Genomic DNA, 71486 nt, shown 5'->3' with positions numbered 1-71486 from the left:
GTGTAGTGTGTTGATAATGGTTCCACTTGCGTTATCGTTCGAAGTTTGATCCTGTGTGAATCACCTAAGCAATAGAGTAGATCAATTTTAAATACAAGTATGAAAGCCTTAATAGGTTTGTTATTTCCACGACATTATCCTAAAGTTCACTGCTTGACATTGTCCACAATTATATACATATGGTTTGATCCCATATGAACAAACTAAGGAATAGATTAGATCAACTTTAAATACAAGTATTGAATACTTTAATAAGTTAGTTATTCCAATCACTTATCCTAATGTGCATTATCCTACATTTTCCACAATTATATACATGTACGTATGGGTCAAAGTATAAATTATAACTCATTTTATTAGTATGGATACAAGTACACCTCATATTTTTGTAAAACTTACCTAATTAATATAAGTCTTTAAGTTAGTGTTTCCCTTATCGCACAATAGTGACATATTGAGCCATTGTTGAACTTTATTATGCCTACATTAACTTATCAACATGTCCAAACTTGCATGATTTCTAATGATCTCCACTCGTAGACCTATCATGTATTTTTATATTTGCAAATTCTCATCAAGTTGAGGAACATGTGATACTAGTGCATCCAATTTTTGTAGAGAGGGTGTATTTGCTTCGTTTTAAGAAGATTCTACAAGTGGAATGCGCAATCCTTCCACTTGTGAACGCGAACGTGTTATAGTATGATTTGTTCTATTTTGAGTTACTTTGATGCCTAGAAAATGGGTCATAGGGCCTAAATCGGTAATAGGAAAAACATATGCAAGTTCCTTCTTTGCAATAGTTAAATAAGATTTAGAGTTAGAGATCAAGGGCAAATCATCAACATAAACACCTATGATAACAAAATTGGATTTGGCTTTTCTAACTTAGATATTTGGGTCATTGTTTAGACGATGATATCCAACTTTTATAAGAAAAGAGTGTAGTTTGTGATACCATATGCGTGGAGATTGCTTAAGACCGTAAATAGATTTACGAAGACGACAAACATGTGTCGAATGACTTGGATCTTCCAAAAATTGTGGTTGTTGTAGATAAAGTTCTTCATCTAAATCTCCATGAAGAAAAGCCGTTTGTACATCCAAGTGATGCAATTCTAGATCATGTTGCACGGCAAGAGCAACGAGCATTCGAAAACCATATATTTTTAGCGTTGGACTAAATGTATCTTGAAAATCAATACCTGGTACTTGAGAAAATCCTTGAGCAACTACACGAGTCTTGAAGCGAATTGGATTGCCATTACTATCTCGCTTTATGCGTAAGACCCATTTAGAACCAATTATTTGTCGATCTTTTAGAGGCTCAACGAGGGTTCACGTACCATTTTTAAGTAAAGCCTTCATTTCTTCTTCCATAACCTTTCTCCATTTGATAGAATCTGATCTGGAAAGTGCATCTTTGGCCGATAGATTTGTGTCATCACTAAGGGTTGGAATATCTTCTTCTTGTATATAAGCTTCATGGTCCAAGTCCACGAAATGTGCTTCCATTTGATCAAGTTGTTCATAAATACTACTTAGAGATCTATACTTTCGAGGTGGAGAGTTTGGTGGAGAAGTTGGTGATGACGCTTGGAATGAATGATTAGGAGAGGGAGTAGAGAAGATAACCTTATTTGTATTATTTGAGGGAGTTAAACAATGTGTATTTAAAGGAGTATGAGGAAGAGAATCATCTAGAGATTGGAATGAGGGAAGATGAGAAGAAGAATTACTTGGTTGAGTAGGATTGATCTTTGCCTTGTGAATAGGTGGAAGAGCAACACAAATAGTGGAAGTAGAGGATGAGCTAATGTTGGCTCCTTCAATATGAGAGCTATTAATATTAGAAATGGTTGAGGAAGATGGTTGTAAGTGGGTAGGTGTGTGTGGTGTTGATATTCTATGATGTATGCCTTCATTTTGATATAAACATTGAAATTCATGAGACATATACTCACCACCACCATAAGTTTGAAGACTTTTAATCTTTGATGATGTTTGCACTTAGATTCGAGCCTTGTATTCTTTGAATGCTTGATAAGCTTGACTTTTGTACTTGAGAAAATCCAAGATTGTAAATCGACTAAAGTCATCTATAAAGCTAATGAAATATTTGGCTCCACTAAGAGAAGGGGTTGGGAAAGGTCCACATAGATCACTATGTACTAATGCAAGAGGGGTAGTGGCTCTAGATCTATGCTTTGGGAATGGTTGTTGGGGCATTTTCCCAAGGATACAATTTTCACACAAAGAGATGGGCTTGAAAGGTTCTTTTGGCAAACCATGGACTAGATTATTACATTGTAGTGTTTTTAGAGCATTGAAATGTATATGACCTAGACGAAAGTGCCAAAGAGAAGAAGGAGAATGAAGATTGGTTAATGATATGGAGGATTGTATTGGGGTAGTATGATGTGCTTCTAAAATAAGAGATGTAGGAATACATTTTATGGGATATAAACTTCCTTCTCGTTACAACATGTTCTAATAAGTTCTCCATTTGAGGATTTATGTTTAATAATAGCATGGTTAGGATGAAATTCAATGATAGTACCATTTGTCGTTGCTTGACTAACCGATAGTAAATGTTTGGTGATGCTCGGGACATAGAGAACTTCATTGATTGTGAAATGTCTCCCTCCTGTGACTTCAAAAGTAATATCACCCTTGCCAATAGCTTGTTTAGTCCCATTATTTCCAAATCTTACAATGATAGGAGGTTCAACATCCTTATAGTTACATAACCAAACTTTTCTATTAGTTAAGTGGTTAGTAGCACGAGTGTCGAGATACCATATGTCATTTACATTACTTGGGTTTGGAATCGTCGCGGAAAGTGATTTGGCAATGAATGCTTGAAGGACGTTGCCATACTTGTACCATTTTAATATCCATCTCCTAAGACTTTTTCATCATCCATCTCTTCTTCAACAAGATGGGCTTGTACACGCTTCCATGGTTGATAACTCTTGAAATTTGACTTTGCGTGACAATCTTTGGTTGCATGATTTGTATGTTTGCATATTTTACAATAGGTATTGTTGAACCGCACGCCTCCTTGTTTTGTGTTTTGATCTTTCTTTATCCACGGTTTCGAGCTTTCGGGTGAACCTTTTGTTCTTGTATGCTACCATGGCCACACTTGGAGTTGAATTTGAAGACCTTTGTGAACGCATTGTTTTCTCATAATGTTTGCAAGAAGATCAATTAGCGTTGGACAGTTTATAGATTTTTGGGTGGTTTTGAAAGTGGACCAGGAGTGAGGAAGAGCACCAAGAAGGAGAATCTTTTGTAATTTATCATGGATTTCTAATCCTGAAGTTAACACATCATCTAATTTCTTTTGCCATATTAATAGAAATTCACCAACCGGTTGTTCGTCAATCATTTTGTAATTAACAAGCGCTTGGAGTGTATGCGCTTGTTGGGTGTCATTTTTTGGTTCGTAGATAGTTTGTAAGTGCTTCCACATTTCTTGAGCCGTCTCCATTTTCCGCAATGTTTCTCTAGTGCCATCACTTGAGTGCATTAGAATTTCCATTCTTGCACTCAAGTCCTTTTCTTCAAATTCTTCAAGTTCGTCGCCTTTCTCAGGTTTTGTCGACGATCCTGAAATTATGTCCCATACTTTATTATACTTAAAAAGTAATTCTAATATTGCCTTCCAAATTCGATAATTTGTGTCCGATAATTTTTCGCATGTTGAGTTGCAACGACGACATAGATTGTGCCATTATTGCAGAGGCTTGTCCAGATCAGCGCACGGAAAAAACAAAATTGTTGTTCGTTATTTGACGATCTTGGACACTGAATATAATTATTTTTGTATGGGCATGAAAGTTAAATTATGGTAAGGGCACGTGTTTTGTAATTTTAGAAACGCATAAGCTATAAGGCTATTAGGTCGTTTGGCTTTGATACCATGTTGGGAAAGAAGAGAAAGAGAGAAGAAAGAGAAACAAAAAGGAGAGAGAGAGAGAACACAAAAATGTTTTATTATAGAAAAATGCCCTGAATAGTTACAACGTTTGTGGTGACTTTATATAGACCACCACCAATACACTTATGGTTTCCTTCCTATTCATAAGAACTTAGAAGTACTAACTATTAATATATATTAATATATTAATTTTTGCTTAATATTTTCCACAATCCCAAAACACAAATTACACTGATGCCTTAGGCATTAAATGGGCACAAGACACCACAATTTGGCCGGACATCAACATCTGCTCTTTTACGTCAGATATAACACCTCCAGTCGGAGACACTAGCGGCGGTGCAAAGTATCAGACACTGCACTACTTCCGTCTTGCTAGTAAATTGACCCTGAATTAGACCAAGTTTTGATACACATTGCCTGCAATGGGCGATGTGTACGACCTAGTTCGAGCCACATTCTGGTACGGCACATCGGCGAACACCACGTATTGCACGCATGTGCCAGGCATCATAAGCTTCAGAGTGGTGGTAGACCCATACATAGGAGCACAGATCACCATTAAGCTGCCACAAACCTCCCTGCAGACAGAGGAGATGTACATAGTGACCCATGTTTGCATGCAGTATATTAAGTTTTTCACTTAGTGGACATTGTGTGTATTGAGCTTTTACTTACTTGAGCATTGAGCAGCTATTAGGTATCCGGATGATTCCCTAGACAGATTGTGGGTGACAGATATGACGGAGCCTATCATCCAAACAAGTCAGGCTGTGATCGTGGCGGGGCTTGATGATTCCCCACCCATTTCCGTGGTCCAAACGAGCTATGTGGCTTCCAGCAAATCCAGCAAATCTAGCTGGCATCTCTTACCAGTATTATGTGGCATTGTACTTCGCCGAGGTTGACTTGCGTGTCAATGCCTCGGGACTCCGAGTGTTCAAGATATGGATCAACAGGAATTCATTTTACCAAGACCTTGACGTCTATAACAAGGTGTATCTCTATACTGCCTATGAGATTTACAGTCCCAAGCCTCTGGGACCCTACTCTGACTACATCCTCATCAACGCGACATCCACACCGTCCTCCATCTATCCCCCTTTCATTGCGGCAGCTGAGATCCTCCAACTCTTCGACAATCCCATGGTCCCCGCCACCTCCTCCTCCTTGGACAGTAAGCTACTATTCTGTTTTGATCAATACTTTGGAACTATTGTGTCCTTTACTGAATGTGTACCATAAAGTGTGAGGATTAAACAAGATAGAAGAGAGATAAAAATGATAGTTTTGTTACATTTTGTTTGTAACTTATAGTTTCTTGGAAGTTAACGTGCATCATTTCATAGAAAGGGTTATACATTATTTTCATAAAACTAGAATATTTAAGTACGATAATACTAATAATCTTTCCAGCATTAAAACGATTCTAACAAAAACAAAAACATCGTTTTTCATCGGAAACACATACAAATAGTGTTGTAATTGTTAAAAGTCCTGGGGGTTCAAGGTATAACTACTGCACTATCCAAGAACTTGAGTAGATTCACGGGGGACCCATGTTTGCCTGCGGAATACAAATATCCATGGCTCAATTGTACTGACAAAGGCGTTCTCCCTACTCAAGTAATTTCTATGTGGGTTGATATACATTGAATATTGAATGTTTATCTTAATATTTATCTTCCTATTTCTCGTCAATTTTGGCAAACTATGTGGAAATTTCAATCAATGATTCGTATATGATATGCCTCTAAATAATAGATCTTTGTCTAACTGGAACCTAGTGGGAAGTATACCAAGCAGCATCAACAATCTTGATCAAGCTGTGCAAATGTAAGGTTGCATCCTTTTAAGATTCTTGTTGCAAACTATGTCAAGGATTAAATCGCTGGTTTTCTTATGGAAGTTCATTCATGATGAAGTGAGAAATCATTACTCAAAGATATTAGCCCACGCAATACTTACCCATTTTGATACATCTCTCTGGATGGTAACGCATTTGAAGGGCCTATCCTGCTCAATCTGAGCAACTTGAAGAATCTCGAAACCTTGTAAGTGACCGCTCCATTTGCCCATTTATGTTCTCGTTCATGTACTAGTTGAAATTGATGGTAACTTAGAGCTCATTTAGCAATAATGATGACAACAATAAACATGTACTCCTCTCTAACCCTTTATATTGTGAGTGCAAGGACCAATGATATCCAAGGTAAATTTATCCTTATTGTTTTACGACGGGTTTGTCTGCAGGAACCTGAGCTATAAGAAGTTGAGTGGAGGCATCTCTGATTCACTTGCGAGATTGCCCAAATTGACATATCTGTGAGGGGCAAAGTGTTCCTTTTTATTTGTTATCGAGATTCTTGGATTTGTCCATTCTTCAAGCAACTGGACAAATGTGAGTGGTTGTCGGTATAGTCTTTCTTTGTGTCGTGATTTCTATAGTCATTCTGTGTATAATGTGCAGAAAAAGAAAAACACATGAAATTCCTACTTCCAGCAATGAATTAGCTGCTCAGAATACAGAAAATCCTTCTCCATATCATGTAAATCAAGCCATTGCGACCCGCATAAGTGAAGCTGATCGTCATGGTGAGAATCCAGAAAATCATTCACATGAGAGTTGTAACCCCAAAATCATTCACATGGATGTCAAGAGTAGCAACATTCTAATTACAGAAAATTTGGAAGGGAAAATGTCGGATTTCGGGATATCAAGGTTAAATTCTAGTGAGGGAGGCATTCAAGTTACAACAAAGCTAGTGGGTAGTAGGGGATACGTGGATCCAGAGTATGTATTATAATCTTAATATATGTAAAACAAAGAAATATTTTTGAAGAAATAATTTTTGTCTTGAATGCAATAGCACACTATAAAGTACCAATGCTTACCTTTGAAATTATTTGACGTTTGTTTACCATGTTTACTCAATGATATCATTTCTAGGCTTGCGTTTACATTAATATTGTCGGAAAAGGTTGATATATACAACTTTGGAGTAGTTTTATTTGAATCTCTATGTGGCAAACCTCCTTTGGTAAGGGATGGGGGACGTGCAAACAACACAATTCACATTGTAGAATGGCTATAAATGATCAACTTTGATATCAATATTATCAAGTGATATGCCAAAATTTAAGTCAATCTTACTTTTCCTAAAAATATATAATTTATACTTTTGAAGGCAAGACCTTATTATGAAAAAGAAGCAATTGAGGAGATTGTAGACTACCAAATTGGAGGCAACTCCAATGTCTCATCTATATGGAAAGTGGTAGAGATTGCCATGGCGTGTGCTCAATATGAAGGCAGAAAACGACCAACAATGGATAAAGTTTGCTATGAGCTTGCTGAAGCCTTGAGGTTAGAGATGAGTCCTAATATAATCTCACCTACGACTACAAGAGAATGTTTCCCTTTGATTGACGTGAATGCAAGATGATCAAGAATAAATACCAATATCTCATCTATGTTGTGTTCGCAATATATTTAAATTGATGCACAATGTAATATAGAAGTTACCAATCATTTCGAGAATGTACTATTTTCATTGACATCATTTGAACATCAAACTATGGTTTTTATTCCTTGAGTTTTTTCATTCAGATAATAAAGGGGATTAATGAAAATTTATGGCACTCCAAGGGTCATCAAGATTTATCATGTATGACCACAATCAATATGTTTTAGTTTCCCCTTTTAGCCTTTTGAACAAACCTAGACTAAGACTAAAGAAGAAAATCCACATGACGACATAGAGTTTTAAGTTCCCTAAATACCCTTCTTCTCTAGAATGACCTAAACCCATGTATATTATACATAGACTCAATTTCAAACCTGACTTCACCATATTGATCCTCACACACTCCCTTTCTTATGTTCATTCAATTGGACCCACCTAAACATACATTCAATTGAACCCACCTAAACATATATACTTATTTAAATGTAAACATAAACATACCTATTCACATTAGGATATTATAAATATAGATTTACATTAATAAACATCGATATCTACATACATTCTACTTACTTACAGTTGAACATGACCACATTCACACACACACATACTTACAAAGATCCAAATACATATATATATAAACATAATCAAAAACTTACCCCATCACTCTCTCTCACTTCCTGACACACATACAAGCAAACACAAGGAATAAAAGATGTTCCAAGGATTGAATGTGGAAGCTCAAGCACAATCACATACTCTCTCATTCATGTCCCTATGGTGCCACTCACATTTCACACGAACACAAGTAATTTCATGACAACACATCCCACCATGTCGTTCCGCAACACCTTATTGTATGTGTCATTTAGTGACACATTCTAGCATTGAAATTTCACATAAAATTTACACGCATTACATAGTGACACACACTTTAAGCGTCTCTTTGAGATGCATTTTAAGCAAATGGGGCATAGTGCTAATGTCCCATTGTACTGTGGTGGTAAGCATAGTAAGAAAGGAACTCAAACTATGATCAAATGAAAATAAAAATCAAGTCCAAAACCATCAAGGTTCCATGACAAACCACCTCAATAACAAATTGGATATTAGGAACCAAAGAAAATGATGTGAGACCTACTGAAAAACAAGAGCAAGGATTTGTTATATTGCATTTGGCATCCTACCCAAACCCTAGAGAAGAAATATCAAGGGTACTTTAAGAGTATATGGAGCCCTCTCAACAAGAAGAACCACAACATCAAGCTAGTAAGGCTTGTGTAGGCTTTGACCAAGTTGAAGAATAGGATTCCCACAGGCAAAGACTAGCCTAGCCTACTACATGAAAAAAATATTTTTGATAAGAAGGTTAATGCTAAAGGGGGAACCATCCCAACACAGAACTAAAGCAAGTATTGTGCATTTGGATGATAACATCAACGTTGCATTATTGTAACAAATCCTCATGCTCAAAGTTCAACTCTCGATATGGGAAGTGTGTCAAATTGTTCTGTACCTAATACTTTAAGAATAAAGGTATTAATCAATTCATTGTGGAGGAGACGCTCTGGTTGAATTCGGAGCCTTGGTACCACCTGCGTAGGTGTGTTAGGGGAGAATTATTCGATAGATTTGGGGAACCTATATGAGTGACAACAACACAATGAAATGGGTCATCAATGAAACCCTAAAGTGAAAGAGTAAGTTTCTGCCATAATAACCCACTTTTAGATTTACACCAAGGAAATTTCCTTAACTCTCGTAAGATTTGTCAATGCCATGATTTTGCCCATAATCTGAGGGACACAGGCAAGATTTTGTGTCCTCAATCACTATTGATTGGTGGAAGGTTCATAATTTACATGAAGTCTCCAATTATATGGTGCTCTTAAACAGTTCCAACCAAGAAATGGTCCCAAAATGAGTTGAGATGGACCGTAGGAGAGTCTCGATCGAAGTTGGGACAAGCATAAGGACAGGAAATCCAAGTTGGAAAATAGCCATGCATGGCCAACAAGTGCACTACCAGAATATGAGTTGGGACCCAAGACGGGAACCATTCCCAGTCCCTGTCCCAAATAGGACACCACCTTTGGGTTGGGACCATAGTACGTAATATACACATTCGTCTGCCCAAACATTCGTTTTCATATGTTTGCAAATGAATGCCTATATTATCCAAACATTTGTATGTATTATTTTTAGACTTGTTCACTTTTCTTTTTTATCATAGAGGGACGAATGTTCTTAAACAAGTGCACATCTTCTCCCGCCATCAGTTTTTGCTCAACAACACGACATCAAGTTCCTCTCCTTTCCCATCTAGCCTTCAATGTTCTACATAGAGCACACTACACAACTTCTCTTGCCTTCAATTTTAGCACATCAATGTGATGCCAAGCTCCTCTCCTCTCCTCTCTTAGTATTTTAGGGTTAATAATAGGTTTAAAGTTTCATCTTTAGATCATAGTATGTAGTATGTAGTATGTAGTAATTACAATAAATAGATTTTGATATTTACATCAAGTTAGGAACTTATCAGTAGACAAAAGGGCTTAGATTGGGAAAATGTACTGTTCAAGAAAAGAGTGCTAGAGGAACACATTTGAGGAAATGAAAATATTGCAATCATGTCTATGTTGGTGGCCCTCGTCGATTAGGGCCCATATATTGGACATAAGAGAACAGGATGTAGAAAAATGAAATGCAAGTGATATTGTGAAGAGTGAATGAAGAAAGTTAATGGTCATAGAAATTATCACTCAATTTCAGATGTGAAAACAGATGCAAATGGTAATAGTGTTGATAATGCTAATGTAGATGCTTCTACATATGCATCTATGTCTACTTCTATTTCAATGAATAAAATGGCAACTAAAAATTTCTACTTCTATTTCAATGAGATTGCCATGCCAAGGTGGAGACTTGTTGATTTTTTGGGCAATTCCTTTATCCCATCGGAAATTGGGATTTGGGGAGGTGGTTTGGGTCTAATCCCAATCTTGTATTCTTTTCTCCCACTTTTAATAGAACAATTGCTTTGGAGGATGTAGGCTTAATTGTTCAAACCTTGTTAAATTTTGTTTTTTGTCTTCTTTTTCTAGATATTATTTGAAAATATTTTCATAATATTTTGACGATTCCGCAACACATCTATTTGTGTGTATATATGTGTCTTCTAGTCACTCGTATATTTTCAAATGAGTAACTTGTTCACTACATCTTCCCACGCTCGTGGTAGCACATGAGATTGCTGAAAATAGTCTTCTGTGTTGAGTACTAATTACTCTATTATTACCTAGTAATCCTTAGGGGGAACAAGCGTGTAACTTCGAAAGTCTGATCCTTTCTCCTTGACCCCTTCATTTTGGTTACCCCGCCTCCTTGGGGAATGTTGGTCCTTCATTTGGTTATTCAAAATTGTAGTCAACTTGGCTACTACAATTCCCACTAGGTTTGTCCTAGGTCAAGATTCTACCTCTTCCATTTTTTATTTGGTTTCCTCATAGTAGCTAGTACCTTCTCTTTGTACTTGTGTATGCCTTAGGCATTTTCCTACTCCAATCCTGTTTTCTACTATGATATGATAAGCACTAGGGAAATATTATTTTGACCTAAAGTTTGTCATTCAATTCTTACATGGATAGGAACTATCGTTACCATGGGGTGTTATTATCACAAGAGAGGGTTGTCTGACGAACAAGGAAATCGAAGTACAAAAATAATGGTTCATAATGATCCACACCAACAAACAAGAAAATGAAGTGGCACAAAGAGACTGATTTTGATCCGTGATGTGTTTTAAATTTTCATCCTTATCTTTTATCAACTAAGTTAACACAAGTAACTCTAACGATAGAAATGATAGTGTGACATTCAAGCTAAGGAGATGGTACATTGTTATTTATACAAGCTCACCTAGCACTCACGTCGTTCAAAGGATAATATTCTCCAATAATTGCGGATGAAATTGTTTGGGAACTACTTTCTAATCTCAAGGCTTCAGAAAGTTCATGGCAAATTTCGCTCATTGTCGGTCGTGTTCTACCTGGAAATTGAATGCATGCCATTGCAATTCCTGCAACTTTCCATATAGATGAGATGTTGTAATTACTCAGGGTATGGTCTACAATCTCCTCTAGTGCTCCTTGATTATAATAAGGTTTTACCTGCAACAACATAAATGATGTGTTTTTAGCAAATCGAAAAGTCGCATTTAGAACTTTATATGTCATATAATGCTTGCCACATACAACCTCAAAGAGAACTACTCCAAAACTATATATGTCAATCTTCTCTGACAATATTAACGTGGATGCAAATCTGGGATGATATGATTTAATATTCATGCAAGAAAATTAATTTATTCCATCTCAAAGATAAGTGAAGGGGCTTATTAATTCAATGGATGGCTAAACCATGTCAGAAGTTTTTTACAACACATATGGAAAAAAGGTTTTAGATAAGCCACATAGCGTTATATACACAAGTATATTATAGATCACATTACTTACTCAGGGTCCAAGTATCCCAAGCTACCGATTAGCTTTGTTGCCAATTCATCATGTGCACTAGTGTTGGACTTTAGCCTCAATATTCCAAAATCAGACATTTTCCCTTCCAAGTCATTAGTCATTAAAATGTGGCTACTCTTCACATCTCTATGAATGATTAATGAGTTACATCAATGATGCAAGTATGCAAGGCCTACAATCATTTTTGAAATTAATTACACCATATTACATAACACCGTTGGTAAATATAATAACATATGATAATATAGTATAATTTATATGACATATATATATATATTGAAATAAATCCAATATTGCCAATCACCTTGGGCTGTGTCCAACAAAATTCGCAGTCTTTTGGTTCATTCTAAACAACGTGCCATTAACATATTGTTTCCTTTTAATGGTTTATAGAGAAAAATGAAGTGATATTTGTCAATCATCAAATGTAGCATGATCAACATTCAAATATTTTTATTCGAGATGTGAACTTCATATACGTTGTTCAAATGATGAGAAGACTGATTACCGAAAAGGGAATCAAAGAATGAACCATTTGACATAAACTCGTGCACAAGAACTAGCTTTATCTCAGTGCAATATCCAACCAATCCCACGAGGTTCTTATGATGCACACGGGATAGAAGAGTGACCTATTTAAAAATCAATTCACATTATTAACACAACAGAATGGGCATCCCCAGTCTTCTATGTTTTAGAAGTTCAATATATATATATATATGTACCTCATTCAGGAATTCGTGGGCGCCTTGTTGCAATGCATCAGACAACACTTTAACAGCAACGGGAACGCCGTTGGTAAGAGTGCCCTTGTACACGAATCCGAAACCACCTTTACCAATGCTTGTCGAGAAATTTTGTGTGGCCGTCACAATTTCTTGAAACGTGAAGGCCTGGGACGCGTTTGCAGCTTCAAACATTTCGTTCTGGCTCATGTTGTGGAAGCTTGGAAATAACAATATATAACTATAACAAAAGCTAATATATAGAGTAAGAAGAAAAGATAAAACAACACCAGAATTACCGAGGTTCGGCCAATTAAGCCTACGTCCTCCAAAGTAGCAGCTCTATTAAGATTGGGAAAGAAGATACAAAGTTGAGGATCTCAAACTAAGAGGAAGAGGAGCGTATTTATAACTCCCAAACCACCTCCCTCAACTATGTGGGATAAAGATGGGCCAAAGACTAACAAATCTCCACCGTGGCACAATCTTTAATCCGTCCAAATACAAATCTTCTCAAGCAAAAATAAAATAGACTGCTTTCAAATTTGCGCCGTGAGGCGCCAACTTTAAACATGTTGGATATTAACCAAGTCTAAACAATGTTCAAACTTGGCCCTTGTAACCACCTTGTCAGCATGTCAACAGGATTCTCCTTAGTGTCAATCTTTTGGAGAAGTATCTCCTCCTCTTCTAGAATTTCCCGCACAAAGTGAAAGCGAACATCAATGTGCTTTGTCCGTGATTGAAAGACTTGATTCTTTGCCAAATGAATGCCACTTTGACTGTCAGAATACAAATCAAGTTGTTTCTGACCTACTCCCAAGTCCTTAAGCAACCCATGAAGCCAAATTCCCTCCTTCACAACCTCTGTGATTGCCATATACTCTGCCTCTGTTGTAGATAGAGCCACCGTTGATTGTAAAGTAGACTTCCAACTAACTAGCGCCTTTGTCAAAGTGAATAAATAGCCAATTGTAGATCTTCGCTTATCCAAATCACCTACAAAATCAGAATCACAATATCCAACTATACATTTACCAAGTGATTTGTCTTGCTCAAATGTAAATCCAACATCCAAGGCATTTTGAAGATACTGCAGAATCCATTTCACAGCTTGCCAATGACCCTTGCCTGGATCACGCATATACCTGCTAACAATACTAACATCATGTGAAATATCGGGTCTTGTACACACCCTTGGGTACATCAAGCTTCCAACCACATTTGCATATGGTACTTTCGCCATGTATCCTCGCTCTTCATTAGTTGTGGGATATAAGTGACTACTCAGTTTCAAATGAGGAGCAAGTGGAGTACTTATAGGTTTTGTATCATCATACATACCAAAACGTTGTAGTATCCTCTTCAAATACTGCTTCTTAGAGAGCCAAAGTTTGCCTCTCTCTTTGTCTCTATTTATCTCCATGCCAAGAATCTTCTTGGCTTCCCCCAAATCCTTCATCTCGAACTCTTTACTCATCTGAGCCTTCAACTTGTCAATCTCAGCTTGACTCTTTGCTACAATCAGCATATCATCAACATATAAGAGTAAGTAGATGTATGAACCATCTTGAAGATTACGCAAATACACACAATGATCGTATTTGCTTCTTTTGTACTTCTGTCCCTTCATGAACTTATCAAATCATTTGTACCACTGTCTCGGAGATTGTTTCAGTCCGTACAACGATTTGCTAAGTTTACAAACCCAATCTTCTTTACCAGCAACCTTGTATCCTTCTGGCCGAGTCATATAGATTTCCTCCTTCAAATTACCATTTAAGAACGCGGTCTTCACATCAAGTTGAGCTAGCTCCAAATTCATTTGTACTACTAAGGCCAACAAAATTCTAATGGAGGAATGTTTTACAATTGGAGAAAATACCTCATCATAATCGATTTCCTCCTTCTGAGCATAGCCTTTAGCCACCAACCTTGCCTTGTAGCGAATGTCTTGTTTACTCGGAAATCCTTCTTTCTTTGCAAATACCCATTTGCACCCAATTGCCTTTCTCCCTTTCGGTAGTTGTGTCAATTTCCATGTCTTGTTTCTCTGAAGAGATTGAATCTCTTCTTCCATTGCAGTAGCCCAGTTGCCACTTTCTGTGCTCCGAATGGCCTCTAGGTAGGTGGATGGAACATTATCATCACAAAGTGGAAGTGCATAAGCTACCATGTCAGCGAAACGAGCAGGCTTCTGAATTACTCATCTCTGTCTTCTTATTGCAATTGGTTCTGATTGCTCTAAAGGTTCTTGGGTTGGAACCTCTTCCTCATCTAACTCTTCTTCTACCATAGGAGAGTCACCGGTGGTGCTTCGCCTTGGAGTCACCATTTTTTGCTAAACCTCCACCTTCTTTGGAGTACCCTCCACTTGTCTCGGAGTATTATTCAGTTCTTCCAGATTTCCCTTGTTCAAAATGGTAGATTCATCAAAGGTAACATCTCTACTAATAATCGTTTTCTTTGCCTCAAGACACCACAAACGGTATCCCTTCACTCCAGCATTGAAACCCATGAAAAGAGCCTTCTTTGCACATGGATCCAACTTTGATTCAGTCACACGATAATATGTTGTAGAACCAAAAATATGCAAAGTATCATAATCAGTTGCAGGTTTTCCATAACATACCTCTAATGCAGTTTTGCCACCCATAGCAAATGATGGCAAACAATTGACGAGATGTTGAGCGTACATCACAGCCTCAACCCAAAAGTTTTTGCCTAATCTAGCGTTAGATAGCATACAACTTTCTCCATGAGTGTCTTATTCATACGCTCCGACACCCCATTCTGTTGTGGTGTTCTTCTAACGGTGAAATGTCGACTTATTCCACAATCCTCACATACTTCCAGAAATTGATCACTCTTGTATTCTCCACCATTGTCTGTTCGGAGAACCTTAATTTTTCTCCCGGTCTAGTTTTCAACTTGAGCTTTCCACTTAAGGAAAACTTTAAGCACATCACTCTTGTTCTTCATTGTATACACCCAAACTCTCCAGGAAAAATCATCAACAAAAGTTACAAAATAATGTCTACCTCCTATGGATGGAGTTTTGGTAGGTCCCCACACATCTAAGTGCACATAATCCAAAATACCCTTGGTATTCTGAATTGGAGTGCCAAACTTCACTCTTCGTTGTTTTCCTAGAACACAATGCTCACAGAAATCAAGTTTGCATGTCTTCATGCCTTTCAACAATCCTTGTTTTGCAAGAATTTGCAAAGACTTTTCACCAGCATGTCCCAACCGCATATGCCACAACTTCGTTGCTTCAGTGTCTTTCTTGGTACTTGAAGTTGTTGATGCCACTGTCCCCACCACTGTATTACCTTGGAAATAGTACAAATTGTTCTTCCGTATGCCTTTCTACATCACCAATACTCCTAAAGTTGCCTTAAGAACTCCATCTCGCATCATCACAACAAGGCCCTTAGATTCAAGAGCCCCCAAGGAGATGAGATTCTTCTTCAACTTTGGCACGTATCACACATCCCTCAAAATCCTTGTGGTTCCATCATGATTGCGTAGCTTGATTGAACCTATCCCGACTGTTTTACATGGATGATCATTAACCATGTAAACAACCCCACCATCTCCTTCCTGAAATTCAAAAAACCACTCTCGAATAGGACACATATAATAAGGACAACCTGAATCCAAAATCCACTCATCTGGATGTGTTGACACCGAAGGCATAACCACTGAAGAAATATCGGATTGTGCATCACTGCAGTCTACAACATTTGCATCTTGTGGACGTTTTCCTTTCCTCTTCAACTTCGGACAATCTTTCTTCTAGTGCCCTTTCTCATGACAGAAAGCACACTCATCTTTGGCAATGCCTTGGCCTTTGGATTTGGACCTTCCTCTTCTCCCCTTTGTATGACTTTGTTGACGACCTCTTGCCACCAATGCTTCTTCTGATGTCATTGCTTTGGTTATCATTTTATCTTGCTTTCTCAATTCATGACTATATAAAGCAGAACAAACAACATCTAACGACACATACTCTTTCCCGTGAAGTAAATGTAGTTTCTAAATGTTCAAATTCATCGGGAAGAGATGATAACAACATCAAAGCTAGATCCTCATCTTCAAATTTAACATCTAAATTCAACAGGTTTGCCACTAATTCATTAAACATGGTGATGTGATCATTCATAGTAGTACCTCGTTTATAGTCAAACTGAAATAACCTCTTCTTCATAAGGAGCTTATTCTGACCACTTTTTTTCAGAAATTTGCCCTCCAATGCCTTCCACAATTTGTGTGCAGAAGTCTCATTCTTGAAAGCATACTTCTGCTCTCTGGACAAGCACAATTGAATTGTTCCGCATGCCAACCGGTTAATGATGATCCAATCTTTATTGTCTACCTCATCTGGCTTATCTTCTTCAACGGCAATATCAAGACCTTGCTGAAAAAGAGAATCTAAAACCTCTCCTTGCCACATGGCGAAATGGCCGGTACCATCACAGATTTCTACTGCTAGTTTGGAACTAGACACCGAGAACCTTGACCATGATGACGACGAGCCTGATGTTCCCGATGGAATCTTTGACACAATATTCTTTCCTTTTTCATCTCTTGATGCCATTATAAACTTAATAAATAGTATTCAATATATTCTATACTATAGTTATCAACAACCCTAGGTTTCAGAATGACCAAAGTATTCTTCTCTGATGTGGAAGTTCAGACAACGCTGCAACCACAGAGCATACTCAGACAGAACCTTGGCTCTGATACCAATTTTTGTGGAAGCATGGAAATAACAATATATAACTAGAATTAAAGCTAATATATAGAGTAAGAAGAAAAGATAAAACAACACCAGAATTACCGAGGTTCGGCCAATTAAGCCTACGTCCTCCAAAGTAGCAGCTCTATTAAGATTGGGAAAGAAGATACAAAGTTGAGGATCTCAAACTAAGAGGAAGAGGAGCGTATTAATAGCTCCCAAACCACCTCCCTCAACTATGTGGGATAAAGATGGGCCAAAGACTAATAGCTCACGATTATGGAATGCATGCCATGCAACGCAGAAATCCAAGTCAAATATGTATGAGCACATCACGATTCACCAGTATAATGTTGCGTAAAATTGTCCCTCCTTACGGGGGAGTCGGCTGAAAAGCCGAAATCGGCCAAAGAGCCGAGCCGTGCACAGCTGACCCGAGACACGGTGCGGGCAATAAGCCGAACCGTGCCAAGAGTTGAAGGGAACTCGAATGTGTATACACATATATACACACTTCTATTCACATCTATGTGTATGTGGGTTAGCATACATATATACTAAGAGGCATTCACTGCCTTTGTATGTGGGATAAATGACCTAGACTAAAAGTAGTGAGTGTAGCCATATACATATAGTAAACTCAAGAGATTTGCATTATTATTGATTGTGTTTTAGGCGCGAGAGGGTGCAAAGTGAAAAACCAGTTGTAGAAGAGAAGTGTGACTCAGAGAACGACTGCGTATATACACAGTAGTGATTGTGAGAACATAATAGAAAAAGCTGAGTGTGTGTGAAGAAAAGGGAGAAGAACAAAAGGGAAGAAAGACAAGAACTGAGAAGCCAAGGGAGTTTCGAACTGGAAAGACACCTATGCATTAGGGTCTGGTATGCTCATCTAAAATCGTGGTATCAGAGAACATTCAGACCAATACAAGTTCTTTTATTCCGTGGTTGTACTCTGTCTTTCTATCATAGTGAAATGTCGTTCCGTAGTTTTTCCCTGAAATCAGGGTTCTCCACGTAAATCTTGTGTTACTCTTTATTTTCAGTTTGTGTCTAAGGTTATTTCGTAATCCTTGTCTGAGTGAAATCTTATCAAACTAGTATCAGAGCATAGGTTTTAGATGGAAGGGGGTGTGAGTGGCTTTACGGGGATGATTGTCCTAAACTCACAAAACTACTCAGACTGGAAGACCAAAATGGAAGATCTTTTGATAGTCAAAGACTTATATGAGCCTATAGAAAATAAGGATATACCAAGAGGGGTGATAGAATCGGAGTGGAAAATTCTAAATAGAAAGGCAGTGGCAACTATAAGACAATGTGTAGACATTAGTGTCCTACAACATGTAGCAAGTGATACCAATGCCTTCGAGTTATGCCGAAGACAACCTCATTTCGGTGAAGGACGTGCAACTTGAGAGGTGCACTGATTGCCTGGCTAGCAAGCAAAACCGCACCTCCTTCCAGTGAAAAGGCTTGCAGAAGACAACCTCATTCCGGTGAAGAACATGCAACTTGAGAGGTGCACTGATTGGCTGGCCAGCAAGCAAAACTGCACCTACTTCCGGTCAAGACCACCGATGAGACGGAATGCACCATTGGAGCTGGTACATACCAATGTGTGTCAAGTCGACATGAAGTCACATGCTGGATTGCAGTACTTTGGGACGTTCATAGACAACCACAGCCGAAAGCTGTGGGTTTCACCGTTGAAGACGAAGGACCAAGTGTTATCCGTCTTCAGGGAGCTCCACACGAGAGTAAAAAGAGAAACCGGTCGAAAGCTGAAAGCGGTTCGAGCAGATAACGGAGGAGAATACCGGGGGCAGTTCGAGGAGTACTGCCGGTCGAAGGGAATCCGGCTCGAGTTTACTGTGTCGAAGACGCTGGAACTAAACGGGCTGGCCGAAAGGATGAACCGGACCATAATGGAGAGATTCTAGAGCATGCTCACACATGCCCAGTTACCCAAGACGTTTTGGCCTGAGACGCTGACGACGGTGACCTATGTGATATATAGATCACCCTCAGTACCCTTGGACGGAGACTCACCGCAGAAAGTATGGACCAGAAAGGATATCTCTTACCGGCATCTAAAGGTGTTCGAGTGTCTCGCATACGTACATGTGGCAAAGGACAAGAGAGCAAAGCTGGATCCGAAGTCCCGACCTTGCATATTCCTCGGATAAGGCGATGATGAGTTCGGTTACCGAGTGTGGGGCCCTGTCGACAACAAGGTGTTCAGGAGTCGAGATATTATCTTCATGGAGGACAAGACCCTTCCCAACTAAGAGTCGGAGAAGAAGATAATGAACTCTGAGTCGACCGGTAAGGATCGGTTCCATGAGATTCAGACCTACCCAGCCAAGAGCCGGTTGACACTCGAAGAACCGGCTGGTTACGGTGAGGATACTGAACCAGCAGCAGAAGAAGAAGAAGAAGAAGAAGAAGACACCGGAACCGGACAAGATCCCGAATTGAATTTGGATGAGGAACAGACGAAGGAATCGACAGTCAGAAACCAAGGACGGAGTAACTAGAGGAATTGGTGGTGAAGTAGTTAAGTCCAAGGGTATTTAAGGAAGTTGTGTGCATAGAGAAGGGGGGCTGGTTTTTGGGAAATTAGGGGGATACCCCCGATGTAACATCTTCTCTTTAATATAGTAAATGCTCCTTTCTTCTTATTGAACTAAATACCTCTTGTCTAGAATTCTTTCTCTCTCTTTCCAGTGCTCTGTAATATGCACCCTATATTTGGGGTGCACCTTTTCATATTGTTTAATATCCTTTTGTTGTGTCTATTTTTATATTTATTTATTGTAACTAATTAGTTTATTACAATAGCCTCCCATAAACTAATTAGTTGTGAATCGTTGTAATCCTAAATTTTCACAAGCTTCAAATTTCTCCAGAGGTAAAGCCTTTATTAGAAAATCTGCCCATATATAAGTTGTCGATGTAAACTCTAAGGTAAGTTTGTTTTCTTCAGCCAACTCTCGTATAAAGTGGTATTTTAAATCCACATGCTTTGTTTTCTCTGAGTGCTTTGGATTCTTTGTCAAGCAGATACATGATATATTATCGTAGAAGATTTTTAATTGAAGTGGTTCACATAGTTGGAGTTCCTTTAACACTGTTTGCAACCATAGTCCTTCTTTCACGGCCAATGCCACTGCCATGAATTCAGCTTCAACAGATGAGAGTGTCACAGATTCTTGTTTCTTCGATTGCCACGTCACTACTGCTCCTGCCATTATAAAAGAAAAACCAACCATAGATCTTCGAGTAGTACAAGGTTTAATGTTTAGCATCCCGAAGGATTTCAAAATTTCATTAATGAATTTATTTTGATGAATAATCAAAGTGCCCATACTATGATTACGTGTAACTTGCATGCCTAGGAAATAAGATAGGGGACCTAAATCTGTTATTGAAAATGCTTTGGAAAGTTCTAGCTTTGCTTGAGTAATTTCGGATGGCGTTCCAACTATAGGAATGTCATCCACATATAGTGCTACCACGAACAAACGATTAGATGTATGATTATGTCTAATGTATATATTTGGTTCTGATAATAATCTAGAGTAGCCATGTGAGAGCATAAAATTGGTAAATTTTTGAAACCATAATCTAGGAGATTGTTTGAGTCCATAAAGTGATTGATGTAGCCGACAAACATAGTTTGGTTGAGAGTGTGACTCAAACCCAGGAGGTTGTGACATGTAGATTTCTTCTGGTAAATCACCATGTAGAAATGTCGTTTGTACATCCAAGTGATGTGCCTCGAGGTCAAGAATGGTGGCCAGAGCCATTAGGAGTCGAAATGATGCCATGCAAAGAACGGGTGAGAATGTCTCAGAATAATCAAGTCCTTCGACTTGAGAGAAACCACGAGCTACAAGTCGAGCTTTGTAACGTGCAACAGTACCATCAGGGTTTAGTTTTCTCTTCAACACCCATTTGCATGAAATAGGTGAGCGTCCAATTGGGAGTGGTACTAGAGTCCATGTTTTTTTGGCATCAAGAGATTCAAGTTCTCTTTCCATGGCCGTTTGCCATTCAACACGATCTAGACTTTGCAATGCCTCATTGATAGTTAAGGGATCATTAGAGATGTCTGATGTGGTTCAAGGGGAACCAAGTGCCGAAAATGCAAAATCAATTTCAAATTGATGGTCTGCAACAAGGGCATCTATTTTGTTCGTGTGATCATAGAGATCTTGAATAGTACGAACTTTCTTTGGAGTGGATGTAGGGCTAAGTGAACTAGGTGATTTCGCAATGTCAGAACTATTTGTATGTTCTTCATATTGGTTGTTAGTTGAATATGAAGTATTTCTACATCCTATTTTAATTCCTTTTGCATCCTTGTGGCCAATGGTTTTATCCTTGCCATTAAGGCGTGAGGATCGTCATAATGGAGTAATGAGATGTTTGCTAGGATGGGAACATGAATAATCAATGTGTGTTAGTGGTGTTCTGTCTAAAGGTTTTTCCTTATGAATATTTAGGTGATTGTTAAGGCTCTTTCTAGTTTGGGTAGTGCCACTGTAGGAGTAGTGTTTAAAATTGGGGCATGTACATCAATTTGTTTTGATTGTTTGGTTACTTGAGGCGATAAGTTAGAGTTATCGGTTGAATGTGAAACTTGTGGGAGGGCCTCTAGAGGTGAGGACATTAGTGGAAAAGGGTTAATTGGCATATGGTCAATTGTGACTTCTTGAATTTCCGAGGACGTTGGCGGAGCCTGCAAAGAATTAGTAGGTGATACTATTACTTCGTTGTTGGATTCAGCGTTGGACATGGTAGTCCCGTCTTGTATCTTTTCATCTCCATGGTCTGGGTGAGGATTAGATATTGGTTTATCTTCATCAAATATCACTCTTCGACGAAATAGAAATCTTATGGATTTTGGGTCATATAATCGATAACCCTTATAGCCATGAGGTTCGCCATACCCAACGAATATTGTGCGAACTGCTTGATTATCTAATTTTGATCGAGTGTCTAAGGGTACTAATGCATATGATGGACATCCAAAGATTCTTAGATTTTCATAATTTGGATTTTTCCAAACCACAAGGAAAATGGAGTTGTTCTAATTGATCTACTATATGTTCTATTGAATATATAACAAGTGGTTGAAACATCCTCTTCCCAATATGCTTGGGGAAGGTTTGCAACGGCAAGCATGCAACGAGTGGCATCCATATACGACCAGTTTCGTCGTTCAGCCCTTGAATTGTGTTGAGGTGTATAAGGAATGGTAAATCGTTGTTGAATGCCATGGTTTTGACAATAATTTTGGAACTGTTCAGACTTGAATTCTCCACCATTATCTGATTGGAGTACTTTAAGGGGTAGGTCTTGTTGATTTGTTGCAAGTTTATGATAGGATTTAAATTTCTCAAGGACTTGATCACTACGTTTTGTCTTTAGAAAGGTGACCATTGTGAAACGCGTAAAGTCATCGATGAATGTTAGGAAATATACATTTCCAGATAGGAATGGGGTAGACAAAGGGCCACATATATCTGTGTGTACTAATTGGAGGGGTTTAGTTGTGGTTGTTGGATGTGATGGAAATGGCGAGTTAGAGAGTTTTCCAAAGATACACCCTTCGCAAAGGGATAGTTTCGATTTACGAGGAAGAGTAAAACCAAGTGTGATATGTTGTCGGGCCATGTGAACCATTGTTTGACAGTTTAGGTGACCTAATCGATAGTGCCATAGTAAGTTCGTATAGTTTGATGTGCTTGAATCATCTATGTGGTGTGCTTCTTCAATAGGGACCACCAAGCGACCTAAAAGGTAAAGACATCCTTGTCTCAGACAATTAACGACAAAATCTCGGCCAGAGGGTGTCTTGTGACAAATGATACAGTATTTATGGTAAAACTCGACCGGTGTATTATCATTTGTGAGTTTATTGACAGATACCAAGTTCTTTGCTATGTTAGGTATATAATAAACTTCATTGACTTCAATGAAGTTCCCATCAAAAAGTTCAAGATGGGCAGTCTCATGTCCAAGGGCATATTCAACCCCATTGTTCCCAAATCTCACCGGGAAAGGATGTTCTAAGGGCTTATAGTTTTTGAGCCATTCAACTCTTGAGGTAAGGTGACATGTGGCACCTATATCAAGAATCCACATTGACGTGGAAGAGTGAATAAATGAAGTGAGGGCCATGAAGGCAATGGAGGAGTCTTCATTGTCCTCATAGGAATTTTGGTCACTTTGACATATGTTATCATTTTGATCATAGTCATCATGTGATGCATTGTAAGATTGGTCTTCTTTATATGTTCTAATACTGATACCATGTAGAAATTAAGAGATGGAAAGAGAGGGAGAGAAAGAGAGAGAAACTTTTATTAATGGAGAATTTGTCTCTCTCTTTACAACCAACCAACCAGAGAGAGAGAGAGAGATTGTGGTAATTATAGTTGCACCCTATTTTTGGGGTGCACCTTTTCATATTGTTTAATAACCTTTTCATATTGTTTAATATCCTTTCGTTGTGTCTATTTTTATATTTATTTATTGTAACTAATTAGTTTATTACAACAAAAGTTCTGTCATGGGTGTCGGAAAGTTTTGTCATGGGTGTCGGGGGATGCGGTTGAAACGAAGAAGAATCTTCTGTTTTCTTGGGAGTAGGAATTGCAACTGTTCTTCTTCTTCTTCTTCTGCACACAATGACTATGCACACAATTGCGACACAAGGAACAACAGCCACACTTCCAATTATCAACGGAAGCTTGACTTTGTTTCGCTGGTGTCGGGGGCGTGGGGGGCTTTGTTTCGTTGCTCGAAAGCTTGTTTCCTTCATATCTGTAAAAATAGGAGACCATAATTACTTCACTTTAACTTCCTAGGAGCTTTAACAATTACCAATTATCAACGGAAGCCGACTTTGTTTCGGTGGTGGCGACGGTGGCTTTGTTTCGTTACTCGAAAGGTTTTTTTCCCTCAAATCTATAAAAATAGGAGACCATAATTACTTCACTTTAGCTTCCTAGGAGCTTTTACAATTACCATTTATGAACGGAAGCCGGCTTTGTTGCGGCGGCGGCGGCTTTGTTTCGTTGCTCCAAAGGTTGTTTCCCTCATATCTATAAAAATAGGAGATGTTCGTTGCTTCACGTTAGCTTCCTTTCAGGCACTAAGAGCTTTTACAATTACCTTGTGTTTTTATTGCAATCATATATTGAGCCCATTGGCAGATTTAGTAAGTATTTTGTCCATAACTCCTTAAACGGATTAATGAAATGCAGGTAATTTATTTTGTGGAAGGCAAATGATCAACCGCATGCACCTGAATATGAGCTGCCCATTCTCTGCCTTCTGCTGCAGTAGCAGAGGAATCTCTCCGCTCAAATTATTGTATCGTAAGTCCCTTCAATGAAGCACATGGCAAAAGAAAAGCAATATTGATAATAATAACGTTGACTTGTCAATTCAAGCAATAGAAATCCAGGAATATCAATAACAAACAGAATTGCCCCTCACAGATATGTCAATTTGGGCAATTTCGCCAGTGAATCAGGGATGTCTCCACTCAACTTATTATAGCTCAGGTTCCTGCAGGCAAACAACTTTAAACAAAAAGGATATTTCTACCTCGGATAGTATTGGTCCTTGCATTTACAGTATGAAGGGTTAGAGATGTGTACATGATGCTTATTATTCTTGTGATCATTATTGCTAAATGAGCTCTAACCACATCTATATATTCCTCCTTAATTTCAACTAGTAGATATGAAAGCAGAAATGGCGAATGGAGCAGTCATTTACAAGGATTCGAGATTCTTCAAGTTGCTCAGATCGACCGGGATAGGCCCCTCCAATGCATTGCCATCCAAAGAGCTGTATCAAAAATGGGTAAGTATTGCATGGCCTAATGATTTCTCACTTTATCATGAACTCCAATAAGAAAACTTTACCATTTAATCCTTCAAGGCATAGTTTACAACAGAAATCTTAAAAGGATGCAACCTTACATGTTTACAACTTGATCAAGATTGTTGATGCTGCTTGGTATATTTCCCACTAGATTCCAGTTAAACAAGGATCTATTACTTAGAGGCACATGAGATACGAATCATTGGTTGAAATTTCCACATGGTTCACCACAATTGAGGAAAAGAAGAAGAAGAAGAATACAATAAGCATTCCATATTCAATGTATATCAACCCACATAGAAGTCACTCGAGTAGGGAGGATGCCTTTGCCGCAATTGAGCCATGGATATTTGTATTCCACAGGGAAACACGGGTCCCCTGTGAATCTACTTAAGTTCTTGGATAGTGCAGTAGTTATAGCTTGAACCCCCAGGACTGTTAACAATTAGGATACAATTGGTGAGTATATGTTTCCGATGAAAATCGGATGTATTTGTTTATGTTACAATCGTTTTAATGTTGGAATATGTGATTGCCATTATCTTATTTGATTTTAATATTTCTAGTTTTAGCAAAATATGTACCACCACCTGGAGGTGTGGCTGCGCAGCGATGGATGTCAAGGATAGCGAGACAAGGAAGTAAGAGAAGAATGGGGAAGACGATGGATAGACTATAAGTAGAGGTAGTGCAGGACGCCATAGCTGAAATAATTATGAGGTTGGATGGACAAAACACGAAGATGTGGTGGTGAATGGAAAAGCTTAATGAGGCGGTGATAGTGTGTATATGGACAAATGATCGATTGGCTTTCATAAGATTATAATTTCAATTGCTAGAACGTTCAAGCCTGCCTCGTTTGGGTTTTGGAAAGTGATTTGTAAAGCCATCATTCTTGGAGCCAACTCGATATTGCATTCAGAAGAATATTGGAAAGTCATACTGTGAACGCATGTATGTAGTTGCTAAGGAGAGGAGCATGCTGCATGTCTAAGTTTATATTTGTTTTAAATGCTCTCATGATTCCTTCTTTATGTCATTCAACAACCCAAAAGAGACAAAGGAATTGTACTACTATTATTATTATTATTGTCGAAATAACTTTTATAATTGTACAACAAAGTCCTAATGAATTGACCAAAGGCATTTGGTGAAACTATGCAAACTAAGGACATTGGGGAAAGAAAGAAAAGTTTAGAGGCAGTTTAGAGTTTTGCCTATGACCACGGTGTGACTATACAATAACAATCAACTTTTTTACCACCTTTTTCTGATTACATAAAGAAAATTTGAGTGCGAATGTTGATGTGGACTTAATTCCATCTTTGCAAAACTAGTTTGGGATATTATTGAATACCCATTCCAAATTGTAGGTAACGTTGTTGGTATGATATGACCAACGTTAGGCAAAGTCTCCAGCACGTATTGAAAATTTTCATGCTTCTTATGAACGTAACCGGAATCTAAAAATTTTAACCGGCCACCTTCCTAAAAGCGGAACATGTTGAAATATTTTTTAGTGTATACCAAATCAAATAAATTTCTTTTAGCGGAGTACCAAATCAAATCAATCACAAAAAACATAATTTGCACTCTCCTTTGCCTTCCGTATTTTGGTTGTGGGCCACAATGTACCAATAATGTAGAGTATGTTGGACTCGCATAATCTATGGATTCCATTTACAAGAAGGGGAAACATATATACACAATCCATGTATTCCAAATAGAGAATTATAAGAAAATTAAGAAAATTAAAATACCTGGGATATATGGAAGATTACAAGGCTGGGGTTCTTCCAATCTATCAAAAAATAAAGAAGAAAGACGAATGCTCACATTAGCCTACATGCACATGGAGTCACATTTAAATATAAAAGAAATTGACTCAATGCAAACATTAATAACGATAAGTTGTCAAAGTAGATCGAGATTTATGGATACAGAAATCATGAGACCTATCATTGACAACCAAGTGAAACATGTGAATCTGCAACTAGTATGGGTCTACTCACCAACAAATCATCATAAAAAGAACCAACTTGGAGACACTATAACAGGATGTTTGAAGATGCCAAGTGATGGTTATGTATTCCCCCAAATTATGGATTGATTTGGGAGAAATTACAAGATATACCATTGTTGCAAGGATCTTTGCCATTGAAAACAAATTTTGCACCTTCGGTGGATTGGCGGTTACAAGATGGTACACGCTATCGTGAAGTTATTACGATGTCAAAACAATGTCAAAAATCAATGGAAATAAATTTCCTATATGGATCTTGTGGCGAGGAGCATATGGAAATTTTCGATTCGTGAATCGGAGTTCAGGAGCCTAAGATACAAGCTTCGGAAGGATTAATGTTACTCGGGACACAAATGTAATTATGTCAAAAGGGGGAGTCAAAATTAAATGAGGGCTATTTCTATAATTTCTCAAATGTACAACGACAAAATCGAATTCGTAGAATCAATAAATAAAATAATATATATATATATATATATATATATATATATATATATATATATATATATATAACTACAATCGCCTGCATGAGGCGGTTTGTCAACCGCCTCAAGAGGGTGGTAGGGCAGTTGACCACCCTATATAAGCCATGCCCATGGTGGCTAAAGGGTAGAGGGGGAAAAAACAGGAAGAGAAGGGAGGAAGAAAAAGCGAGTGAGGAAGCTCGCGTCGGTGTGGGATGTAGAGCTTGCCAAAGAGTATGGTATATCACAAATGATTCTTTGCAAACAAAAGCTTGTGAGTTCGAATCCTCTCAAAACAACTTCTTTTGGCAATCAAATTTTGTAATATGAATTTGGTATATATAAATAGAAAGAGAAAGAGAAGTAAATAAATAGAAATCAAAGAAGCTGAAGTGGTCTATCTTAAATGCTTCTTCTCAAACAGAGGTTGTCAGTTCAAGTCTATTAAGTAACTCTTGGCAAATAAATATTGTAAGTGGTGTTTTACAAATAAATTTCTTTTCACGACAACGTCACAACTATCTTGCTTTCTCGGCTTCTTGTCATTGCACCATCCACACGATCATCCCCGAGTCACAGAACCCCAACGGTTGCAACACACAACCACAATCTTTACGACAACGATTGTTACAGGTCACTACAAATATATTGTATCATCATGCAATGACATCATTATCTTGGTTATCTCCTAAAGCAGCGAAGTTGTGGAATGTATGTAAGTCAGATGCAAGGTGGTTGAAAATATTACAACGTAGTTGGCATTCCCATCTACCATTTTGTGCAAAGGTATTCATATGGAGAGTCGTGATTGGTGGGCTACCATTAGGTTTGGTCTTAGAGAGACGAGGACTAGGGTCCGGCAATTGTTTATTTTGCACCGTTCCATTGGAGGATAGTACACATAGGTTCATTAAATGTCCGATAGTGTGTACCATTTGGAAGTACTTATCGGACATTTGGCAAGTTTTAACCCCTTGTTTTTTGAGACCTCAACAATGGGTTTTTCCTCAATATGTTCAAAATGGTTCAAATGATGAGATGGAGATATTGTTCCAACTTTTACGTTATTGGGGTCTACAACACAATTGGAATATGTGTAATGCTTTCATGTTTGATAATAGACATGGGGTGAAAGCCTATATAAGGAAGCTTAAAGGTATTCTCATGTGCAATTTTTGGATGTTACAGCATGTGGGGATCATTTCCTCAAATGCATATTCAGGTTTTTTAATAGCATTACAAAACGTCCCTCTCCCTACATAAGCATATTATAGGTAGAGGAGACTAAGAAGTGTTGTAACTAAGTGGATTTTACATACAATTAATATAATTGTGTGCTTCTAGCAAAAGAGAGAGAGAGAGAGAGAGAGAGAGTTGTATGTGAGAGACAACCTCAAAGGAAGCTCCAAATTTGGTAAAGATAGACAGAAAGTGATAGCACTATGTGTGTGTGTGTGTGTGTGTGTGTGTGAGAGAGAGAGAGAGAGAGGTATCCTAAAGTGGAGAACCAAATATGTGTGTGAAATAGAGACAAAGGGCATGGTTAAAGATCCCAACAATATAATGTAGAGAGTTTAAAGTGAGATGGTCATGCCAACTGTTCAAAAACAATGAAGCCATTGCAGCAATGCCAGATTGATGTGGAAATTTAGTCAATGAGTGATATTTTGTGACCAAACAATCTATGTGGAGGTACTGATTTCAGCTCTCTATCCCTCGAGTTTATAGAAGGCTAACAACCTCTACCACATTCCATATGGATGAGAAATTGTAGTTACGACCAATTTGATGGTCTGCAATTTCCTTTATTGTTCCTTTTTTATAATAAGCTCTTGCCAACAAAAGTATAAACTATGTGTTTTTAGGAAAACTAAGATTGACTTAAATTTTGGTATATCGTTTGATAATATTGACATCAAAGTTAATCATTTATACCCATTCTACCATATGAATTTTGTTGTTTGCACATCCTCGGTCTCTTACCAAAGGAGGTTTGCCACATAGCACTTCAAAACAAACTACTCCAAAGATGAATATATCAACCTTTTTGGACAATATTAATGTGGACACAAGCCTAGAAGTGATACCATTGAGTAAACATGGAAAACAAAACGGTGCATAATTTTAAAGGTGAGCAGTGATACATCGGGGACATGTAAGACATAAGTTAAAGTAGTCAAATTATTTCTTCAAAATGATTTCCTTGTTTCCTATATATTAAGATTGTAATCCTACTCTGAATCCACATATCCCTTGTTACTCATTAGTTTTGTTGTCACTTGATTGTCTCCATCACTAGAATTTAGTCTTGATATTCCGAAATCAGACATTTTCCCTTCCAAATTTTTCAGTCATTTGAATGTTGCTCTTGCCATCCATGTGAATGATTTCCAGATTACATATTATTTGTAACAAATTATGGCTAAATAGCATTAGCATAACATAGAGTCAACCATAACATCTCCCTTACAATGAGTTGAATATGTTTGAATGGAACATGATCAAGGCCTTTATTCTTAAAGTATTAGGCACATAACATTTGACACACTTCCCATATCGGTAGTTGAACATTGAGAGCGAGGATTCGTTACAATAACGCAACATTGACTTCATCATCCAAATGCTCAATAATTGCTTTAGTTGTGTGTTGGGGTGGCTCCCATTTCGCATTAACCCTGTTATCCAAAGGATTTGTTTCATGTAATGGGCTAGTCTTTGCCTATGGGAAACCTATTCTTCAACTTGGTCAAAGCCTAGGCTAGCCTCACTAGCTTGATGTTAGTGGTTCTTCTTTGTTACGGGCATGACCATATAATATCCCGTGGTGAGAATTTACTGTAGTATTCAATACACGTGGATAAAGTGTGAGGGTAAAACAAGAGTGTAAAGAAGGGGAGGATTACTTTTAATCCTCGCGATTGAGACAACCCATTAGGTCAAGTGTGAACTTGCTTGGGGGTCTTAGGTCTAGTTATAAATATGAGGCCTAGCTACGTCATTTGACACATTATCGACTATGTCGAGACTCTGACATTGCAGTGGGTCAACTCTTATAGCGAGTGTGCCAGCACCAGGTACGACTCGACGCCACGACGGTGGTATGGGACGTTGATCGAGGCTCGAGACCGTCTCGATCCCCTTGCTCAGGAGTGGCCGGGTGGATCGGCACCCTTCTTTTTCTCTCTCCTTTCTTATTTATCTATCTTTTATCCTTATCATATGCTTACATTAGTAGCTAATCTCTAACTATTGGTATCCAAGCCATGTTTCGAATGTTTCTTTTGTTGGTTTTTGTTTTGTTCTTGATGGATGTTGATCAATCGACGTGCGGTCGACCTTGATCCAGATAACGATCAACAAAGGAACTTCGGTAACTCTTTCCTTTTTTTTTCTATTCTTTGTTTTCACAATCTAATCATGTATAGTTATTATGTGTTTTCTTTCATTGATTCAATGATGTTGTAGTGGTAATTAATTGGTATATAAAACGTTTACATATGTGTATGAGGTCAATACCTCATTTGACATATATTTGATATGTGATTCGTGTCGTATGCGTATGAGGTTAATACCTCAATTGCGTATTACATTCACATACATATGTTATGTATGCATATGAGGTCAATACCTCGGTTTCTATGTAAAGGATATGTGATTGGTGTTGTATGCGTAAGAGGTCAATATCTCAATTGTGTATTACGTTCACCCTTATTTTTGGATGTTTTGCATGTGTGGAGGCTATATGCCTCAATTATGTATCTCGATTTACATCATTCGTTGGCTATGTGATATTACGATTTTTTTAAATATATGCATATTTAATCACGTGTATATGTATTTAATCGTATACATGCGATAAACATAAATATATATTAGTTTTTATTACGTGATTGTGTATGTCGAACATTGGGGAAAGGATCTTGGTGGCCATCCTCATATTTTTGTGAGAATGGCATAGTCACTATCGTTTTTTTCAACAATTTTTTTTGTTGTCATCCCCATTGGTCACTTTGATCTTACAACGCGTTATAACGAAACGATCATAGCCACAATGATGTTGAGAGCGTTGGGCTTGACCCATCTTAAGTGAGGTCGCCCCTATGACACACGCATCCAACATCCCTCCCTCGTTACATGGTTACGATGCCACCATGAGATCCTCATTACGAAAGGCATTCGTAATGATGTAACCATGTGATGGACCATGTGCGCCTACTACGAAAAGAGGTCCCGTGTGGTTTGACCATTAGGTTGCACTTTGGAGTATGTCATCGTAATGATGAGCCTTGAGGTTGGGTAACGTACCAACGTAGTTTTGTAGTAAACGAGGGGGAAATAAGGACTCTCGACATATATGTTTTCATTGAAAAAAACATATCTGGGCAAATGCCTTCACATATCTCTCATACGCATAAACGTTAAACATTCAAAAGAAGAAAACCATTTGGTTAGCTCAAGTGTTTAATGTATTTGTTCTCGAGGGCTCGAATTCAAATATGACCAAGACCATACAACATTATTGATACATATGACTATAACACATGTTTAGACTTTAGGTCTAAGTGCACTTCGGGGTCCTCGTAATAGAACTTAAAGAGTCGAAACCACATGCGTGGGCACAAAGACATAGTTTATTGTTAACATGTTTTCGTGTTTAAACTATTCATGACGCAAACATACATGGTTGAACCTTGGGGAGCCACCATGACAAAATCGATATAGATATCAGGGAAGGACATCCATTTGTCACCCCCATGGTTTTTATAACACCTTTGTGTTACCATAGTAACATGATCTTCAACCTCATCTCATACGTCTAGAGGGGTATTGACGTGAGATCATGATATCGATTAATGTTTTCCCATTATATGTTTACATCACAAGATATGTTATGACTATTTGTTTGACATTATCCTATTTCTTTGCAAGAAATTATCACTCAATGACATTGAGTCGTATTTGATACAAATACAAAATTTCCTTAATTCAACAGCGCATCAGATATCCGAACATCGGAAATCTCATAGTACTCTCGAGGCACGTGTCATCAATTTACAATGTGATACTAATAGACCCGATGAGCATCAGGGTGAACCATTATTTGTCGTAAAGCCATTTACGGGAGACAAAAAGGAAAGAACCGAAGAAACAATCTGCACATGGCTAGGCCGAAGGAACTCTCAATTCGAGCTCTATCCCAAGTCAGATAGTACGAAGATTGCATATGTTGGCCGAGAACTAGGGGGTAAGGCCACCGCCTAGTGGTGTGGGTGCCGCACTTTGGGGAAATTGCCCGATACGTGGACAGAATTTGTCACAATTTTCAAGGGCTAATTTCTACAACCTCCATCGCGAACCAAGGCAGCACAAGCTTTAATGAACCTCTTTAGCAAGAAGTTTTCCTTGCTCAAAGACTATGTTCACCATGCTAGAACCCAAATCCAAAAATCGGGTCTAGAAGGGGACAATTGGTTGATAGCTTGTTTTGTCAATGGTATTCGGACTATCATTGGATAGTGCACGATAAGGGTCGCAATTCGTTGGGAAACGCAAGACACCCAACGAATTCATGGATCGCGATTGTAAGCGACAAAATCATTTTGGCGTATTCTGCAAAAAGAAGGATCATACAAAAGAGCAATGTCTAAAGCTCCAACGGAAAGAGCACGACAGCAAAACAAAAGCTAAAGACCATAAAGGTCAGATTCCTAATGTCCTTCAAGTCTATACACATCATTTAAGTAATTGTAAATGTTCTTTCCCTCACTATGTATTGGGACTTGGCTGATGCAAGAGTACAATACATCAACAAGGCGATTCATTCATTAGCAAATTCTATTGATACTTATATAGAGGAAGTAGAATTCCATTTAATGAATCTTTGTAGTACTGATGTAATACTGGGTTATCCCTGGTTTTATAATAAAAACTCTTCTTTGTCTATTGATTGGGTTTGCCATTCCATTTCTTTTATACTGAACGATTGTACTCATTTTATTCAATGTGTAAATAAACAATCTGTTTCGATTGTTTCCTCTCCATCAATATCTGAGTTGTCTTGTTCTTCTTTATTTTATTGTGTACTTGATCTGAACATTCACGTTTATAATATTGATAATGTCTCGTATCAATTATCAGATTTTGAACAACTCGATGAAATCTTAAATGATTTTCGTGATGTTTTTCCTAGTGAACTACCACATGGGTTACCTCCTAAATGTAATATAGACCATCGTATCAATATTGTACACAGTGTTGCACCAACAAGTACACCTCTCCTTATCGTTTAAGTTGATCCGAAGAGGATGACGTATCTAAGCAACTCAAGGACTATTTATGAATGAGTTATATACGTTATAGTAAATCTCCATGGGGTGCACCTATTCTCTTGGTAAAAAGAAAGAGGGCACGTGGCATATGTGTATTAATTACCAATGCTTGAATAAAGTGACGATCAAGAATTCATATCCATTGCCACGGGCTAACAATTGAATTAACCGTCTCTAGGGAGCTCGGTATGCAAGATATGCAAGACTTTCTTTGGGGTATGCAAGATATGTTGCATATTGCACAAGATAATATAAAAACAGCTCAAGATAGAGCACGTTTTTATGCCGATCATAATAGGCAACCTCGTGTATTCAACCCTGGACAGAAAGTATTTTTACGTGTACCTCACAATTCTAAGACATTGTTTACGGGTAAGTGCGATAAGTTAGCCCCATGGTTTTGTGAACCTTTTATAGTTCTCAAATGCATTGGTTCATCAACCTATCGTCTCATTCTTCCTGATGGTGTTGAAATCCATCCAGTTTTTCATGTAACTCGTTTAAAAGAACTTCTTTGTTCTGGCAACAATATAGTGACAACTGAAACTCTAGTTAATTCTGAAGAATTATCTTCTAAACCACATGTGCCAGAAAGAATTCTCGATGTTAAAACAAAAAAATTGCATTCTAAAATAATCCGAGAATTTAAAATTAAATGTATGGATAAGTCTATAAAAGATGCCACATGGGAACGTGAAAATACCATTAAAACTAACTTCCCTAACTTTCCATTGCAAGAGTGCAATGTTTTAAAGAGGGAGAGTATGCTACAGGCATGACCATACAATATCCCTGGGTGAGAATCTACCGTAGTATTCTATACATGTGGATAAAGTGTGAGTTTTAAACGAGAGTGTAAAGAATAGGATGATTACTTTTAATTCTCGTCATATTTATAGCCAGACCTAAGGCCACCATGCAAGTTCACACTTAGCCTAGCTACCCTCATTTGACACATTATCGACTACGTCGAGACTCTAACATTGTGGTGGGTCAACTCTTGTAGCGAGCGCGCCAGCACCAGGTACAACTCGATGCCACATCGGTGGTATGGGACACTAATCGAGGCTCGAGTCCGTGTCGATCCCTTCGTTCGGGGGTGGTTGGGTGGATCGACAACCTTCTTTCTCTCACTCCTTTCTTATTTATCTATCTTTTATCCTTATCATATGCTTACATGAGTAGCTAAGCTCTAACATTCGTGTTGATCCTTTCTTATTTATCTATCTTTTATCCTTATCATATGCTTACATGAGTAGCTAAGCTCTAACATTCTTGTTGAGGGGGTTCCATATACTTTAGTGTACACTTCTTATTTCTTCTCTAGGGTCTGGGTTGGATGCCAAATGCAATATAATCATTCCTCTTAATCATCATGAGGTATGGCCTCATTTTCCTTGGCTTCTAATATCCAATTGATCATTGAGGTAGTTAGTGGGCTAGTCTTTGCCTACGGGAAACCTATTCTTCAACTTGGTCAAAGCCTAGGGTAGCCTCACTAGCTTGATGTTAGTGGTTCTTCTTGTTGAGGGGGCTCCACATACTCTTAATGTCCACTTCTTATTTCTTCTCTAGGGTCTGGGTTGGATGCCAAATGCAATATAATCATTCCTCTTATTCATAATGAGATTGCACCTCATTTACCTTGGCTTTTAATATCCAATTGATTATTGAGGTGGTTTGTCATGGAGCTTTCAAGGTTTTGTACTTTGCTTCCATTTTCAATTCATCATCGTTTGAGTTCCTTGCTTACCATGATTACCACCACAATAGAATGGGGCATTAGTACTAACCCCAATTTTCTTAAAATGCATCTCAAAGAGATTGTTAAAGTGTGTGTCGCTACATGATGCATGTGGGGTTTATGTGACATTTCCATACTAGATTGTGTCACTAAATGACATGCAGAAGAAGGCATCCCATAGTAACATGTTGGGATATATTTTCATGAAAATACATGTGTTTGTGTGAAATGTGAGCAGGAACACAAGGACTTGAACTAGAGAGAATGGAATTGTGCTTCAACTTCCACCCTCAATCCTTGGAACTTCTTTTATTCCTTTTGTATCCTTGTGTGCATGTGGAGAAGTGAAAAAGTGATGTGGCAATTTTTTAATTATGTTTATATATATATATATATATATATATATGTATGTATTTGGATGTTTGCAATTATGCGTCTGAGTGTGTGTGCGTGCGTGTGTGTGTGTGTGTGTGTGTGTGTGTTCATGTCCAACAACTAAGTAGAAAGTAAGTAGGTATGAATGTTTATTAAGGTAAATCTATGTTGAGAATCAAACTCAACTTCCCTAGTGTTTGTTTATCTTGGGCTAAACTTAGCCACAAACACAGGATGTCTAATCCGGAATATTTCTCCAAAGGGGTGGTTAAGATATGGATGTTATCCGGTGCTTATCCGATTCCGATCCGACTATTTCCGGATACCTTCCGATTAATTATAACACACGTAAGATTAATAATTAAAGCACAGAACGGCAAATACACAATAGGAACAATAGCATTAAGATCAACGCACTAATCTTGTATTACTTCTGTGTCTCTTATACATTGGTTTGGACCCTTTTATAGGCATCCGATAGAGCTTACAAAACGGTGCCTTACCGGTTATCGGCTATCAACCAGTGCAGATGTGGATCGGTACAACTATCCGAATCCGTTCGTTCCTATAAACTTACTTAACTAAGACATACTAATAATTACACTCAGACTCATCCCCGTTCATATTACTCCTCTGGAACATACTCCTAGGCCAATACATGGCACGCCCGTGGGACAGTGCATTGCACGTTGAATGCACAGGTTAGCTCTTTCAATATTCATCGAGTATGTCCAAAATATTCTAGTCCAGAGCTTCGCGCGGTTCATCCTCCGTCATCTGTTGTTGTTCTTGTTCTTGTTGTTCTTGTTCTTGTTGTTCTTGTTCTTGTTCTTGTTCTTGTTCTTGTTCTTGTTGTTCCGGCTAGTGGTGCTCCATTCTCTATCGCTCCGGCTCGGTTTCTAGTTGTTGTTGTTCTTGTTGTTCTTGTTGTTCCGGCTACTGTGGTGTAGAGGTCCTCGGTTCCGTCGATTGCTCTGCATCACTGATATTGATTTGCTCCGCTCTTTGTTTAGCGTCCTTCCGCCGACGCTCCCGCTCATAACCTTCCAACTGTAGTTGCACGTCGAGTTGATCATCTTCAAGTCCATCGATGAGCTTCCATACAGCCTCTATTTGAGTTTCGGCCGGGCAAAGAAATCATCTAACAGTTCTTCTTGGATGGTGACGATAGTCTCCTCATCCATCTTATAAAATTTGTCGTCAGCCTTCTTCCGATTTTCCGCATCCACTCGGAGCAGTTGGAGTTTGTAAAAGTTAATGTGAGGAAGCTTTGACAGACCGGTTTACCCGGATAGCAACAGAAAATACACAAAGATTAAATGGAAGCTTAAATCACACAAATAGAGAGTGGGAGAGACAGTGAGAGCTGAACAACATAAACTCAATTCAAAATAATAATACTCTCTATATACAAATGTTCTAAAGAATGCTTTTTATACAAGTCCTTAAAAGGATTGACAGAAGTATTGACAAGTACTTCAATGCTCATACGAGCGACTAACACTAACTCCAAGGAATATGCCTACGTACTAGGCTCGGACTGTAGGCTCCAACGGCCTACCGGTTCTCACTATTTTGAAGTACGATCCGATTCTCCGGTCTAGCTCTAAGTTCCGAATATCCGGGTACCTATCCGGTTCTCCGTTCTGGATACCGATCAAAATTTGGTTGAGCTTTCCTGCTCAACACTCCCCCTCAACCTCAACTTGAGGTCGAATCGTCAGGTATGTGTCTGCAGGTCCTTCCTTTCGGCTCCTCCTGGCGTCTTCCCACCTTGCTCGCTCTCCTTGACCTGTCCGGTTCCACTTCCCACGATTCGCCTGGTCCCGCACACCTCGACCTTGTCGGTCGTCCTGTTTGCTCATAAGGCCCTTCTTAGCTGCTTCGTTGTTTCGACTTCGGCGCTTCTCTACCCGTCAGTTCCTCCGTGTGGGTGTGGACTTCCACTACCTCCTCATCCAATTGGCCTTCAGTTGATCCGGCTCCTCCGAATCAGGTGACTCTGATTTGTTCCAACTCTTGTCTGAATTGGTTGTCTCCAATTCGCCTTCAACCTTTACGCCCTTCACCACATCGGACCACGTCCGGGTCTTGGCCTTCTCCTTCCGGTCGACTCTGTCCTTCTTGACTCTGTTACCATCACCGCTTGTTCCAACTTTATGGAATGTGTCGACTTCTTCAATCGACTCGGCTTCCTTTTTCTTCTTGTCTCTCCATGTTTTGTTTGTTTCCTTCTCTCCGGTTGCTTCTATTCCGGTTCTCCCCGTACCAGTACCGATTCTCCCCCTCAAGTGCGGCATGTCGAGATACTAAATATCAAGCACCTCCGAAAAATGTTGCAACTTGTCCATTCCGAGGGCCTTGGTGAAGATGTCGACAACTTGCCGATCCATCCGGACATATGGGAGTTCTACTACACCACTCAGAACCCGCTCGCGCACAAAGTGATAATGCACTTCTATGTGCTTTGTCCGAGCATGGAACACGGGGTTCTTGGCCAAATGCATGTTGCTCATGTTGTCATAGTAGATCGGGATCGGAGTTGGTACTTCGATACGGAGGTCTTGCAGTAACTGCCGAAGCTAGATGGCTTCACAGGTGGCAACGGTAGCGCCCCGATACTCAACCTCAGTGCTCGAAAGAGCCATTGTTGGGTGCTTTTTGCTGCTCCACGCAACAACTGCGCTACCTAGAGAGAACATAAATCCGAATATTGGCCGTCGATCCAACGCATCACCTATCTAGTCGGCATTTGTATAGCTGACTAGCATTTCGGTTATACCATGTCGATATAACAGACCCTGAACCTTAGTGCTGCTAACATACCTCAGTATTCGATGCGCACACTAAAGGTGCTCCACGGTTGGCTTCTGCATGAATTGACTTAACATCCCGACCGGATAGCTAATGTCGGGTTGGGTGATAGTAAGATAGATGAGGCTCCCGACAATCTGTCAGAACCGTTTCTCATTGCAAGTTGGTCCGAAGTCAGGACATAGCTTGAGGGGGTATGGATAACTTCAATCCCGAGAAAGTAATGAAGGTCCCCCACGTCCTTCATTTTGAAAGCGTCTGATAGTTGGGACTTCACACGGTCGATTTCAACGAGTTCGGGTTTGGTGATGACTAGATCATCCACATATAGTAGGATACATACCAGGCCATCCGGACCTTTCAAGATGAACAACAACGAGTCAGACTTCGAGGCCGCAAACCCCATCTTATGCAACTAGTGCGTGATCTTCGAATTCTAAGCACGGGGGGCTTGTTTCAGGCCGTAACGCGACTTCTTGAGTTAGCACACTTCCGACTTGTTCATCCCCGACTGAAATCCGGGGGGTTGGATCATGTAGACCTATTCTTCGAGATCACCTTGAAGAAACGTATTCTTCATGTTCATTTGGTGAAGATGCTATCCCCTTGCCGCAACAACCACTAGCACCACACGAACAATCGTCATCTTCGCTACCGGAGCAAAGGTCTCGTCGTAGTTGATTCCATGGGTCTGCGCGTATCCTTTGGCCACTAACCGGGTCTTCTTGCTCTCACCTTCCGGCTCTTTGGTCCAAGACCCCAGTGGTACCGCCCCATTTCTATACATCCACGCGGAAAACCGCGACATATTTGGTGAACCCGCCGTCAATAGGGGCGGCAAAGGAGTCTGAAGATGAGAGGAAGTGAACTAGCAGAGGTGATGGCGGTGGCCATCGACCGGATAGTGAATGCACAGGAGGGCACAGGTGGCCTAGATAGGGCCATTGAAGCAATAGTCGACATGATAGGCCGATTTAATGGGAAGGATGTGACAAGCTACCTTGAGGCCTACCAGGCCGAGGTGATAATGAGGGATGCCCTAGGGGACATGCGGTTGTCAAGTTTCCCGTGAGTTGTGACACTGAGCATTCACACGGAGGTGCTCGAGGTTCAAGCCGACTGCCGGAATTGGTCGGAGTTTGAGGGATGGCTCCTTGAGAGGTATCGTTTCAACGACTTGCTCTGGTTGTCGAAGAAAGAGTTTATGGATTGGGTCTAGATCCCTGGCAAGGGACGGAATACGTCGCCGCTGCTTCAGGTGTTCAAAAAGTGGTTCGCACGACACTTGACACTTAGACCGGACCGTGCTCGATACGAGCAAGGCCCTGTTGTTTGTGAAGTCAACCGTGAGAAGGTGGGTCTCCTCTTGGAGACGGATGAAGGGTTCATGGCCGACTGGGCCATTGGTTAAAAGGGTTTGCGGCCTATACGACAAACGACGCGATTGGAATGAAGATCGGCCGTCAGCGACGGGCCTGGTGGCCGGGAAGAAGTTGGAGGTCCTACCTTATTATGTGGGTGCCATGCAACAATCTTTCATTTTTCCCTTCTATAGGCTTAAACCATTTGAGATACATCTTACATTCATCATTGAACCAAGAATTACATGGAAAATTAGACATCTTATGCCCACTAACATGCCTCTTGAAGTATTGATATCCAACCTTAAGGATTATATCCTTCAAATGTTATTAATTTTCTTTAACATCGTTTCTTAGGGAAAAATTTAACAAATGGTTCTCCTCTTCATTCGTATACATCTTAGCTTTTTCGTAGCAAGGTCAGATGATACATCTCTTTTCCTCTTTCACTCCATGACATTTATTGTTGCAAGCTCTAAGTACAATGGCTTATGGTTTGCGTCTGGAGATAGAGAACCAACTTTAAACACATTCACCAAAGATGGATTAATGCGTAATCAACCACACTTCCTCCACCTGAGGATGGAAAACACGTGAGTACATTTGTCAAGGGGAATGCCTTTATACCATTTAAGATAATCAAGTTTGTGCAATTTAGCATATGTATCAAAAGTTTTCCTTAATCTAACATGACACAATCCTCTGGGTTACACAATATACAACATTCTACTACATTTTCTTCAAATGTCTCCACATTTTGGAATTTTCTAACAGTTGCATTAAAGTCTCCTATAATTAACACTTTGCCAATCTTGTCAAATGAAAGTATATCATGAAATAATTTTGTGAAAGGGTCATCACAATCTAACCCAAACCTACTATTGTAGTTTGAGTGTTTGTGAGGAATGTAACATGCAACTATGTAGAGCTTCTCTTTCCCCAAATTAACCTCTATCCATATGTATCTCTTATAGTCATCATATTTGCATACTTTGATAGAATTATCTAAACTCTCATGGTAGATACATGTTATCCCAGTACACCCAATATTCCCTTTGGAGTGAGGCCATATCGATTTTATGAGGTAACCATCTAGCTTAGGTATAAGTTTACCTCATGCTCCCATGTTTCAGCCAAAATATAATGTCCATACCATGAGCTACATCATTGAGTCATAAACCCTTATTCCATGGATATCCTCTATGCATGCATTTGATTTGCTTTCCTAGATGCATATGCTTGCCTTCTATGTTCTTGCTCTTGTGGAGTTCTATCCTCTGTTACAAAGAAACTTGTCCCTTATAAGTACATCATACTACTATCTGGAATGATAGCCTTTTTACGTTCATCTAGGATTGTACAAACAATAGCTCAAGATGACTTTCCTTTTAGTTGTTTTTTGCCAACCCAATGTGATGCATATACAATAACATCTCGCCTAGAAAAGTGATCTTTAAAGAATTTCGTAATATTCTCTGCAAGAGATAATGCATTCTTTGTTTCATTCTCTTGCATACCTCTTTTTTCAATTTCAGATTGCTCCTTTGCATCTAAACCATCCATGATATTAGAATGCACTTGCGTGATTTTTGGTGTTTCTTTCAAGAGAAAATCTTCCTTCCGTTCAATTGTAGATTTTATTTCAGCATTTGCCTTCATTAAAATCTCTTTTTCTACTTCAAGGTTCAACATTTTTCTTTCTATTTCAGGCATCCAATTATCTTACATTTGACTAGTCATGGGGCTTTTGCAATGAGAGAGAGAGAGAGATGCATGTACTTAATAAGGAATTGTAGTTTAACAATATATATATATATATATATATATATATATATATGTTCCAAGAACAAACAAAAAGGAATGGAAATGCAAGTACAGCTTTGTGATATATCCATGGAATATTATCAATGTCTGAATTTGCTTGTAAATGTGACAGATCTCTCACTCACAGGTACGTAGGGACCACACGATTGTCGAAGAATTGGAGGATCTCAGCTTTTTCGCTACGATGAAAGGGGGATAGATTGAGGACGGAGTAGATGAAAGGGGGATAGACAGATGGAGCCCATCCTATGTATGCCTAATGTGTCGGTGTAATTCGTGGTATGTTAAGTAACCCTACAAGAAACCTATGCAAAGCTACAGCAGTTGGGATTTTATCCCATCGATTGGGGAAAAGGCTGAATTTTCCGGAATTACCTTCACATTAAAGTGGAGTTGCAAATTTTCTGAGATCGTTTATGTAAAATGAAGCTTCATGGCAAAAATGAGGTCTTTATGTTGATGAACACACACCCTCGTGGAGATACAATTGCTTTTTCTTAGAACACATCTCAAAGAGACGCTTAAACTGCGTGTCACTACGTGATGCACTTAGAGTTTATGTGACATTTCCATACTAGAATATGCCACTAAATGACACGCACAAGAAGGTGTCGCATAACGACGTGTTGTCACAAAAATACGTGTGTTTGTCTGAAATGTGTGTGGAACCACAAGGACTTGAACTAGAGAGGATGGGATTGTGCTTGAGCTTTCACCTTCACTCCTTGGAACTTTGTCTATTCCTTGTGTATGCTTTTGTGTGTGTGTGTGTGTGTGTGTGTGTGTGTGTGTGTGTGTGTGTGTGTGTGTAAGTAAGTGAGAGAGTGATGTGATAATTTTTCAATTATGTTTATGTACATGTATTTGGATATTTGCGATTATATGTGTGTGAGTGAGTGTGTTCATGTTCAAGTGAAAGTAAGTAGAATGTATGTAGATATCAAATAATGTTTATTAATGTATATCTATATTTATAATATGCTAATGTTAATAGGTATGTTTATGTTTACATTTAAATAAGCATAGATGTTTAGGTGGGTTCAATTGAATGAATATAAGAAAGGGATTATGTGAGGATCAATGTGGTAAAGTCGGGTTTGAATTTGAGTTTATGTATAATAAGATACATGGGTTTAGGTCATTGGAGGGAAGAAGGGTATTTGGGGAAATTAAAACTGTATGTCGTCATGTGGATTACCTTCTTTAGTGTGAGACTTGAGTCTAGGTTTCTTCAAAAGGGTAAAAGGGGAAACAAAAATAACTGAATGAATAAAAACAATAGTTTGATGTTCAAATGACTCCAATGAAAATAATACAACGTGGCAATGATTGGCAACTTCTAAAGTACATTGTGCATCAACTTAAATATAAAGAAAACACACCATAGATGAGATGTTGGCATTTATTCTTGATCATCTCACACTCACGTTGGTCAAGGGGAAACATTCTCCTGTAGTTGTAGGTGAGATTACATTAGAACTAATCTCTAACCTCAATGCTTCAGTAAGCTCATTGCAAACTTCATCCATTGTTGGCCGTTTTCTACCCTCATATTGAGCACACGCCATCCCAATCTCTGCCACTTTCCATATAGATGAGACATTATAGTTACTTCCAATTTCGTGGTCTACAATCTCCTCTATTGCTCCTTTTTCATAGTAAGGTCTTGCCTGCAAAAGTATAAATTATGTGCTTTAAGGAAAACTAAGATTGACTTAAAATTTGGCATCTTATTTGATAATATTGATATCAAAGTTGATCATCTATACCCAATCTACTATGTGAATTCTATGGTTTGCACGTCCCCGATCTCTTACTAGAGGAGGTTTGCCACATAGAGCTTCAAAAAGAACTACTCCAAAGCTGAATATATCAACCTTTTCCGACAATATTAGAGTGGACGCAAGCCTAGATTCAGTGATATCATCCAGTAAACATGGAAAACAAAACGTTACATAAAGGTAGGCTGCAATGATACATGGGGGACATGTAAGACATAATTTAAAGTAATCTCAAATTATTTCTTCAAAAGGATTTCTTCGTTTTATATAATGTTAAGATTGTAATACATACTCTGGATCCACATATCCCCTACTCCCCACTAGCTTTGTTGTCACTTGAATCCCTCCATCGCTAGAATGTAACCGTGATATTCCGAAATCCGACATTTTCCCTTCCAAATTTTCAGTCATTAGAATGTTGCTACTCTTGACATCCATGTGAATGATTTTTGGGTCACAACTGTGGTGTAAGTATGCAAGGCCTATAATCATTTGTGACAAATTACGGCTAAGTAGAATTAGCATATAATAACATAGTATAATACATATATGTATGTATGTATGTTAATTGAAAGGAATCCAATATCTATCACCTCTGGCTGCATCCAACAAAATTTGTAATCTTTGAGTCCATGTCAAAGGAGTAGATGCCGGTGCTAATGATGTGTTTCCTTTTTGTGTTTTAGAGACTTTTGAAGAAGGAATTAAGGATAGTTTAGTCTATATCATCTTGAAACTTCGTATTAACATGAAATTTAATGAAATAAAACATTTATTGAGCAAATTCAACAGATTGTGTTACCAACATAGACAACATAAGAGAAGATAAATAAGTCTTACTAAAGAGGCGATCAAATAATGATCCATTTGGCATAAATTCATAAACTAGCACTAGCCTTTCCTCAGTGCAATATCCCAGTAATCGCACAAGCTTCTTGTGATGTACTCGTGATAGAAGAGCTACCTATATTTAAATCGCCATTAAAGTGGCCAAATGAATTATTATTGACAATTAGAATGAAGAGGAAGAGGGATTCAACTAGATAATCATCATTTTGTGCCAAATTAATGGTTCATCAATCTTTGTCTTTTTTATGAGGGCAATATGAAATTATTATAGTACCTCATTCAAGAATTCATGTGGGCCTTGTTGTGATGCATCTGATAATACTTTGACAGCCACGAATTTACCCTCTCCAAGACTTCCCTTAAACACGATTCCGAAACCACCTCTGCCGATCTCTGTTGAGAAATTGTTGGTGGCTCTGATCATTTCTTCAAACGTGAACAGGCGGGCTGCATTTGTAGCTTCAACTACTCTTGTGCGGCTCACAACTGTATAAATTGTTTTGCTAATATCAATTTTAGTACAAAGAAATTATCAATTGTTTCTAACTTTGAGGGGAGAAGACGAATCAATCAGGTGCCATAGAGACTGTATAAAAAGATTGCCTAAAACTGGTTGCAAGTGATTTTAAGAACTCAAAAGGAAAGAGGGAGAAAGGTTTTCTTGATTCTGACCATGACGATCAGCTTCAGTTGTGGAGGTCGCAACGGCGGCGGCATGCGGTTGATATGCTTGATTTACATGATTTTGAGAAGGATTTGGTTTATTCTGAACAGCCAATTCATTGTTGGAAGTAGGAATTGCATGTGGTTTTCTTTTTCTGAACATTATACACAGTATGCACACAATTGCGACACAAAGAACTACTGCACCGACAACCACTCCAAGAATCAACGGAAGCCGACTTTGTTTCGTTGCCGACTCTGTTTTGTTGCTGGGAAGGATTAGAAGGTTGTTTCCCTCATATCTATAAAATTAGGAGACCATAATCAATTCACTTTAGCTTCCTTTCAGGTACTAGGAGCTTTTACAATTACCTTGTGTTTTAATTGCACAAAAAATTGAGCCCATTGCCAAATTAAGTTTTTGTACATAAACTCTTTAATGGATTGATGAAATGCAGGTAATTTATTTTGTGTAAGGCAAAAGAGCAACCATACGTACCTGAATGTGATCTGGCCATTGTCGGCCTTCTGTTTCAGTAGCTGAGGAATCTCACCGCTCAAATTATTGTATCGTAAGTCCCTTCAATGATGCACATGGCAAAAGAATTTAATAATAACGCTGACTCGTAAGCAATAGAAATCCAAGAATATCGATAACAAATAATAAGAAACATTTGGCCCTCACAGATATGTCAATTTGGGCAATGTCGCAAGTGAATCAGGGATGCCTCCACTCAACTTATTATAGCTCAGGTTCCTGCAGACAAACCCGACGGTAAAACAATAAGGATCATTCTACCTCGCATATCATTGCTCCTTGCATTTACAGTATGAAGGGTTAGAGAGGAGCACACGTTTATTGTTGTCATCATTATTGCTAAATGAGCTCTAAGTTACCATCAATTTCAACTAGTACATGAACGAGAACATAAATGGGCAAATGGAGCGGTCACTTACAAGGTTTCGAGATTCTTCAAGTTGCTCAGATCCACCGGGATAAGCCCTTCCAATGCATTACCATCCAAAGAGCTGTATCAAAAATGGGTAAGCATTGCATTGGGTAATATCTTTGAGTTACAGTGATTTCTCAGTTTATCATGTACGCCAATAAGAAAACCTACCATTCGATCCTTGGCATACTTAACAACAAGAATCTTAAAAGGATGCAACCTTACATTTGCACAGCTTGATCAAGATTGTTGATGCTGCTTGGTATACTTCCCACAAGGTTCCAGTTAGACAAAGATCTATAATTTAGAGGCATATCAGATACGAATCATTGATTGAAATTTCCACATAGTTGGCCACAATTGAGGAAAAATAAGAAGAAAAATAGATACGATAAACATTCAGTATTCAACGTATATCAACCCACATAGAAGTTACTCGAGTAGGGAGAACGCCTTTGGCAGTACAATTGAGCCATGGATATTTGTATTCCGCAGGCAAACATGGGTCCCCCGTGAATCTACTCAAGTTGCTGGATAACGCAGTAGTTATACCTTGAACCCCCAGGACTGTTAACAAATAACGATACAATCAGTACATGTTAGTACAATGGGAAGTGATGTATTGGTTTACTGTTCGCGTTCAAATTTTAAGTTCCGATGTTTCGATCAAACAGTAGCTTACTGTCAATGGATGAAGTGGGAGGGACTATGGGATTTTCAAACAGTTGGAGGACCTCAGCCGCTGCGATGAAAGGGGGAAAGACGGAAGACGATGTGGATGTCACATTGATGAGAATGTAGTCAGAGTAGGGCCCTACAGGACTGACAGTGTAAAACTCCGAGACAGCATAGAGACGCACCCCTTTATAGACGTCAATGCCCGCGTAAAACAACTTCCCGTTGATCCAGACATCGAACACCCGTAGTCCCGAGGCATTCACACGCGAGTCAACCTCGGCGAAGTACAATGCCACATAATACTGGTTGGAGGTACCAGCCAGATTATTTGTCAGGTTCCAGTAAAAGCCAGCGTTGCTGGTGGCCACATAACTCGTTTGCACCACTGAAACGGGTGGGAAATCGACAAGCCCTGCCACGATCACAGGCACACTTGTCCGGATTGTAGGCTCCGTCGTATCGCTTGCCCACAATCTGTCTAGGGAATCATCTGGATACCTAATAGCGGTTTAATGCTTCAGTAAGTGAAAAACACAAAATACTGCATGCAACCATGGGCCACCTATTGCAAGACATGGCCTCTAATTAGTTCCTCCTTGAGGCACAGATTCTTTCGGCACGAGATTTACCTTATGATGGACAGGCCGGTCTCAGAGACGCCAAAGTCCAATCGAGCTGTAGTGCGGAGGGCAGTGTTTGTATTGTTTATCATAGAGACCGAGGTCATCTTCGATGGAAGAGGTCGTAACTCCAATGCGTTTATGAACGGGCTGTCACTATTGTCAGACGCCGCCGAAAAACACACCGACACAGATGAGCTCCCGTTCTGTGCCCGAATGTACATCTCCTCTGTCCGTGGGGAGGTTTGTGGTAGAGTAATGGCAATCTGTGCTCCTGTGTATGTGTCTACCATCACACTGAATCTTATGACGCCCGGTACGCGCGTGCCGTACAATGTTGTCGTGGCCGATGTGCCATACCAGAATGTAGCTCGGATCAGGTAGTAGACATTGCCCATGGCAGGCAATGTGTAGCAAAACTTGGTTTGATACAGCATCGATTTATTAGCAGGCGGGAAGTAGCGCAGGGTCTGATACTTTGCACCGCCGCTAGTGTCTCCAGTTGGGGGTGTTATATCTGAAGTCAAAGACCATCTGCTGATGTCCGGCCAAATTGCGGCGTCCGGTGTCCATTCAATGCCTAACGCATCAACATAGTTTGTGGTTTGGGATGATCCACAGTCTATGCTGAGGAACCCTACATAAAAAATAGAACATCATATTAACAGTGAGGTACAGAAATGTAATGGAATAATTATGTACTGAGGAGCAAAATCTAGATTCTGGTTCTTTCTGATGATGTTTGGAAGTAGTACGTACCAGCAGGCGATTGGGCGGTGCAAAGACGAATGCCAAGGAGAGTGAGACAAGGAAGTAAGAGAAGAATGGGGAAGACGATGGATGGACTATAAGTAGAGGTAGTGCAGGACGCCATAGCTGAAATAGCTATGAGGTTGGATGGACAAAACACGAAGATGTGATGAATGGAAAAGCTTAATGAGATCCATACGCAGCAGAGGGCAACTGGAGCTCCGACAGACAGGTGTCCCATTTGACTTTTGAGGCAAGGAGTGAGGATTCAGGAATGGTGGGCGGAAGGAGATTAAGAAGTTGCAGAATCCAGTAGACGATTACATAGGAAAATTTGAGTGGGAATTTATACAGTAGATGTGGACTTAAATTGTAACTTTGCAAAACTAGTTTGGAATAAATACCAGAGTACCCATTTATTCCGAATTGTAGGTAAAGTCATTGGTATAACACAAAGAAAATGGTTAGTAAGTCATGATACCCAATGACATTTGGCACCAATACTGATGATTCAATATACACCGGTCAATAAATCAATTGAGTTCTTTCATGAGCCCGATAGGCTCGGACAAGCAAAGATAGTAGGCATTTATTATTTTACTATTTTTTAATTCTTTATTGTATTTCAGATGTTGATATGTTTATGTCGTTTTTAATCTTTTTATCATTTTAGTTTAATTAGGTCCATATTTTGGCGGAGAGGTGAATGGTTTGGGAAAAAAGTCCCGGAGGGTCGAATGTGACACCCCATGGGACCAAAAACTTGAAAATAATTTTCGCAGGTAGTACTTGCGGTGGCTTTCCATGTTCATGAATGTTAGTGGTGAGAGTTGTGAATCGAGAACATGCAATGTGGTGATGAGGAACATGTGTGTTCAAGGATCCACAAGGAATTGGAGGTACTTTGACTAGAGAGGATGGGATTGTTGTCGTGCTGACACCTTTGGTCTTTGAAACTTCTTTTAATAATTCTTTTGTGTATGGTTGTGTGCGTATGAAGAATTGAAATAGTGAGGGATAAATTTTTTAATTATGTTTATGTATATTTATTTGGATATTTGTGACTATATGTGTGAGTGTGTATTCAAGTTCACGTGTAATGAAGCAGAATATGTTAGTTATCCATATTTATAATACGTTAACAAACGTGCATAGGTGTGTTTATGTTTATGTTGACGTTTAAATAAGTATATATGTTTAGGTGGGTTCAATTGAAAGAGGGTGTGTGAGGAATCTGGTTTGAGTTTAAGTTTATGTATAATAAGATACATTAGGTTTAGGTCATTGGAGGGAAGAAGGGTATTTCGGGGAATTAAAAGTCTATGTCGTCGTCATTTGGCTCTCTTCTTTAGTGACAGTCTAGGTTTGCTCAAAAGGGTAAAAAGGGGAAATTATAAAAGTTTAGGAGGGGGAAATGTAATCGAGTAACGTGTAAAGTGGACCATCCACGTGGCGATATGACGTGGCTGTAGTCGGGGTTCGGAAGTTATTGCAGCAAACAACAACCGTACCATAATGAACGGTGATGAAGAAGACGCGGCGTCAGACTTGACGGTAGTAGACGGCAGCAGCTGGCGTCAGGCGACGATTGCGTGGCGGCCAGCAACAAGGTTGGCGTTGAGTTCGACTCGAGCCTTCGATTGAAGGTTTAGCCTCGATGTCAACATTCACTCCAAGCCTACCCTTTGACTAGGTCCAAGTCAATTAAACTATAAAAATAAGGGGGGCAAGTTAATACAAATTATGTTTATGACCTCCCCTCTTCGCGCGTCTATCTTGTCTTCTCCGTCAGACAACACAGTCAACTTTAGTCGACGGAATCCAAAAGTTCCATCACAATCCTCAACGTGAAATCTTCGTTTCAGTGTGATGAATTCTCCACGTGGTAACTCGGAATTCGTTATTCCTTGAATTTGCCTGAAATTCACGCATGTTTGTGCCTAGAGATCCCCAAGGTGAAATCTTCATTTCGGTGTGATGAATTCTCCATGCGGTAACTCGGATTCGTTATTCGTTGATTTTTCCTAAAATTCACGTATCTTTGTGCCTAGAGCTTGGTTTTTTGTATCAAAATTTTCTATGCAATCCCTATTCAATAACAAATCATTCTAGAAAATAGGTTGCTAAAATTAATTTTATTTGGACATCAAGAATCCAGAATACATCAAAGGTTGAAAGGTTGATTCCAATACAAGCGAGATAACACTTGACTCTATTACATGGATTGGTTTCATCCCTTCGTGATGGAGAGCTTGTGTTGCTCGATCCATGAACATCTTTTTCTTGCCCTTGAAATGGATGCCACCTCAATAGGTGAAGATAAAGGAGTTATAGTTTGACTACCTTCCATAGAAATGCCTAGGACCTATAACAAAGAAATAAATTCATGATATACATTGGTGAAATACAAATAATATTCATGTCCATGGACATCCCTTAGTTTTGTGTGTGTGTGTTTATCCTACATTTCATGTTTCCCACATATTGGTTACATGTGTGTCTAAGTATGCTACTAAATGCTTTTTCAATATTCTTTTGCTAGTAGTCAAGGAATCAACTCTTATGCACAAAAAGTTGTACATAAGAGTTGAACGTGTTAGATTTATCACTCATCGATCCAAGTCGGAGTTGAACAATCTTGAACCACCAATTCACATCTCCATCTCCATTTACTAGAATAATCCATGCATGATCATTGGAGACTTACAATAGTGAAGCTCCAATCCACATCTTACGTAGATTCTATTTTCCCACATATTCCCATATAAATTACATGGAATGCCTTTTTGTGGATTTCGGTTTTAATATTTATCAATCACATTTACGATGCATTGTCGTATGGTATATATGCATATACAACATCCTATGAATATAGATTATAAATAGTAGTTCATGAGTACTTATTGTGCTTGGAGTTTAGGAGTCAATGAAAAGCATGTGTGTAAGCAACAACTCAAGAAAGAAGTGTGCATTGCTTAATGCTCCGGCTTAGGAGGTGTGCTTGACAAAAGACATGTTGTGTGTGTGTGTGTGGGTGTGTGTGTGTGTGTGTGTGTGTGTGAAATGTGAGCGGGACCACCGGGGACATGAACGAGAGAGGATGAAGTGGACTCTAGTTGTTGACTTAATTACATGAGTATTGGTTGCAATTGGTTTTATCTAGGCAATAGAAGTGTAGTTGGTATATATAGTATTGTGTTTTCTTTGCTTAATTAAGTAATTACTTATGAGAACATAGGTAAGTCTTTCAAACCTATTTAGTTACCTATTTGAGGTCGTAAGAATGAGAACGGCTTGCTAGGTGAGCTAATTCACTCCATTTCTATGCTAGAGAGTGATTGATACCTTATCTTGCCCATCTCACAAACATATATGGGTGTTTGCCAACGCAATTTTGTAGTAACAAATCAAAGGCACATATTATTCTTATCCTATGTTAAGCTGGTAGAAATTAAATATCTTCTTGAAACCCACAATGATATTAAGGACCTTGTGTCTACTAATTATCAAGATTAAGAGAAAATGTCAAAATTCATTAAGGATGAGCTTATGGTCTACACATAACACAAGTTTCAAGACTCCTAATTATCAAGTATATGTTGATCTTCGTTCCTTCTTCTTGAATTTCTCTCAAATCGTCAAGGGCAGAGACATAGGGGCTTATTAGCTTGCATAGTAACTCTCTTCCATGACTATTAATAATATCCCTAATCTCTTTGGATTTCCTTTCTTACTAATATTTTGATATTACCTTCTCGACATTATTGTCTGTCATACTTTGTAACCACGATGCTTATAATCATATGAGGGGTTTATATTAAGCTTTTTATGTGTTAAGGTTCCTTAGAGCATTTTGCCCAACATAAAATTATACTAATATGCTCTATGATTGTGCACTTTTCACATTTTCATCCTAATCATAATATTTATAATCATTCACTTGACCCGCCGGTTATATAATCTTGTTCCACTGATTATAACTTTATTTTTCCATTGATTATTTGTTGTTTTGTGTTTACAACATTCTAACAAATCTTCCTAGTACAATCATGATATCATCCTTCACGAATCTCATACTTGGAACTTAAATATTTCTCAAATTAGAAATTCTACCACTTTTTGCCTCCATACACTAAAGCCTTGCGTTTTTCATAGCATCCTTTGTAATAAGGAAAAGATATTGATTTTGGTCAAGGAATGAGGTTTGATGAGCCCTATGTTTGATGTATTAACAAAAATAACTCAATGAATACAAACATCTTTACTAAAAATAACATGTCCTGGCAATGATTATTTGACTTACTACTTAGATTGTGCATAGGATTAAATGTATTGAGTACAAATCAGAGATGAGATGTATTCGTAATCATCTTGCATTGATGTCATTCAACGGAAGACATTCTCCTGCAGTTCTAGGTGAGATTGTACTAGAACTAGTCTCTAACCTCAAGGCTTCAATAAGCTCATTACAAACTTCATTCATTGTTGGTCGTTTTCTACTCTCATATTTAGCACATGCGAATGCAATCTCAGCCACTTTCCATACAGATGACACACTGTAGTAACTTCCAATTTCGTTGTCTACAATCTCCTCTATTGCACCTGTTTCATAGTAAGATCTTGCCTACAACAATATAATTTATGTGCTTTTTAGGAAAACTAAGAATGGCAAAAATTTTAACATTTCATTTGATATTTATATCAAAGTTGATGATATATACCCATTCTAAAATGTGAATTGTGTTGTTTGACGGTCCTTGATGTCTTATAAGAGGAGGTTTGCCACATAGAGCTTCCAACAAAACTATTCCAAAACTATATACATCAACCTTTTCTGACAATATTAATGTGGATGCAAGCCTGGAAGTAATATCATCGATTAATCATGTGAAATAAAAACACATACATAATGTCAATGGTAAGCATTTTGTATGCTAAATAATGTATTGTTACATGTCACAGGGACATGTAAGAGATAATTTAGCATAATCTCAAGTTAATTTTTTCAAAAGATTGACATGTTTTCTATGTATAAAGATTATGATACATACTCTGGATCCACATATCCCCTACTCCCCACTAGCTTTGTTGTCACTTGAATTCCTCCATCGCTAGAATTTAGCCTTGATATTCCAAAATCAGACATTTTACCCTCCAAATTTTCAGTCATTAGAATGTTGCTACTCTTGACATCCATGTGAATGATTTTTGGCTTACAACTATCATGTAAGTACGCCAGACCTACAATCATTCATAACAAGAGTTATGAAGCGTGTCAGCTAAGTTGCATTAACATATAATAGCAGAGTATACTATACATATTAGTTGAAATTAATCCAATATCTATTACCTCGGGCTGCATCCAACAAAATTTGTAATCTTTGAGTCCATGTCAAAGGAGAAGACGCTAATGATGTGTTTCCTTTTTGTGTTTTTACAGATTTTGAAGAAAGAGGGATTAGTTTAGCCTATATATATATATATATATATAATAATATCATGAAACTTTGCATGGACTTTGAAAAAGAAATAAAATATCTAAAGCAGACGTATTGGATTGATTGTTTTTCGTGTAGACATAACATAGGAGAAGAGACAGAAATCTTACTAAAGAGGCGATCAAACAACGATCCATTTGACATAAATTCATATACTAGCACTAGATTTGTCTCAATGCAATATCCCAGCAATCGCACAAGATTCCTGTGATGTACTCGTGATAGAAGAGTTACCTATATGTATTCAAATCATCATTACAGTAGCCAAATGAATCACAAATGACAGTTAGAATGGAGTGGAAGAGGCAATCGATTAGGTAAGGGCCATTTTTGCCAAAATTTATGCTTCATTAATGATCTCGTTAGTTTTTAGAGGTGCAATATCAAAGTATCATACCTCATTCAAGAATTCATGTGACCCTTGTTGGGATGCATCTGACAATACTTTTACAGCGATGACCGAACCATCTCCAAGATTTCCCTTATACACAACTCCAAAACCACCTTTGCCGATCTTTGTCGAGAAATTGTTGGTGGCTCTCATAATTTCTCCAAATGTGAAGACCCGGGTAGCATTTGCAGCTTCAACTACTCTTCTCTGGCTTACAACTGTATAAATCGTTTTGCCAATATCGATGTAACTATCAGGAAATTAACATACTTAAAAGTTTTTTTAATTTTGAACTCTGACGGAGATGACAGCCAGAAATTAGGTGCCATATTCAATGATAAATACTATGCTTAGCAACAGCCATTAAAAAAAAGAGACAGATTTCTTCATTCTCACCATGAGGACTAGGTTCACTTGTGGCAGTTGCAACGCCATATGGCTGATATGCTTGATTGATATTGTGACCAGCTTTCTTTTTGGAAGTAGGAATTGCATGTGGTTTTCTTTTTCTGCGCATTATACACAGAATGACTATGGAAATCACGACACAAAGAACTACTGCACCGACAACCACTCCAAGAATCAACGGAAGCCGACTTTGTTTCGTTGCCAACTCTGTTTTGTTGCTGGGAAGGATTAGAAGGTTGTTTCCCTCATATCTATAAAGATTGGAGACCATAATCAATTCACTTTAGCTTCCTTTCAGGTACTAGGAGCTTTTACAATTACCTTGTGTGTTTTAATTGCAATAAATTGAGCCCATTGGCAAGATGGATTGATGAAATGCAGCTGATGATATGAGTTTTCTATTTTGTATGGCAAAAGAGCAGTAGCACGTACTTGAATGTGAGCTGCCCGATGTTAGCCTTCTGTTGCAGTAACAGAGGAATCTCACCGCTCAAGTTATTGTATCGTAGGTCCCTTCAGGCACATGGCAAAGGTGTAATATAAACAACGAGATTATGTGAATTCTGCCAGTAGAAATCAAGGACCAAAAGCAAATAATACTAATAATAATTCCCCTCACAGGTATGTCAATTTTGGTAATTTCCCGAGTGAATCAGGGATGCTTCCACTCAACTTGTTAGTGCTCAGATTCCTGCGGTCAAACGTAAAAACAAAATGGATAAATTTGACCTGGGATGCTACTTCTTGCATTTACAGTATAAAAGGTTAGAAATGAGTGCATGTTAATTGGACTCTAACCACATATATGTATTCCTCCTTAATTCCAATATCAATTTCAACCAATGCATGAACGAGGACCTAAATGGCAAGCAAGAGCAGTCACTCACAAAACTTGGAGATTGACCAAGTTGCTCAGATCGACTGGGAGAGGCCCTTCCAATGCATTTCCATCCAACAAACTGTATCAAAATACTTAAATGTCATTGGATGATCTTCGATAATCTAACAGAAGCCATTTAATCCTCGGTGTGATGCAACCTTACATTTGCACAGCTTGATCAAGCTTGTTGATGCTGGATGGTATATTTCCCACTAGGTTCCAATTAGACAAGGATCTATTATTTAGAGGCACATCAGATTTGAATCATTGAGTGAAATTTCCACATGGTTTACCACAATAGAGGAAATTAAGCAAAATATGTATGCTGAACATTTTGATTCAATTTAGGGCAACCCACATAGAAATCACTCGAGTCGGGAGAATGCCTTCAGCAGTACAATCAAGCCATGGATACTTGTATTCTGCTGGCAAACATGGATCCCCAGTGAATCTATTGAAGTCATCCGATAAGGTGCTGGTTATACCTTGAATCCCTATAACTGATAACAATTACGGTACAATGAGTGCATGTTTACCACAATGCAAAAAGGATGGATCGGTTTAAAACTGCATACATGTACACATTCAATAAACGATGTACAGTAATTCCAATTCATTGATCAAAACAGAGTAGTAGCTTACTGTCGACGGATGAAGTGCCGGGGGCCATGGTGTTGTCAAAGAGTTGGAGGATCTCAGCCGCTGCGATGAAAGGGGGGAAGACGGAAGATGAAGTCGATGTGATGTTGATGAGAATGTAGTCAGAGTAGGGTCCCACAGGCTTGGGACTGTAAACCTCAACGACACCATAGAAACCTGCTCGGGCATAGACGTCAAGATCCTGGTAGAATAGCTTCCCATTGGTCCAGATGTTGAGCACACGGAGGCCCGAGGCATTAACACTCCGATTCATCTCTGTGAAGAAGAATACCATGAAATACTCGTAGGAGGTGCCAGCAAGACCATCTGTGAGGTTGTAATAGAAGCTATCAGCTGTGCTGGTGGCCACAAAACTCGTTTGCATCACTGAAACCGGCGGAGTGTCGTTGAGCATATCGGAGCTCGAAGGCAGACTTGTCTGGATTGTTGGCCCCGTCGTATCGGACACCCACAATCTGTCTAGGGTGTCATACGGGTACCTATATGCGGCGTCAATGCTCAAGTGGTGCTACTCAATCAATTCACGTGTATTTCTTGTATTCAGAAAAATACAATAAAAGAACATACAAGGTCAACTAAGTGAGCACTGGGGGCAGTCAGTCAGTCATACATGCAAACAAGACATGGCTCTAATTATTAGTCCCGCCACGAACCAGAGATTCTTTCACCATGAGCTTTACCTTATGATGGAAGGGGCGGAGACAGCGGCGCCAAAGTCTAATCGAGCTGCAGTGCGGAGGGCAGTGTTTGTATTGTTTATCATGTCAACTGACCACATCTTCGATGGAAGAGGTCTCAACTCCAATGCGTTTATGAACGGGCTGTCACTATTGTCAGAGGCCGCCGAGAAACACACCGACACCGATGAGCTCCCATCCTGTGCTCGTATGTACATCTCCTCTGTCTGTGGGGAGGTTTGCGGTAGCGAAATGGAGATCTGCGCTCCAATGTATGTGTCTACCATCACTCTGAAACTTATGACGCCAGGTACACGTGTGCCATACAACGTCGTCGTTGCCGATGTGCCGTACCAGAATGTGGCTCGGATCAGGTAGTAGCCATTGCCCCTGGCGGGCAACGTGTAGCAAAACTTGGTTTGATTCAGTGTCGATTTATTGGCAGGGGGGAAGTAGCGCAGCGTCTGATACTTTGAACCGCCGCTAGTGTCGCCACTTGGGGGTGATATATCCGAAGTTAAAGACCATCTGCTGATGTCTGGCCAAATTGTGGCATCGGGTGCCCATTCAATGCCTAAGGTATCAGTGTAATTTGTGGTTTGGGATGACCCACAGTCTATGCTGAGGAACCCTACATAAAAAATAGGACATCAATCATATTAACAGTGAGGTACAGAAATGTAATGGAATAATTATGTAATGAGGAGCTAAATCTAGGTTCTGGTTCTTTCTGATGATGTTTGGAAGTAGTACGTACCAGCAGGCGATTGGGCGGTGCAGAAATGAATGCCAAGGAGAGTGAGACAAGGAAGTAAGAGAAGAATGGGGAAGACGATGGATGGACTATAACTAGAGGTAGTGCAGAACGCCATAAGGCTGAAATAATTATGAGGTTCATACGCAGATGTGATGAATGGAATTTAGCGTTATAAGTTAAGAGGTCCATACGCAGCAGAGGGAAGGGGAGCTCCGACAGACAGTTGTCCCGTTGACTTTTGTGATGAATGGTTCTTTTGCTGTGATGGCTCATGGTCAGACATGTGACGACAAGACCTTGGAAAGTCGTCCCCACGACTTTTGAGACTTGGGACCATAGATTGACACATGCGTGATATTCGTGATATTCTCCATGCTCAATATTCGAGAATACAAAATGGCCCCAAGAATATTAAAAAACCATTCGTTTTGTAAAATAAATATAAGAAATTATTTATTTATTTAAATAAAAGTATTTCACCAAAAAAAACAATTATTCATTAATAGATTATAGTGTTAAGAGAGTTTATGAAACTTATTTTAATTAATTAATTTTTTAAAAACGAATATTTTTATATTTATTATATACATATGATTAGTATGAACTTTGAAGATATGATTAGTTTGAAGTACCATTTTTAATGTCAAGATAAAAATATCCATAAATTTTGAGTAAATAAAAGGTGAGAAATTAATGAGCCTTTATTTTATTTTATTTATTTATTAAAAATAAAACGACTATACATTTATTATAAAATTTTAGTACTGTCAAGTCCCCAAAGTCCCTCTTTTATTATCCCTATTTATTGTTAAGTTCCTTTTTTTTATCCTAAGAAAATTTTTTTAAAAAAATTTTTTTGGGGGGTTGGGGGGGGGGGGGTTTAAACGAATACTTGACTACCCATTCGTATTTCATATTCGTTTGCATTCGAATGGAAAACCCCACGAATGCGAATATGTCAATCTATGCTTGGGACTAAGGAGTTATCCTCTTCATACGGCGCGCTACTTAATCTTGAACTAAGGCTGTCCATAATACATACATGTATGATATGTATATGTATGTACAGAAATTATAAAACCTTAAATGTAAAAGGGTACAGAAATTAAAAAAATAAAAAAGAGAGAGAAAATGTTTTTTTGGGGGGTTAAATTAATCATACAAATCCTTAATTTGAGATCTCTCTCTCTCTCTCTCTTTTTCCACTAGATGCCACCCTGGAAACCCAATTTTCACTAGATGCCACCCTGGAATGTAGGGGTTGAACCCATGACCACCTTCTGTTCGAAACCCAATTTTCTCACCTCTCTATTAGACTATATATATCTCTTATTTTACTAGATGCCACCCTGGAATGTAAGGGTTGAACCCATGACTACCTTATCTCCATTGGACAGGCAACCTTACCAACTAAGCTACATCCATCTGGGCAAATCTCTCTATCTCTCTCTATGTCTCTGTGTATGCTTCTTCTTGTGTTTATGTTTCTCTTTAGGGCAAAAAGTCATAATGGTATTTTGCCGTTTAGATTACATGATGTATTTCCAAAGCTGCTTCATTTAAAAAAATATGGTAAAAACAAGTCAAAAACCTGTTGGATGAGACCTAACATAGCCGAAGCTTTGAGGGTGCTTAGTGTGGAAGGACTAATGGAAAGGTGAGAAGAATGGCAACAAGTTGAAGTTATCTGCAAAGCAAACAGAATGGGTTGAAGCCTCAGTAGTCAACCGAGAAGTTGTGCAACTTTCTTTATCAAGATTAAAAACAAATTAGATGACACCGTGTATTTGTATATTTGTATCCACACTCGACTCGGTGCTTGCTAGACATAGTAACTCTTAAGTAAGGTAAAGATGATTAAATGCTCCCATGTTTACAATCGAAATGCTCCCACTCAACTCAATGCTTGCCTCATATTACAATCAAAATGGCAATTCAATCACATTATTTTGTTCTACTTTCATTCCAAGTCTCTAGGCGGGTATTGCATCTATAAATCTCGAAAGACAATAAAAGATAACACACTGTTATTTTGAAATTCGCATGACAAACTTAACTTTGTGCTAGCACTGCTATTCATTAGGGTGTAGTCCCAAGGTTTGTATACTTAGTATAATAAAATGGACGCAACTCTTGCCCATATCTTTTATCTTTCTCTTTATATATTTCTCTTCATGTTTGATAGAAGTCTCCTCAAGATTTGTATATTGATAAAAGATATAAATTATAATGGTCTCAATGCGTATATTATAGAAGATGGTGGTGTCATACCTCCACAATTTCAGTTCCTTCCATAAAGAGGTTTGAGGTGAAAGACTCTAATAGTATGGACAAATGATCAATTGCACGTTGCTTTCATCATCATGGCTTTCCTAAGATTATAATTTCAAAGTCCTAGTTTTGTTGCTAGAAATTTCATAGCCTTGGGGTTTGAAAGTGATTCGTAAAGCCATAATTATTGGAGCCAACTTGACATTGCATTCATAATATTATATGGCACTTACACGCATATAGTTGACAAGGAGAGGAGCATGCCTAAGTTTATATTTGTTTCAAATGCTCCCATAATTTATTATATATGTTGCCAAATGTATACCTCTTTCAATAAAGTTGCAACGAATTGAATTATTATTATTGTGGAAATAACTTATAGGCTTGTACAACAAACCCCCAAGAAATTGACCAAAGGCATTTGTGGAAACTATGCAAACTAAAGACATTTAGGGAAAGAAAGAAACGTTTAAGAGGCATTTTAGAGTTTTTCCTATGACCACGATCTGACTATACAACAACAATCACTTTTTTACTACTTTTTTCAAATTACATAGGAAAGTTTGAGTGCGAATGTTGATGCGGCCTTAAATATAGCTTTGCAAAACTTGAGAAACTTGAGAGGGGTAGTCGTTGGAATTACGAGAAACTTGAGAGGGGCCCATTCTACTATTTTTTGAAGTTTGTTTTATCGCCTTCAAAAATGTAATGCTTTTTGTCCATAAGTGTTATGTGTTATGTGTTTTGTGTGTGTGTTTCTGAGTGAGAGGAGAGAGCGAGCGAGGTCTAGCGATGGCTGTGTGTCTGAAGAAAGCTTGCGTAGGATTCATCGGAGCAGGGCAGATGGCCGAGGCCATCGCCCGTGGCCTCGATCGCGCCGACATACTTCCTGCGTCTCGCATGTTTGCCGCTGACGTGAATGCTGATCGCTGCAAAGTCTTCACTTCTCTTGGCGCCTCTGTTTGCTCAACCAATGCTCAGGTACTTACTTACTGCGGCCCATGCGACTACCACTTTTCCTTCTTTTGGAGAGCGTAGGAAAATTAGTGTTATGGGAGAAATGCGGTTCCATATTTTCCACAACTTTCAATCGAACTCTTTTGATGCGTTCTTGCACATGCATAAAGTGTACAGACGTGTCTACTCTGATATATGTTTTGCACATAAATTAAGTGATCATGCATGTGTTTACTTTGATATGTGTTTTGCACATGTATAGTTTGATATATTTTCGGCGTACACCCATGCTTTCACATGCATGCTTTGATAGGTGCGAGTTTTGCACACAATTTATTTGATATATTGTTTTCACATACATTTACACTGTCGTTAGGTGTTCTTGCCCGTCACGTGCATGCTTTGATATGTTCTTGCACATTACATGCAGGCTTTGATGTGTTCTTGGACGTCACATGCATGCTTTGATGTGTTCTTGCACATCACATGCATGATTTGATGTGTTCTTGCACATCACATGCATGATTTGATGTGTTCTTGCACATCACATGCATGATTTGATGTGTTCTTGCAAGTCACATGCATGCTTTGATATGTTATTGCACGTCACATGCATGATTTGATGTGTTCTTGCACGTCATGTGCATGCTTTGATGTGTTCTTGCACGTCACGTGCATGGTTTGATGTCTTCTTGCGTGTCACGTTCATGCTATGATATGTTTCATGCGCGAGAGAGAAAGACATGGAAATTCTATCTATTATGAGAGAATTTCATGCCTGAACCAAGCTACAACCGTGACCTTATTCGTAACATAAGTAATGAGATAGAATCCTAATCCTAACAATTGTTCGGGTAGAGAGAGCTAGACCTCTGACTGAGTTCCATGTATGCAAGGGATAAGTACCTCGTTACATGTTGTGAGAAGATACATAAGATGTGCGGAAGTAAGAGAGAGTAAAAGATAAAATGCAGAAAAAATGGTATGCATATATAGAAGAAAGAGAGATGCATGTATCCGAAGGTTGTTTACAATGTGATTGATTTAGGCATCCGAACTCCAAACTTAAATGGCATGTCTGCACAGCAGCTCTCAGGTGACTATGCCTTTGGTATTTTTGCATAATCAAAGTCCACATTGACAAAGATGTTAGTCTTGTTATTGTAAGCTTTTTTTGATGAAAAGGGTTTAGGGTTTTTGATATAGGCGAGATATTTGTCTTGACTTTCCACTCTTGGATCCTTAACAACAATGTTGCTCATACTGGTTACAACTGTATTATTAGACTGGGATGGTTGTTTATCCAATAAATGAGTGCCAGAAGATACCTGTCCATGGACAATGATCCACATGTAATTGAGACATCTTTGAAGATGACAGATGTCACAAGTAAGCTCAATATTTGTTGAGAAAAAGCTGTCGATAGGTCCATCATATTATTTTGACGTTCGTCCAAGGTTTGCAAGAATGCATTTCCTCTATACAATTGGGCTCACATTCTAAAGTAGAGACTGAAAAGTCAGGTTCACAAATCAGACATAATAAGGATATCACTATCTCTGCAGCGTGTCATAGCATAAGGATTAAGAATGCACTTGTTTGAAGTGTTGTACTCTAGCTCTGTAAGGTGGCCACTTGTTTGTCACAAACTTTGAACAACGGTATGTAAGTGAATGTCACTTATATTTCTCCCATTATACTAAAAGATATCCAGATCTTGTGCATGAGCTGCCATGAATACTTCATACAAAGAAGCGTTTAAACAATTCATTGAATAGAGTTGGATTATTGTGCTATTACTGTATGATTCTATTAACTATTATTGGGAACATTGAGTAAAGAGAAAATGGTCCAATTATATTTTTACAGGTAGTTCAGCAGTCAGATGTTTTGATCCTTGCTGTGAAACCTCAAATTGGTAATATCTGTAAATGCAAATGCCAAATCAAATTTTCTTTCTATCTAGCTCATATGACTGAGCAGCATTGTATGGATAAATAAATCCAGTCGAAAAAGTTCTAGTGGATCTTAAGCCATTTTTCTCAAGGGACAAGCTTCTTATATCAATTGCTGCTGGTGTCACTATAAATAACTTGCAGGTATATCGTTTTCAGACTTTTCTTCCACATTCAACATGTCTATCTATTTCCTTTACACTTCATAGTGGTTAAGTATATTAAATTGGCGTTTTTAGAAATGGGCAGGAGATGTGAGGGTTATAAGAGTAATGCCAAACACTCCTTGCTTAGTTGGAGCTGCTGCAGCAGGTTTTATTACCTCGTCTTTTCCTTCTATGTTCTAATAAAACACTGGACAACTTCATTTGGCACTTGTGTTAACCCTACTTTTCATTGATATCTTTTGGTGAAATAATTTCACAACTTGATGGGATGTGTCTGTTTATAGTTATGAGTCTCGGAGATGTAGTACTACCAGAAGATTCCCTTCTAGTTAAAACACTTTTTGAAGCCGTCGGAAGTATTCACGTGGCTGATGAGAAGCTTCTAAATGCAGTGACAGGTTTAAGGCATGTGATCATCTTGACTTTGAGATATATGTCTATGTTTTCCAATATATAACTTGATGTTTTTCTATGAATTATAGTTGTTGAACATGAATTTATTATTTCAATCAAACATAGTTACTAAAGTGTGATGTATTGCGCTATATAGTGGGAGTGGGCCAGCGTATGTGTACCTTGCAATTGAAGCTCTAGCAGATGGTGGTGTCGCAGCAGGATTGCCAAGAGATCTTGCTCTTGCTTTAGCCTCTCAAACAGTAATATATATATAATATGTTTTTTTTTGCTCACCCCTAGAGTTATTTAATAATGATAGGTTTAGGTCATATATTCTAAGCTCTTTTTCAAGCTAGTTGTGTGAAAGTTCTCCATTATTTCGTAGGTTTTTGGAGCTGCAAAGATGGTGATGGAAACCAAAAAACACCCAGGGCAGTTGAAAGATGAGGTTGCATCACCTGCAGGTATTGTTGTTTATTATATATTGGATGCTTGCAATTAGCAATCACTAGGCCAACCCATTGAGCCATGTATTGTGTTTTAAGAAGAAAATCAAAATACCCCTAGCTTTGTGAATGTTTTACTAAAAAAATTAGGTCATGCAAATTGTGCATTGGTATATTTTAAGGTGGATTTAGAAGGCTTTTGTGGGAAAGTGTTTCCTTGCATATAGAATACATATAAGGTTATGACAGCTCAATTTTCATTATAGGTACGACCATTGCCGGGATTCATGCTTTGGAGAAGGCTGGGTTTCGTGGATCACTTATCGATGCTGTTGTAGCTGCAACCAAGAGGGGTGAAGAACTATCTAAATTATAGGATTTAGGTTTTCCTTCCATTAGCTATTAGCCTATTGGATACAATTGCTTCCTCTTAAAACGAATTGCTTTGCTCGTATCTTGAGAAATTCCAAAATCGTCGTGCATGAGGTACAATATATGATCTTCAGAAATATATGAAGGGAAAAACAAACAGTTTTTGCAGTGGTGTATGTACGACATTATGATCCAAATGCACTAAATTTTTTCTTCTCTAATGGATATTTCCTGTTTACAATGAGTGGTTTATATGAAATTTTATATAGGTCAACAGTCTATCCTGACTTTCAATATGATAAAACATGTCCATTTGTCGATGGTGCTTACCAAGTGGACAATATGTTCCAGTTTTTAAAGAAGTTTCTGTCAACTTTATTCTGTTTAGAAGAAATTTGATCATGCACCAACTAGGTGAGGTATCAATGAGCATTAATTTGTTAGATTGATCTTTTGGGGTCATAACTATGTGAAGACAATTTTCACTTTGTTCACTGACTATTGATGTGATGTTATTCTACCTCTCATCTTATGCTAATCCTTACGATAAGTGTATATTCTTTGGACACTTATGATCTAGTTGTGCAATTGGGATTGCATTATGATTTGCCATGTGTATTACAATGAGTTGAATGATATTACACAAAGTTGAACAAAGTAAGCCCATGTATCAATGAGCATTAATTTGTTCAATGAGGACAATTTTCACTTTGTGCAATGACTATTGATGTGTTGTTATTCTACCTCTCTTCTTATGCTAACCCATAGTGTAAATGTATAGTCCTAAGACACTGTCTCAATGCCCTCATGGGCAATTATGATCTAGTTCTATAATTAGGATTGCATCATGATTTGCCATGTGTAGTACAAAACTTGGAAATTTTGTGACATGATTACTGGCTATTATTTGGAACTACCTTTATTTGAGATTGATGACCTACGATAAAGTGAGCCAATCAACTTATAAGCTTTGTGAATGTAAATTGTAATCCATGGAAAGTTTTGGACATTGTTGTTGGCCATAAAAAGAGATCTAATGAACAAGGAACCTATTTAAGTGTTTTCAGATGGTGAAGAAGATTCGAAGTGCCTAAAATAAAACCAAAGGGAATTAAGACGATCTGAATTCAAGAACTTTCACTCGTTCAACCATCCAAATTATCAAAGAAACAAGACATAATCAATTGAAATTTTCCTTCTTTAAAGAAATATGGTTTGATGCTCAAGTGGAGTGAGCAGCCCACATCTTCCGAATCTTCATCCGCTAGGAGATTGACAATGGGCATGGGATATGCAACGGGGTTAAACGTGATGATAGGGTCACAAAAAAGTGTTGGTTTTTGGACAAAGCTGGTTGGAGGCAGTTTCGGGAATTTCAAGCTTCATGTTATGCCCCCATGATCCCGAGGGACAGAAAGAAGGACGGGACGGTGTCTTCGTCCGTCCGGACACTTTCTCTCATCCTAATTTAATCGTTAAACCTTCCATAAACCTTTTTTTGCTTAACAAGATATGATAATTACGATCTGATGTGCAGACCTTCTCCGTCCTGATCATGGCCATGTCGCTTGGCAAATTGTCTTCATACGCTACACGGTAACTCCTCTTCTGTTCATGTGCTAAGTTGTCTGAGTTACGTCTTAAGCTAGAGTGGCCTGTCTTCCTCGTATATTTCAAGGCAGAGGAAAACAGACGCTAAGGTGTGTCGTTTACATGGTTTGGAAACATAGATATGAGCCTTCATGTGTATGCAGTGAAGTGGAGAACAGGCTAGGATATGCCTTTTTTTACATGGCAATATACACGATTGTAGACAGTGGTGTAGCAGATTCTTGGTAGTTCGTTTATAAATATACCATTCTCTTGTGAGACACACATTGGCAGTTTTAGTAATTTATTGCTGCATGGACATACATTGATGTGACCTTCAATTGCATATAAGATGGTTGAAATTAGTATAGGAGATGTTTGTTAGTTTTTTCTTTGCATGGTTCTACATAGAGAAAATGAAGGATTGAATCCAGTTTTTCACCTCAATGAGGCGTCCAAAAAAGTAGGGATAATGATCCAAAGAACTATGCATTGCTGATGACTTGGCTCTTACCCTGTGCCATGTATAGATCTCTGTCAGTATTACCGTAAGAGTGCAGATAGGGATCTACTACGTTGTCATGTCTGGATGCTCTTTAGAAAATTCGATATCTTGGATAGATAAGAGTCACTTTGTTAAAGAATGTATCTCATGTTAGTAAACTCAATTTTCATGGAGAAAGTGTGATTGTATATGAAAGAGTTCACTCCCCTTATGTCAAAGCATCTCACTTTACAATAAGCACTATATGCTGGTGCCTGGATTGCATTTAATATAACAATTTGTGTTGCGTTTTTTGTCAATGGCAATGGTGGGAATGGCAGGGGTCGAGGGCGTGTCTTCACTGGCACATGCCACAGATATTCTACCATCAAGAGACCATCTGTTTACCTCCACAATTCCGTCACAAGAGCTGAGTTGTTCCTTATTGGGATTGATCATGTCTCTCCTAAGAGTGCAGAGATCGTTCAGAATGTGAGACATGGTTATTAACAGTTATTCTTATTATATGCAATAAGCCCATTTCTTATTGTATCTATTACTTGTGTATTTGTATTGCAGCTGATCAAAGACGTACGACCAAGCACTGTTGCGGTAATATATTTGCCACTGTCGTCAGGTTTTAATTTTAGGCAAATCACCAAAATACCCCCAACTCTTTTTGCATATTTACCAGCATGACTTTAAGTTTAAAACAACTGCAAGAAATGCCTCTATGTAGTTGTGATTTTTGTATTGCAGTGTTGAATGCATGTAAGTTTTTGAAGATTTTGGGCTATTTTGGTGTTTTGACATTCACCTGTGTTTCAAGGTTGAGCTTTGTGAAAGGAGGGCTAAAACATTGCTTTCTGGTCAACCTGAACTGCAAAGGTTGAGGCTGAGAGATATCTTTAAGATCAAAGGAGGTCTAAGCCAAAAGTTTTTAACTTATATCATCAAGAATATGTATGCTGACCTCGCTTGTACAGGTCTTAAGCCTGGAGAAGAGCTCAGAGTGAGTTTATTTGCTTGAGGGAAAGCACCAAAATACCCTCAAGTTTTTATATTTACCAGAATATCCCTAAGATTTCAAACATTATCAAAGCACCCATCTGTCAGACAAAATTTACAACTATATAGCATGGTCTGGTAATTTTTGAAATGCTGGAGGTATGCCGGTAAATATCTGACAAGGGTATTATGATGATTTTGCCTGTTTTTCTTTTAATGGTAGTGATTTTTTGATGGTCCTATTTAACACAAACTAGAAATTTCTCAGGTTGCCATGGAGCAAGGAAGTTCCCTCGGAGCGAATATTTCCTACATAGACCAAGACCTAGATGTAAGTGTCACTTTGCGAGTGATCATGAAACTGTAAATTTGCGAAGTTAAATAGCAACACAAAGAATCTAGTGACCTAAGCGGATTCCACACAGAAATAAAGAAATGGGAGATGATGATACCAGAGTTTCCACAATCTTTATTATGGAATCATGTATGTATTTTTCCACAGGTCACTCTTGAAAATGCAGGACATGGCCTCCATCTAAAAGAAGCATTTAGATTTTATCGTGAACGTAAGGAAATTGTCAGACAACATCAGAATTTCTTTCGGGCACTCAGCTACGATGATATCACTCAGTGTGCTGAGGCGATGCTAAACCCAAGAGCATTGAAAGAAGCAGTGGAACTCGGGGAAAAGTATTTTCCTGGATTGGTGAGTCCATGCTATTTATTCATGTAATAATCAAATTTTGATTTCATGTGATTGATATGTCCTATCTAAAGTCTGAAATATGATGAATAATAATAGTATACACCAATGTCACTGTTTTTTTCTGCGGCAGATGAAAGCAATTTTGCATGATAGAAATGAGTATATGGTGAAAAATCTTCGGGAGATGAGAGGTAGCGTTGTTGGAGTTGTGGGAGCTTTGCATGTGGAAGGGATGCATAAATTGTGGCGTGAGGCTGAACTTGAATGCTCAGGCAGGGAAAGGTTTCTCCCCATGATTTAGTGTGGGTGATCTTTTTGTGTAGAGGAGGGCTGCCTACATACATTGGCTTGATGGTGCATATATTGAGACATAAGTGCTGAGGGGGGAGAAAAGTTCCCCAACTTTTCCCTACATTATTAATGAAAAATAATTACATTGCTTCCCATGAAACTTTGAACGTTATATGAGTAATGTTGTATTGTAAGTTTGTTTTGATATCCATGTTAAACATTATGTTCCTTGAAAGATTGTGCATGCATGTATTAGGCTAAATAATGTGGGCAACAAATTGAAATTTAGCAAATGCTGATAGGACTCAAGGAAGAGAGAAAAAAGGGTGTTTTAAATTGTTAGGATTGAGATTTGATTGAATGTTACAACAAAAGAGAAAATATATAGAGTCATTCTTACTTGGAACTAAGACAAGTAAGAAGAGAAAAATAAATTTTTGCTTAGATTAGATGTGATATCAATTGTTTAGGGTTAATCTTCCTTCAAATTCATTAATATATAAGCTTATTTGTCCTCTTCATTTATCGCATAAATACTTAATTTTTGTGAAATTTCTAACCTTTCACGTGCAGTTTGATGAGACTTGAGTTTTATAAGTCATGAAGTAGTAAGCTGTATGAATCATACAAGAAATTGCTCTTTTAGAACGAGGACATTTAGTAAGTATCTTTGCTAATACTTCTTCTCTTACGAGTGCATCTTGACATAATTGTGAAGCAATCTCCATTTGTTTCACCATATTTGAAAGTTATCTGGAATACGATTGTGTTGGAGATAATTTCCTCCTCAAAAGAGCTTTCAAATAATAGATGTATTAAGCCAAGATAAACGTGATTCGTCACCAAGGAATCGTGAGCCCAAAATACAAGTTGGTAATGCCCCCTTTTCAGTTCTATGGGTAACACCACACCTATTCACCAAATAATATGATTATGATTCTCAATCAGAGCTCCTGATCTCATAGTCGTATTATTATGAGCGGAATTGTGAACGTCAAGTACAACCCACCAAAACACTAATTTTTGTAATTTGTGAGTAAGGTCGGGTCAAACACAAGCCCGAAACTCTACACTTGGTCTGCAAATCCTTGCTCATGCCCTTGTGCTCCAAACTTGGTGCTAGTTTCGTCCACAATATTGGAGGATCTCTCATTGGCCCTGTAACATTCTTAATTACTCCATAATTTGTTCTTTGTCCTTTTACTAATTTCCACTCTCTTGTTTTCTCAACATTACCTGTCCATTACGTCTTGATTTTCGAAATTCTTCATTTCTTTCCATCATCTCTTGTCTTACTTTGCTTTTGCTTTTAGATTCCGCTTGTTTCTTTCATCTTCTTATTTATATGATTCATGGTTAATTTTGTGGCAGCACTCAACATTGGGTGCTCCTAAATCCATCTCGTTTAGCTTTGTGATCGCCTTAGGTAAGAAGGAATAAATAAAATGACATTTGGTTTGATAAGAGAGTGAGATCTATATATTGAGTGGGTCTAAATGCTCCTCAAGATCAGTTTCTCTGGCTTCTAAGCACAAAACAGTGGATATCTTGAGCTTTACATTGGGTGGATCTCTTGTGCTCCAATGGGTCGTACCTCCGCCACACCCCCGCAAGCTTGTGCTCTCATGTACTACCAGGCCATGAGAATGTGGAATTGGCTTAAGAAACTTTATGTGGCTCTGAACCTAAGAGAAGATGTGATGGAGAATGTAGACCGTCTGAGAATGTGGAAGAGCCTTAATACTCTATCTGAACCTAAGGGAAGACTTGCACAACGGAGTGTAAGACTTCCGCGGAAAACTTAACAATCGGAAAAATACACTTAGTGGCCAAGGGAGGAGACATACATGAAACCACATAGAAAGACCCACCCATATACGAGGGATCCCAATGACTCTTAATAATTTATGAAGAGCGCCCATTGCTCAATGGCTTTGATATGCCACAATCTGTAAGGAAAACCCTGGGAGGTATGGCCAAAGTGCCTATGATATGACACATCAAAGTAATGAACCCCCATGGTGCTTTATGACATGGTGTCTTGGATTGTGATATTCTAGTCATGAATTTGTGAAGCCATTTTCTTGAACCCACAAGTAACTATTGGAAAATGAATCTACGAAGCCATCGTTTAGGAGTGATTGGCTGAAACGTTATGCATCCTTGAGTGTGAACTTGTAAATCCATTCTTTAGGTGTGAGATGTGAGTATGGGATCTCAATTTCAAAACATGGATGTAGATTCAATATAAACTAATATAAGAGGCATGTAAAACATGCTACTTTAGATTTGAACCCTCATCCTTAAGGTTGAAAAGCATAATCTTGTTACTATATCTAACTTGTAATAATCATGTTGTATTGACATATCAAAACAATGCTTTCACACTGTGCCTTTTGAGTACGAGTAGTCACAACATGTGTTTGTTATCAATGTTTTCAACCTTGACTTGTGGAAAGTGATTTCGTAAAACAACAATATAGGAGCAATTGCAACAACAAGGTATATGATCTCAATTGGGTCTTGTATTACCCACGTGTCCTAGATGAAATTGGTGGTGATGTTTAAGATGTCCTATATTATATATAATTGTGTTTCAAGACGTAATGTTTGGGTAGATTGTAGCTCTCAATAGTAATGGTTCTCACTCTCTCCTGTTGACAAATTACTAACATTGCTTTCACATTGTGCTTTCTCATTAAATGATTGATTTTGTAAAAACATATTTTGGGCACATATTGCAGCTACATTATCTGAAACAAAAATTATGAAGAAGATTTAAGTCCATTGTTGAATGTCCTACATCCGTAGTACGTACAAACACAAAGCTATATTTCTATGACTACATAATCATGTTTTGTAATTCTCACACGGCAAGTAAGATCATAAAGGCATGGATAGTAATTTGTCTAAAATAAATTTGGATTTGGTACGGACATCTAATGTGTTTATATAATTGAGCTTCAACATGTATTGCCTAGTGACTGCTTGTTCTCATTAAGTAGGTTTGTGTATA

General features: G+C 38.5%; 6 protein-coding genes across 6 annotated transcripts; 2 read left to right on the top strand and 4 right to left on the bottom strand.

The window, feature by feature from the left end:
- Positions 1–10171: 10171 nt before the first annotated feature.
- Positions 10172–12049, bottom strand: LOC147851211 (senescence-induced receptor-like serine/threonine-protein kinase). The gene is made up of 4 exons (XM_087335577.1): positions 11928–12049; positions 11670–11736; positions 11462–11582; positions 10172–10263 (listed from the first exon to the last, which is right to left on the bottom strand). The coding sequence occupies exons 1-4, from the start codon at positions 12047–12049 to the stop codon at positions 10172–10174; spliced, it is 402 nt and encodes a 133-aa protein (XP_087191703.1).
- On the bottom strand, positions 11940–12876 carry LOC147851210 (putative serine/threonine-protein kinase PBL22). The gene is made up of 4 exons (XM_087335472.1): positions 12674–12876; positions 12457–12580; positions 12253–12324; positions 11940–12120 (listed from the first exon to the last, which is right to left on the bottom strand). Exons 1-3 carry the CDS (start codon positions 12866–12868, stop codon positions 12290–12292), a joined length of 354 nt encoding a protein of 117 aa, XP_087191598.1. The 5' UTR covers positions 12869–12876; the 3' UTR covers positions 11940–12120; positions 12253–12289.
- A 30715-nt stretch (positions 12877–43591) lies between these two features.
- On the bottom strand, positions 43592–48738 carry LOC147851209 (receptor-like protein kinase At5g59670). Its single transcript, XM_087335576.1, has 15 exons — positions 48566–48738; positions 47816–48443; positions 47191–47684; positions 46934–47075; positions 46734–46805; positions 46516–46587; positions 46244–46315; positions 46058–46138; positions 45568–45860; positions 45170–45381; positions 44887–45010; positions 44640–44735; positions 44339–44528; positions 44035–44173; positions 43592–43935 (listed from the first exon to the last, which is right to left on the bottom strand). Exons 1-15 carry the CDS (start codon positions 48678–48680, stop codon positions 43678–43680), a joined length of 2988 nt encoding a protein of 995 aa, XP_087191702.1. The 5' UTR covers positions 48681–48738; the 3' UTR covers positions 43592–43677.
- A 4027-nt stretch (positions 48739–52765) lies between these two features.
- LOC147851208 (receptor-like protein kinase At5g59670) lies at positions 52766–57942 on the bottom strand. The gene is made up of 15 exons (XM_087335575.1): positions 57828–57942; positions 57074–57701; positions 56376–56872; positions 56092–56233; positions 55897–55968; positions 55741–55812; positions 55473–55544; positions 55286–55366; positions 54842–55104; positions 54452–54663; positions 54165–54288; positions 53907–53978; positions 53608–53797; positions 53278–53416; positions 52766–53180 (listed from the first exon to the last, which is right to left on the bottom strand). The coding sequence occupies exons 1-15, from the start codon at positions 57940–57942 to the stop codon at positions 52923–52925; spliced, it is 2937 nt and encodes a 978-aa protein (XP_087191701.1). The 3' UTR covers positions 52766–52922.
- A 2900-nt stretch (positions 57943–60842) lies between these two features.
- On the top strand, positions 60843–64633 carry P5CR (pyrroline-5- carboxylate (P5C) reductase). Its single transcript, XM_087336082.1, has 8 exons — positions 60843–61079; positions 62925–62973; positions 63063–63154; positions 63250–63322; positions 63462–63582; positions 63728–63833; positions 63959–64037; positions 64286–64633. The coding sequence occupies exons 1-8, from the start codon at positions 60891–60893 to the stop codon at positions 64393–64395; spliced, it is 819 nt and encodes a 272-aa protein (XP_087192208.1). The 5' UTR covers positions 60843–60890; the 3' UTR covers positions 64396–64633.
- Positions 64634–65749: 1116 nt separating this feature from the next.
- Positions 65750–68658, top strand: LOC147851206 (uncharacterized). Its single transcript, XM_087336074.1, has 7 exons — positions 65750–65987; positions 66807–66957; positions 67045–67077; positions 67295–67477; positions 67742–67804; positions 67976–68179; positions 68310–68658. Exons 1-7 carry the CDS (start codon positions 65947–65949, stop codon positions 68478–68480), a joined length of 846 nt encoding a protein of 281 aa, XP_087192200.1. The 5' UTR covers positions 65750–65946; the 3' UTR covers positions 68481–68658.
- Positions 68659–71486: the final 2828 nt, after the last annotated feature.

Source organism: Azolla caroliniana, unplaced genomic scaffold (assembly GCF_043228905.1).
Source record: "Azolla caroliniana isolate FFs.n. ecotype wild unplaced genomic scaffold, voAzoCaro1.0.p SCAF_20, whole genome shotgun sequence".
NCBI classification, from domain to species: Eukaryota; Viridiplantae; Streptophyta; class Polypodiopsida; order Salviniales; family Salviniaceae; genus Azolla; species Azolla caroliniana.
The sequence above is the reverse complement of the archived record's forward strand: the minus strand, read 5'-3'. Positions and strand labels throughout refer to the sequence as shown.

Coding starts and splice junctions, on each gene's coding strand:
- LOC147851211 (XM_087335577.1), bottom strand. CDS start 12,049: ATGACTAATGACTTGGAAGGGAAAATGTCTGATTTTGGAATATTGAGG. Junction 11,737..11,927: donor TTGGGATACTTGGACCCTGA/GTAAGTAATGTG, acceptor ATATCATCCCAG/ATTTGCATCCACGTTAATAT. Junction 10,264..11,461: donor GGCATGCATTCAATTTCCAG/GTAGAACACGAC, acceptor TCATTGAAATAG/AAGTAGACATAGATGCATAT.
- LOC147851210 (XM_087335472.1), bottom strand. CDS start 12,868: ATGTTTGAAGCTGCAAACGCGTCCCAGGCCTTCACGTTTCAAGAAATT. Junction 12,581..12,673: donor CCCACGAATTCCTGAATGAG/GTACATATATAT, acceptor ATTTTTAAATAG/GTCACTCTTCTATCCCGTGT. Junction 12,325..12,456: donor ATTCTTTGATTCCCTTTTCG/GTAATCAGTCTT, acceptor AACCATTAAAAG/GAAACAATATGTTAATGGCA.
- LOC147851209 (XM_087335576.1), bottom strand. CDS start 48,680: ATGGCGTCCTGCACTACCTCTACTTATAGTCCATCCATCGTCTTCCCC. Junction 46,806..46,933: donor CCTACTCGAGTAACTTCTAT/GTGGGTTGATAT, acceptor TCTAAATTATAG/ATCTTTGTCTAACTGGAACC. Junction 45,011..45,169: donor CACATGAATTCTTGAATGAG/GTACTATAATAA, acceptor ATTTAAATATAG/GTAGCTCTTCTATCACGAGT.
- LOC147851208 (XM_087335575.1), bottom strand. CDS start 57,942: ATGGCGTTCTGCACTACCTCTAGTTATAGTCCATCCATCGTCTTCCCC. Junction 56,873..57,073: donor TCCGCCCCTTCCATCATAAG/GTAAAGCTCATG, acceptor CGCCGCATATAG/GTACCCGTATGACACCCTAG. Junction 55,105..55,285: donor ATCGGGCAGCTCACATTCAA/GTACGTGCTACT, acceptor CAATCTTTATAG/ATATGAGGGAAACAACCTTC.
- P5CR (XM_087336082.1), top strand. CDS start 60,891: ATGGCTGTGTGTCTGAAGAAAGCTTGCGTAGGATTCATCGGAGCAGGG. Junction 62,974..63,062: donor TGCTGTGAAACCTCAAATTG/GTAATATCTGTA, acceptor AAATAAATCCAG/TCGAAAAAGTTCTAGTGGAT. Junction 63,323..63,461: donor AGTTGGAGCTGCTGCAGCAG/GTTTTATTACCT, acceptor GTCTGTTTATAG/TTATGAGTCTCGGAGATGTA.
- LOC147851206 (XM_087336074.1), top strand. CDS start 65,947: ATGGCCATGTCGCTTGGCAAATTGTCTTCATACGCTACACG. Junction 65,988..66,806: donor TTGTCTTCATACGCTACACG/GTAACTCCTCTT, acceptor TGGGAATGGCAG/GGGTCGAGGGCGTGTCTTCA. Junction 67,478..67,741: donor AGCCTGGAGAAGAGCTCAGA/GTGAGTTTATTT, acceptor GAAATTTCTCAG/GTTGCCATGGAGCAAGGAAG.